This window comes from Zea mays, chromosome 1 (genome assembly GCF_902167145.1).
Source record: "Zea mays cultivar B73 chromosome 1, Zm-B73-REFERENCE-NAM-5.0, whole genome shotgun sequence".
NCBI classification, from domain to species: domain Eukaryota; kingdom Viridiplantae; phylum Streptophyta; class Magnoliopsida; order Poales; family Poaceae; genus Zea; species Zea mays.
In genome coordinates, this window is record NC_050096.1 from 55,529,691 (window position 1) to 55,600,189 (window position 70,499).

The 70,499-nt window shown below is 44.2% G+C and overlaps 5 protein-coding genes and 3 non-coding genes across 9 annotated transcripts; 6 read left to right on the forward strand and 2 right to left on the reverse strand.

The window, feature by feature from the left end:
- The first annotated feature begins 10,391 nt into the window (after window positions 1–10,391).
- LOC100282096 (eukaryotic translation initiation factor 2 beta subunit) lies at window positions 10,392–20,389 on the forward strand. The gene is made up of 9 exons (NM_001155009.2): window positions 10,392–10,648; window positions 11,281–11,386; window positions 11,462–11,517; window positions 11,612–11,663; window positions 11,734–11,840; window positions 13,027–13,172; window positions 13,260–13,402; window positions 14,270–14,355; window positions 19,929–20,389. The coding sequence occupies exons 1-9, from the start codon at window positions 10,604–10,606 to the stop codon at window positions 20,004–20,006; spliced, it is 819 nt and encodes a 272-aa protein (NP_001148481.1). The 5' UTR covers window positions 10,392–10,603; the 3' UTR covers window positions 20,007–20,389.
- LOC111590690 (small nucleolar RNA SNORD34) lies at window positions 14,783–14,860 on the forward strand. The gene has a single exon (XR_004855732.1). It is a non-coding gene; the product is annotated as a small nucleolar RNA SNORD34 (small nucleolar RNA).
- LOC111590692 (small nucleolar RNA SNORD34) lies at window positions 19,336–19,416 on the forward strand. The gene has a single exon (XR_004855735.1). It is a non-coding gene; the product is annotated as a small nucleolar RNA SNORD34 (small nucleolar RNA).
- On the forward strand, window positions 19,518–19,597 carry LOC111590689 (small nucleolar RNA SNORD34). The gene has a single exon (XR_004855731.1). It is a non-coding gene; the product is annotated as a small nucleolar RNA SNORD34 (small nucleolar RNA).
- A 1,926-nt stretch (window positions 20,390–22,315) lies between the features above and the next one.
- LOC100282043 (photosystem II 11 kD protein) lies at window positions 22,316–23,088 on the forward strand. The gene has a single exon (NM_001154956.2). It carries the CDS (start codon window positions 22,361–22,363, stop codon window positions 22,871–22,873), a length of 513 nt encoding a protein of 170 aa, NP_001148428.2. The 5' UTR covers window positions 22,316–22,360; the 3' UTR covers window positions 22,874–23,088.
- A 591-nt stretch (window positions 23,089–23,679) lies between these two features.
- LOC100273759 (uncharacterized) lies at window positions 23,680–28,076 on the reverse strand. Of its 2 annotated transcripts, none has more exons than XM_020547926.2 (7): window positions 27,828–28,076; window positions 25,288–26,275; window positions 25,110–25,192; window positions 24,903–25,023; window positions 24,625–24,798; window positions 24,408–24,515; window positions 23,680–24,226 (listed from the first exon to the last, which is right to left on the reverse strand). In XM_020547926.2, exons 2-7 carry the CDS (start codon window positions 25,945–25,947, stop codon window positions 23,927–23,929), a joined length of 1,446 nt encoding a protein of 481 aa, XP_020403515.1. In that variant the 5' UTR covers window positions 25,948–26,275; window positions 27,828–28,076; the 3' UTR covers window positions 23,680–23,926. The 2 variants fall into 2 exon arrangements, with proteins under 2 accessions (XP_020403515.1, NP_001341734.1); NM_001354805.1 differs by having other exon boundaries at window positions 23,705–24,226; window positions 27,908–28,067.
- Window positions 28,077–59,738: 31,662 nt separating this feature from the next.
- On the forward strand, window positions 59,739–63,120 carry SOL (Sympathy for the ligule). The gene is made up of 3 exons (NM_001322901.1): window positions 59,739–60,063; window positions 60,742–60,971; window positions 61,081–63,120. The coding sequence occupies exons 2-3, from the start codon at window positions 60,857–60,859 to the stop codon at window positions 62,871–62,873; spliced, it is 1,908 nt and encodes a 635-aa protein (NP_001309830.1). The 5' UTR covers window positions 59,739–60,063; window positions 60,742–60,856; the 3' UTR covers window positions 62,874–63,120.
- A 616-nt stretch (window positions 63,121–63,736) lies between these two features.
- Window positions 63,737–64,466, reverse strand: LOC100274759 (uncharacterized). The gene has a single exon (NM_001149049.1). It carries the CDS (start codon window positions 64,348–64,350, stop codon window positions 63,871–63,873), a length of 480 nt encoding a protein of 159 aa, NP_001142521.1. The 5' UTR covers window positions 64,351–64,466; the 3' UTR covers window positions 63,737–63,870.
- Window positions 64,467–70,499: the final 6,033 nt, after the last annotated feature.

A 70,499-nucleotide genomic window follows, 5' to 3' on the forward strand; every position in this document is an offset into this window, starting at 1 on the left:
AGGACGCTATAAATCATTTTACCGAACCCGTCACCTTAGGGTTTTTCGGTTCCTCACCTACTGGACGGTCCGCGCCTGAGGCCGGACGGTCCGCGCGTGGTCTCGGACGGTGCTTGCTTTTCCTCTAGATGGTCCGTAGTGTAGACATGGGTTTTTGCATTGGTTCTGTCTGAGGGTCATCCTGGTGTCGCGGACGGTCCGCCGCAAGGGCCCAGACGATCCGCGCTTAGTCTGTTTTTCCGAAAAGCTTCTCTTGTCCGGAACAATCTACGGTATTCCGGACAGTCGATTTAGAATAGTTGTAGATGAACCTTTGGCACCTGTAGTACATATAATGTAGAGCAAACTAGTTAGTCCAATTATTTGTGTTGGGCAATTCAACCACCAAAATCATTTAGGAAAAGGTTTGAGCCTATTTCCCTTTCAATCTCCCCCCTTTTTTGTGATTGATGCCAACACAAACCAAAGCAAATATATAAGTGCATAATTGAACTAGTTTGCATTAGGTAAGTGCAAAGGTTGCTTGGAATTAAACCAATTTACATTTTCAGAAGATATGCATGGATTGCTTTCTTCATTTTAACATTTTGGACCACGCTTGCACCACTTGTTTTGTTTTTGCAAATGTTTTTTGAAATTCTTTTCAAAGTCTTTTTGCAAACAGTCAAAAGTGTATGAATAAGATTTTGAGTAGCATTTTCAAGATTTGAAATTTTCTCCCCCTGTTTCAAATGCTTTTCCTTTGACTAACCAAAACTCCCCCTTAATGAAATTCTCCTCTTAGTGTTCAAGAGGGTTTTAGATGTTAATTTTGAAAGAGGTTATACCAATTTGAAATTATATAAAAAATAAGATACCAATTGGAAAACTTCTTTAATACAAATTGAAAGACTACATTTTTTGAAATTGGTGGTGGTGCGGTCCTTTTGCTTTGGGCTAATACTTTCTCCCCCTTTGGCATGAATCGCCAAAAACGGATACTTGTGAGTGAAATATAAGCCCTTTTTCAAACATTCTCCCCCTTTGGTAAATAATATATGAGTGAAGATTATACCAAATTGGAGAACAATGCAGAGTGACAGCGAAGGATGAATAATTCGATGGAGTGGAGTGGAAGCCTTGTCTTCGCCGAAGAACTCCATTTCCCTTTCAATCTATGACTTAGCATGTAATACACTTGAAAACCACATTAGTCATAGTACATGAAAGAGATATGATCAAAGGTATGGAAATGAGCTATGTGTGCAAAATATCAATCAAAATTCCTAGAATCAAGAATGTTTAGCTCATGCCTAAGTTTGGTAAAAGTTTTCTCATCTAGTGGCTTGGTAAAGATATCGGCTAATTGTTCTTTGGTGTTAATATAAGCAATCTCGATATCCCTCGTTGTTGGTGATCCTTCAAAAAGTGATACCGAATGGCTATGTGCTTAGTGCGGCTGTGCTCAACGGGATTATCCGCCATGCGGATTGCACTCTCATTATCACATAGAAGAGGAACTTTGGTCAATTTGTAACCATAGTCCCTATAGGTTTGCCTCATCCAAAGCAATTGCGCGCAACAATGGCCTGCGGCAATGTACTCGGCTTCGACGGTAGAAAGAGCTACAAAATTTTGTTTCTTAGAAGCCCAAGACACCAGAGATCTTCCCAAGAACTGGCAAGTCCCTGATGTGCTCATTCTATCAATCTTACACCCTGCTCAATCAACATCTGAATATCCAATTAAATCAAAAGTGGATCCCCTGGGGTACTAAAGGTCAAACTTAGGAGTATAAACTAAATATCTCAAGATTCGTTTGACGGCCCTAAGGCGAACTTCCTTAGGATCGGCTTGGAATCTTGCACACATGCATACGGAAAGCATTATATCTGGTCGAGATGCACATAAATAGAGTAAAGATCCTATCATCGACCGGTATACCTTTTGATCTACGGATTTACCTCCCGTGTCGAGGTCGAGATGCCCATTAGTTCCCATGGGTGTCTTGATGGGCTTGGCATCCTTCATCCCAAACTTTGTGAGTATGTCTTGAATATACTTGGTTTGGCTGATGAAGGTGCCCTCTTGGAGTTGTTTTACTTGAAATCCTAAGAAGTACTTCAACTCCCCCATCATAGACATCTCAAATTTTTGAATCATGATCCTACTAAACTCTTCACAAGCAGATTTGTTAGTAGACCCAAATATGATATCATCAACATAAATTTGGCATACAAACAAATCTTTTGCAATTGTTTTAGTAAAGAGAGTAGGATCGGCTTTTCCGACCTTGAAGCCATTAGCGATAAGAAAATATCTTAGGCATTCATACCATGCTCTTGGGGCTTGCTTGAGCCCATAAAGCGCCTTAGAGAGTTTGTAAACATGGTTAGGGTACTCACTATCTTCAAAGCCGGGAGGTTGCTCAACATAGACCTCCTCCTTGATTGGTCCATTGAGGAAGGCACTTTTCATGTCCATTTGGTAAAGCTTAAAGCCATGGTAAGTAGCATAGGCAAGTAATATACGAATTGACTCAAGCCTAGCTATGGGTGCATAGGTTTCACCGAAATCCAAATCTTCGACTTGTGAATAACCCTTGGCCACAAGTCGGGCTTTGTTCCTTGCCACCGCACCATGCTCATCTTGTTTGTTGCGGAAGACCCACTTAGTTCCTACAATATTTTGGTTAGGACGTGGAACTAAATGCCATACCTCATTTCTCGTGAAGTTGTTGAGTTCCTCTTGCATTGCCAACACCCAATCTGAATCCCTTAATGCGTCTTCTATCCTGTATGGCTCAATAGAAGACACAAAGGAGTAATGTTCACAAAAATGAGCAACACGAGATCGAGTGGTTACCCCCTTTTGAATATCACCGAGGATGGAGTTCACGGGGTGATCTCTATGTATTGCTTGGTGGACTCTTGGGTGTGGCGGTCTTGGACCGTCATCATCTTCCTTGTCTTGATCATGAGCATCTCCCCCTTGATCATTGTCCCCTTCTTGAGGTGGCTCATCTTCTTGATCTTTATTTTCATCCTCTTGAGCTTCATCCTCATCTTGAGTTGGTGGAGATGTTTGCATGAAAGAAGATGGTTGATCTTGTGCTTGTGGAGGCTCTTCGGATTCCTTAGGACACACATCCCCAATGGACATGTTCCTTAGCGCGATGCACGGAGCCTCTTCATCATCTAGCTCATCAAGATCAACTTGCTCTACTTGAGAGCCGTTAGTCTCATCAAACACAATGTCACAAGAAACTTCAACTAGTCCAGTGGACTTGTTAAAGACTCTATATGCCCTTGTGTTTGAATCATAACCAGGTAAAATGCCTTCTACAACCTTAGGAGCAAATTTTGATTTTCTACCTCTTTTAACAAGAATAAAGCATTTGCTACCAAAGACTCTAAAATATGAAACATTGGGCTTTTTACCGGTTAGGAGTTCATATGATGTCTTCTTGAGGATTCGGTGAAGGTAGATACGGTTGATGGCGTAGCAAGCGGTGTTGATTGCTTCCGCCCAAAACCGGTCCGAAGTCTTGTACTCATCAAGCATGGTCCTTGCCATGTCAAGTAGAGTTCTATTCTTCCTCTCTACTACACCATTTTGTTGTGGTGTGTAGGGAGAAGAGAACTCATGCTTGATGCCCTCATCCTCAAGGAAGCCTTCAATTTGAGAGTTCTTGAACTCCGTCCCATTGTCGCTTCTAATCTTTTTGATCCTTAAGCCGAACTCATTTTGAGTCCGTCTCAAGAATCCCTTTAATGTTTTTTGGGTTTGAGATTTTTCCTGTAAAAAGAACACCCAAGTGAAGCGAGAATAATCATCCACAATAACTAGACAGTACTTACTCCTGTCGATGCTTATGTAAGCGATCGGGCCGAATAGGTCCATGTGGAGTAACTCGAGTGGCCTGTCAGTCGTCATGATGTTCTTGTGTGGATGATGAACACCAACTTGCTTTCCTGCTGGACATGCACTACAAATCCTGTCTTTCTCAAAATGAACATTTGTTAGTCCCAAAATATGCTCTCCCTTTAGAAGCTTATGAAGATTCTTCATCCCAACATGGGCTAGTCGATGGTGCCAGAGCCAACGCATGTTAGTCTTAGCAATTAAGCAAGTGTCGAGTTCAGCTCTATTAAAATCAACTAAGTATAGCTGACCCTCTAACACTCCCTTAAATGCTACTGAATCATCACTTTTTCTAAAGACAGTAACACCTAAATCCGTAAAAAGACAGTTGTAGCCCATTTTACATAATTGAGAAACGAAAAGCAAATTGTAATCTAAAGAGTCTACAAGAAAAACATTAGAAATAGAATGGTCAGGTGATATAGCAATTTTACCAAGTCCTTTGACCAAACCTTGATTTTCATCCCCGAATGTGATAGCTCTTTGGGGATCATGGTGTTTCTCGTAGGAGGAGAACATCATTTTCTCCCCTGTCATGTGGTTTGTGCACCCACTATCGATGATCCAACTTGAGCCCCCAGATGCATAAACCTACAAAACAAGTTTAGGCCTTGTTCTTATGTACCCAAACGGTCTTGGGTCCTTTCACATTAGAAACAAACACCTTTCTTTGACCCCTTGTGTTTGCCCCCAACATATTTGACAACTACTTTGCCTGATTTGTTAGTGAGCACATATGAAGCATCAAAAGTCTTAAATGAAATATTAGGTTCATTTGATGCAATATGAGTTTTCTTCTTAGGCAATTTAGCATGAGTGGATTGCCTAGAACTAGATGCCTCACTCTTATACATAAAAGCATGATGAGAGCCAGAGTGAGACTTCCTAGAGTGAATTCTCCTAATTTTGTGCTCGGGATAACCGACAGGGTATAAAATGTAACCCTCGTTATCCTGAGCCATGGGAGCCTTGCCCTTAACAAAGTTAGATAATTTCTTAGGGGCATTAAGCTTGACATTGTCTCCATGTTGGAAGCCAATGCCATCCTTAATGCCAGGGCGTCTCCCCACTATAGAGCATGCTTCTAGCAAATTTAAAATTTTCATTTTCTAAGTTATGCTCATTAATTTTAGCACTAAGTTGAGCTATGTGATCATTTTGTTGTTTAATTAAAGCTAGGTGATCATGAATAGCATCAACATTAATATCTCTACATCTAGTGCAAATAGTAACATGCTCAACGGTAGATGTAGAGGGTTTGCAAGTATTTAATTCAACAATCTTAGCATGTAAAATAGCATTCTCATCTCTAAGATTGGAAATAGAAACATTGCAAACATTTAAATCTTTAGCCTTAGCAATTAATTTTTCATTCTCAACTTTAAGGCTAGAGAGAGATGCATTCAATTTGTCAATCTTAGCAATCAAATTAGCATTATCATTTCTAAGGTTGACAAGAGAATCATCACTAACATTTAATTTCTCAACCTTAGCAATCAATTTATCATTTTCAAATCTAAGGTTGGAAATAGTGTCATGGGAAGTGCTTAGCTCACTAGTTAATTTTTCACATTTTTCTATCTCCTGAGCATAAGCATTCTTAACCTTAACATGCTTCTTATTTTCCTTAATTAGGAAGTCCTCTTGGGTATCCAAAAGTTCATCCTTCTCATGAATAACTCCTATCAATTCATTTAGTTTTTCTTTTTGTTGCATGTTGAGGTTGGCAAAAAGAGCTAGTAAGTTATCCTCATCATCACTAGAGTTTTCCTCATCACTAGATGTTGCGTATTTAGTGGAGGATCTAGGTTTTACCTTCTTTTTGCCATCCCTTGCCATGAGGCACTTGTGGCCGACGTTGGGGAAGAGAAGACCTTTCGTGGCGGTGATGTTTGCGGCGTCCTCGTCAGAGGAGGGGTCGGTGGAGCTCTCGTCGGAGTCCCACTCCCGGCAAACATGGACATCGCCGCCCTTCTTCTTGTAATACTTCTTCTTCTCCTTCCTTCTTCCCTTCTTATCGTCGCCCCTGTCACTATCACCTGATAATGGACATCTAGCAATGAAATGACCGGGCTTACCACACTTGTAGCACACCTTCTTGGAACGGGGCTTGTAATCTTTACCCTTCCTTTGCTTGAGGATTTGGCGAAAGCTTTTGATGATTAAAGCCATCTCCTCGTTGTCGAGCTTGGAGGCGTCGATGAGGAGCCTACTTGATGTAGAGTCTTCTTTCTTCTCTTCTATCGCTTTGAATGCGATGGGTTGCACCTCGGGTGTGGAGGTGGTGCCTCGCTCTATGATTTGTTTGGAGCCTTTGATCATGAGTTCAAAGCTCACAAACTTTCCTATCACTTCCTCGGGAGACATTAGTTTATATCTTGGATCACCACGAATTAATTGAACTTGAGTAGGGTTAAGAAAAACAAGTGATCTAAGAATAACCTTGACCATTTCATGGTCATCCCATTTGGTGCTCCCGAGGTTGCGCACTTGGTTCACCAAGGTTTTGAGCCGGTTGTACATGGCTTGTGGTTCCTCTCCTTGGTGAAGCATGAATCGACCGAGCCCCCCCTCGTTCGTCTCCCGCTTGGTGATCTTGGTCACCTCATCTCCTTCGTGCGCGGTCTTGAGCACGTCCCAAATTTCCTTGGCACTCTTCAACCCTTGCACTTTATTATACTCCTCTCGACTTAGTGAAGCGAGGAGTATAGTAGTGGCTTGGGAGTTGAAGTGCCAGATTTGGGCTACCTCGTTCGAATCATAGCCTTCATCCCCCACGGATGGTTCCTGCGCACCAAATTCAACAATGTCCCAAATACTAGCGTGGAGTGAGGTTAGATGGTGCCTCATTTTATCACTCCACATACAATAATCTTCACCGTAAAAAACCGGTGGTTTGCCTAATGGGACGGAAAGTAAATGAGTGCGTTTGGAAATGCGAGGATAGCGTAAGGGGATCTTACTAAACTTCTTGCGCTCATGGCGCTTAGAAGTGATGGACGGCGCGTCGGAGCTGGAGGTGGAAGGCGACGAAGAATCAGTCTCGTAGTAGACCACTTTCTTCATTTTCTTCTTCTTGTCGCCACTCCGGTGCGACTTGATGCGGGGAGGTGATTCCTCCCTCTTCTTGTTGCCGGACTCCCCCGATGGAGCCTTCCCGTGGCTTGTGGCGGGCTTCTCGCCGGTCATCATCTCCTTCTTGGCGTGAGCTCTCGACATCACTTAGAGCGGTTAGGCTCTTAATGAAGTACCGAGCCCTGATACCAATTGAAAGTCGCCTAAAGGGGGGTGAATAGGCAAATCTGAAATTTATAAAGTTTAAGCACAACTACAAGCCGGGGTTAGCGTTAGAAATGTAATCGAGTCCAAAAGAGAGGGCGAAAACAAATCACAAGCGAATAAGAGCGGATGACACGGTGATTTGTTTTACCGAGGTTCGGTTCTTGAAAATCTACTCCCCGTTGAGGTGGTCATAAAGACCGGGTCTCTTTCAACCCTTTCCCTCTCTCAAACGGTCACTTAGGTCGAGTGAGCTTTCTCCTTAATCAAACGGGTCACTTAGACCCCACAAGGACCACCACACACTTGGTGTCTCTTGCTTTGATTACAAGTCACTTGAGAATAAGAATGGGAAGGAAGAAAGCACGATTGCAAAAGCCAAGCAACAAGAGCGACAAATAACACACAGATCACTAATGATCACTTGTCTCAATTGTGGAACTTGGAGAGATTTGAGGCTTTGATTGTGTCTTGGAATGGATTGCTAGCTCTTGTATTGAATGTTGAAGATTGGAATGCTTGGGTGAAGTGAATGGAGGTGGTTGGGGTTGTACTTATAGCCACCAACCACTTCCTAGCCGTTGCTCCACTTCTGTCAACCGCGGACGGTCTGCCCCTGTACATCAACGGCTGAAATCGTAACGGTCAGCAGTAACGGCTATATCAACGGCTATACTGCATTAAATGTTGCGTCAGATGTCAGATAAAGACAGTCGCGGACGGTCCGGTCGTGCACCCCGGACGGTCCGCGAGGACGCTATAAATCATTTTACCGAACCTGTCACCTTCGGGTTTTTTCGGTTCCTCACCTACCGGACGGTCCGCGCCTGAGGCCGGACGGTCCGCGCGTGGTCTCGTACGGTGCTTGCTTTCCTTTCGGACGGTCCGTAGTGTAGACATGGGTTTTTGCATTGGTTCTGTCCGAAGGTCATCCTGGTGTCGCGGACGGTCCGCCGCAAGGGCCCGGACGGTCCGCCGCAAGGGCCCGGACGGTCCGCGCTTAGTCTGTTTTTCCAAAAAGCTTCTCTTGTCCGGAATAATCTACGGTATTCCGGACAGTCGATTTAGAATAGTTGTAGATGAACCTTTGGCACCTATAGAACATATAATCTAGAGCAAACTAGTTAGTCCAATTATTTGTGTTGGGCAATTCAACCACAAAAATCATTTAGGAAAAGGTTTGAGCCTATTTCCCTTTCACACGCCTTGGTTCGTTCAAGAGAGATTTGAGCGTGTTTTGGTTTGAAACTCCGTTGGTTTTCATTCGTATGCTCTTTTCTTCACTTGTGTGCGTGGTCTTGCTGCATTTGTGCTCTTTGTGTATGTTGCTTCTCCATCTCTTACCCTTGTTCGTAATTGTGATCATATTGTGTAAGGTGTGAGAGGCTCCAACTTATGGAGGTTCCTCACAAACGGGAACATACTATAAGGAATACAAATGTGGTACTCAAGTTTGATCTCTGGATCACTTGAGAGAAGTTTGAGTGCAAACCTCGTCCATTGGGACGCCACAACATGGAGGTAGGCCTCGGCCGAACCACAGGATATATCGCCGTGTCTCATTGTCCACTTACTTGCATTGCGATTTTGTTCTTCCGAGCTCTCCACTTCACTTTGATTATTGCTCTAGTTTCAATACACATATTGTGAGAGCAATTAAGTGAAGAGATCCTACTTCTATTCTTAATTGAAATTTGGTTTTAGATTTCACTAACCCCATTTATAGACAAAGTTTGTCGTTTTTAGTTAAAGTTTTCGCAGGATCACCTATTCACAACCCTCTAGGTGCTCTCAGAGAGGGAGGGAGATAAAGAGTCATGTGGGTGAGGAAGAAATTTATCAGGGTTTCTCCCTCATACAAAAAGACATTGTTTGCACATGTCAAGGGTGATTGTTGGTCGTTTGATCAAATCCGATGGTGTAGGATAATTTGCCCGCTTTAGGCCTAGACATAATCGTGTTTTCGTGGACCAAACCTAGGTTATGTTCTAGTGCGAGCGGGGGGTGGGGTGGGGGGACGGGTTGGCAGGTCACGTCGAGGTGAGGTCGGTAGGCCAACCGATTAGGTTGCTTTCGGTACAAGAACAATGATATCTCTAGATTATTGTTTATTTACGAAGCACCACCATCTAAGATCTCTAATGTTTTGAGTATTATCTCTAGACTAAAGTCATTTAATGGCTCCAACTATCCTCTTGAAAGGAGATGGAAACAACACTGGCATTGACATAGATAGATTATGCACTTGACTACTTGAAGCTTGTTGGCCCTATGTTGGTGAAAGGAATACAAACGCCTAAGAGGATGTGAATTAGGGCCTCGAAACTTTCACTAATCTAGACCACAAATGAATCTCTAAAACTAAACCTATGCAAATAGGCAAACTAGAATGTGAAAACTAGGTTTTATCTAAGTGTTGATACCTCTACCGCAAAAGGAGTTTCACAACCTAAATTCCAATCCCAACAAAATCTAACTATGAACAGAGAGAAATGAGCTTAAATGAGATACTTATTTAACGTGGTCATATTTTTTAATTTTCCAGTTATTAGTATATACTCCTTCCATCCCAAAATATAGTTCTTTCGAATGATAATGAATATACACATATATGTAAACTACGTTCATATGATACTTAATGAATGTATGATTAGTCTAAAACGAATTATAGTTTGGGACGAAGGGAATATATAATTAGAAGGCTCAATTCATCTTATAATTTGTTCGAAATATGCTCATATATTATGTGACTCTAGATTGCGAGTTCCATAGGTCATAGGACCACTTTCATCATGTTTGAGAATCATTTATGTGCTAAAGTGGTGTTTGATTTGATTTCTAATGACTAAACTAATTTTTAGTCTCTTTACTTTATTATATTCTAGTTATTAAATTGATAATTACGTAAACTAAAATAAAGTTTTAGTTTTCGTATTTAACAATTCATAGAGTAAAATAAATAAAATAGATGGATCAAAAAAAAGTTCTAGAAATTAAACACCCTAAATCCTACCATAGCTTCACCCTTCACGGTGACACTCTGGAGCCGCTTCACACGCATTCCGCTCAGGTAGCTACCACACTATGCAAAAAAATAGTGTAAAGCAAGCACTCAAAACCACACTCCATAATTTAGAAAATTGAAGCTAACCACTATATTTAAATATTCCAATACCTATAATGACGAAGAGAGGAACATCGTAGCCGTTGATCGCAACGAATATTGGTAGCGGCTCCCCCAGCTCTGGACCTTCTCAAACCCTTCCCCGTGGGCCGTGGCCGCCGTCTGCCTGTCTCCTTCCACTCGCCACTCCGATTTCCCTCGGTCAGACGCCGAAGCCGAACCCTGACTCCAATTCTCTCGTGCGAGTGACATCTAGGTTTCCAGACGCCTTCGGTGAGTACAGGGAAGGAAGTCGCCATGGCTGACGACGAACAGGCGGAGAAGAAGGAGGAGGTCCCCGAGGTGACGTGCTCTCGTCTCTTCTTACAGCGCATCCAGTTAGGTCCGGTTCGGTTTGGTTCTGGCGGCGATAAGTTCATCGGCTGTCGTGCTTGTGTCCGCGTGAGTAGGCCGGGCTTTGAACTAAAACCTCACCTCCCTGTCTCCTCCAGCGCTCCCCCAAAAGAACGCTAAGATGTGGAATCTGCATGAACGGATTAAGTTAGCGTGACAAGGTATATGATCGATTTGAATTTGGGTGAGTAGCTAGGGGTTAGACCTTTAGATGTAATGGACTACACTGCTAGGATTGAAAAGTTCTTGCTGGGTGTCTTAGAACTGTTGCGTTTTTGCTCTATGGGTAATAGAGCTGCGCTGCATCAATAAAAGCATTTTTAGTTGGACCTGGAGTATAGTTCACTTGGATAGAATCATAGAATCTGCACTTCTCCTTGCATATGTATCAATGATTGTTATTTCCCCCCTTAAAAGATGGGTACTATTTATTATAGCACGATGCCGAATTTAATAGTTTAGCGCATGATGTATGTTAAACTATTTGTGATACTCCCATAGTAGCGTTTTGTATGTCTGACTGGCCAGGTTTCTTTCTTTTCCTTGTGTTTATGCTGATAGTGTCTATAATTATTTTGCAGCTTGCTCCTTTTGACCCAACCAAGAAAAAGAAGAAGAAGAAGGTGGTAATACAAGAGCCATCAGATGAGGTGGATAACTTGGCAGAGAAGACAGAGAGCTTGACTGGTGTGTTTAGTATCTACAAAAAGGAGACATTAGTTCACTGAAGATATTTTTAATGATATGCATTTACTTCTGCAGTAACCGAGTCTAGTGAGCCAAGCTTTGCGGGCATGAAAAAGAAGAAGAAGAAACATGTGAGTTTATTCTTCTGTCATCATTTGGATTCAAATGGTTTGACTAGTAATTACTTTTTATTATGGTTCATTTTTTCAACTGTGTACATTTCAGGTGGAACTTGATTCTTCTCTTACCGAGACCGGAGATGTTGATGACACAGGAGGTAAATATACTGCTCATTCAATTATTTTTGACCGTACATTTCTTATTGTAGTATAACATCTGTGCTCCAGACGATCAAGTTAGAGAGGATGAAGAAGGAGAAGGGATTGTGCTCGCTGGTGCCGCTGCCACCAGATACCCTTGGGAAGGAACTGACAGAGATTATAAGTATGAAGAGGTACTTGATAAACCTTTTTTCTAAATTGCTCATCAACCTGTAGTTGTCAGATCATGGGTACTACATCAAAGTTAACATAAGTAAGTTTGACTTTATGTTGCTACGTTATGGTAGAGCCTTTCTCCTGTATTATAAATTCTTTGTCTGTATGATTCATTCTTCTCCTTGATAGCCCTTTGGACTTCATCATTCCACCACCAAGTATCTTTAGCTTAACCTCCACTCCCTTTAGTTACTCCACACACCTTTGAGGCCACCTTCCGAATGCAGGTTGCCATCTTCTCCCGCATGTTGTTTGCGTCATCTTCTTCCTTCCAAGTGTCCTCTTTGATGGTCCTTTTCTTGGAGACTTTTGCGTCATTTTCTTCCTTCCAAGTGCCCTCTTTGATGGTCCTTTCCTTGAAGACTTTTGCCTCACCCCCTTTCAATTTCTATCATTTTGTTCTCACAATCTTGGCCTGTTTACCCCTACGGGCACACACCTGAAAACAAAAGACCGCCACAACAAGTTTATGTTGAGAGACAACACACTCCCTAGGTATCACTTTACAATCCAAGCATGCTCGTTTATCCTCTATTCTTGTGAGGACAAAGTCAGGGCCTGTTTGGTTCGTGGCTAACTGCGACACACTTTGCGCGACACACTTTGCCTAAGGTTAGTCATTCGAATTGAAGAACTAACCTTAGATAGAAAAGTTAGGCAAAGTGTGACAAGTTAGACAGTGAACCAAACAGACCCTCAATCTTACTAGAGTGCTGGCCAGTGGCCACTACTGTAGGTCACTAAATGAGTCTCTCTTCCGAAAGGTGTTAGCTATCAGTAGGTCAAAAGCTACCGTAAAGTCTAAGATTTTCTCTCTCCTGATTCCTACTATCATACCCGAAACCTCCATGAACCGCCTCAAAATCTGCATTTGTTGTACCTACATGCCCATTGAGGTCTCCTTCTATGAACAACTCACTAATAGGCATAAGGTATACCTCTAGCCATGCCATCTAAGTCTTGCCAAAAAAGACGCTCTGCACTCTCGTTGTCTAATTACTGGGGGGGGGGGGGGCAACAAAATTACAAAAGTTTGCAAAAACTAAACACAAAACTTCTCCAACCTAAGATGCTGCCCATATGGAATCAACACGAAATTATGTTTTCTTGGTGAAATCTTATCTTTAATCTGTTTGGTCACAGCTGCTTGGCAGAGTATTCAACATTTTGCGTGAGAACAACCCGGATCTTGCTGGTGATAGAAGAAGAACTGTTATGAGGCCCCCTCAAGTCCTCAGGGAAGGAACAAAGAAGACAGTTTTTGTGAACTTCATGGACTTGTGCAAAACGTATGATCCTATTTCGTTTGATGATCACCATGTGTGTTGATTTCAAAAGAATAAACAGCCAAGCTAAAAGGATCATTCTCTTTCTAGAATGCATAGGCAACCAGAACATGTGATGATGTTCTTGCTTGCTGAGATGGGAACAAGTGGATCCCTGGATGGGCAACAAAGGTTGGTTATCAAAGGAAGATTTGCACCAAAAAATTTCGAAGCGATACTTAGGAGATATATCAGTAAGTTAAATAGCTCTCTGACTCCTGCTCCTTGTTCTTTATTGCGAGTAATATAATGTCTTATCTCAATATTCTGGCCTGAAGCTGTGATATAGAAGAATTAACTTCTAGTGCTAATATACTGTCATTGTCATTCATTTCCTATTGGTTAGTTGTTATTGAAAACACACAGTGCATTTCAAAAAGGCATTGAATGCCAAAGAGGTCTTAGGTAGGTAGAGTTTAGAGTTATCTTATATTCTTATATATTCTCTAGATGTATCAACATCCATGATGTGCTGAGTCATAACTTGGCTTGTGGTGTGTAATAGCTGTCTGTCTCCAGTACCTTAGTCACGAACCTTTTGATCTTTGCATCACCTGGAGTCCCTGACACAAGGATTAATGGATGGCTTGAGATGATCTCAGCAGCCTTATTCTTTGTACATCCGTAATTCTGTATATAAGTTTTTTTTAAGAACTAGGGCTAGGGAAACTTGCCAAAGCACAATTAGGAGTCCTAAGCACAATGGTTAAATGATGGCTTGAAGTGATGTCAGCAACCCTGTTCTTTCTCCAATTACATATATAAGCTTTTTTCAAGATCAGGGGTTAAGGATACTTTAATCCTGCACACAAGGATTAGCGGATGAATCGAAATGATTTCGGCAACCCTATATCTTTCTTGAATTCCACATATTTTTTTAAAGAGCAGGTGTCTGTGAAGCTTAAAATGAATGTAGGTTAGAACTTGTATTGGGTTGTAGTTACTGTTCTTTCCTTTTTCTATGCGGAGAATCAACACAAATGTTTTTCAATTTTTTAATGTTTTTATTTCTAAGCTTGCTAAATAATTCTTCCTTGTTTTTGTGCAATTTCGCTTTTTAGATGAATATGTCATATGCAATGGTTGCAAGAGTCCGGATACCATTCTTTCTAAAGAGAACAGGTTGTTCTTCCTCCGATGCGAGCAGGTAAATTGTTTCATAGTGGCGGCATTCCCAATTCTCTAGTTTCATCTGAGTATTTGTTGCATAATACCATGATCCTATTATCTGGAGGACTTCTAAATTAAACATTTTCTATGTGTGTGCTTGCCTGTTTGGCGTAGCATAGTGTCATGGGCAAAAGCTTGCTTCAGTAAGAAGTTGAAAACTGGAACAGTACCCTGGATATAGTCTATCCTAAGGCATAATATTGGTGATGGTGCATGGGATTCACTGTTTCTGACTTCCCAAATTTGTCTACTATTTGGTTTTTGTTTTTCGGCCAGGGGAATTAGAGATTATGTACATCTACAGAAGGGGTGTATTTACTGCAAACCATGAACTAACTTTGCATGTGCATTGCTGCCACCTGCTTTATATTCATTGCATTGTGATTGCTAATTTGCTATAGATCTTGCCTATGATGACTTGCTTGTTGCCTACATTGTCTGATTATTATCTCTATGATAATAGTCCCACGATCTGAGGCTAACTGCATCACCTTACATATGTATATATACTAAACATAATAGCATTGCTCATTTGCTCTTCTTTTCTTTCCGTCATGGACGGACCAAATTTAATTACCCAAGAGCAACGAAATTACAAAAGTTTAACAATCCATTGTGCGTGTTTAACCAAAGTTAATCAAACTGCCAGTTGTACTGAGCTCACAGGGTTCATACGAAACTACAACAATAACAAAGTCTTTTAGTCCCAAACAAGTTGGGTAGGCTATAGCTAAAACCTAACAGATTCCACAAGTCAAAGTTCGGGCACATGAATGACTGTTTTTCATGAACTCCTATTCAAGGCTAAATCTTTGGGTATATTACATCCTTTCAAGTTTCAAGTCTCTTTTTACTTCCTCTTTTCATATTAACTTCAGTCTTCCTCTTTCTTTCTTCCTGTTGTTGTCACGTCTTAAGATCCCAATACACACTGGTGCTTCTAGATGTCTCCGTTGGACATATCCAAATTATCTCAACCGATGTTGGACAAGTTTTTCTTCAGTTGTGCTGCCCCTAGCCTATCACTTATATCATCATTTTGGACTCGATCCCTTCTTGTATGGCCTTCAATTGGTGCTACCCTTAGCCTATCACGTATCATCATTCTGGACTCAATCCCATTTTGTATGACCATAAATCCAATGTAACATACATATTTCTGCAACACTTATCTGTTGAACATGTCATCTTTTTGTAGGCCAACATTCTGCATCATACAACATAGCAAGTCTAATCGTCATTTTATAAAACTTGCCTTTTAGCTTCTATGGTACTCTCTCGTCATATAGAACGATAGATGTTTGACGCCACTCCATCCACCCTACTTTGATTCTATGGCTAACATCTTTGTCAATATCCCGTCTCTCTGTAGCATTAGTCCTAAATACCTAAACTCGTCCTTCTTGGGCACTACTTATCCAACATCACGACAAAAATATAAGGGCTCAAAAGTCAAAACTGATCTTTGTTGGTCTTATGCTAAGGTCATCTGTGTCCTCAGCACTTATCATAACATTGTTGTACATGTTCTTAATGAGCTCAACGTACTTCAATGGAACTTCATGTTTGTCCAAGACTTAGGTTGTCTCTAGCAAGGACCTGTAAAGCGTCCGGTTCGCTACATTTAGCGGACGTTGTGCTCCTTCAAGCCTCCAGCAATGAACGGTAAAAGGTGCGCTAAACTTTAGAGCATCGTTCTCATCCGCTAAATGTGGCGAGCGACTGTTTGCATGCTATCCGTCGGTTTCGTCCCACACCTCCCGGCTCTCACCATCGCCTGGAGTTTTGTAGTTGCGACAGTGGGTGAGCTCGGCGATGAGCTGTTTGGGAGAGACGTCGAGGGTGTAGAAGAACCGGATACGACGCCGCAACCTTCACGCCTCCTCCCGACGACGTGCTCGTTGTCCTGGTGGCGTGCTCATTCTCCCGGTGGCCGGCGCGCTCATTCTCCCGACGACGTGCTCCTCCTGGCGACGTGCTCCTCTTGGCGGTGCCTCCTCCTGCTCGAACATCACATTGCGGCGAGTGGGTAGCTAGATCGGATCCCGCGTGAAAGGTGTTTGATGAAATGCTCATACTAGCGTCCAAAAACTGTTGTTCAAAAAAAGAATACATTTTGTTAATTTTAAATGCTCATATGATGAAATGCTCATACTAGGCTACCAGCGTCCAAATTTTGTTAATTTATACGTTCACAAATTTGTAGTATTGAAAATTATTAATTTCATCATTTAAATGTCGTACGTTAGAACCAATTGAAATATATGAAAATCAATGAATAAATATGGTAGTTTATGTATTCTGTTAATATTGTAGATATAGAGGATTGAATTTAGAGGACATTGTTGAAGAAGAAAAAGATATAGAGGACGTAATTTTTTAGAGGTAGCTGTAAAGGACAGAGAATGTTTCTTTAGGGGATGAAATTTAGGGGACGTTGCTGGAGACAACCTTACCTCATAATATTTCTTGGTATTTTGTCATAAGCCTTCTCCAAGTCAACAAAAAACTTGTGTAGGTCCTTATGTTTCCTATACTGCTCCATCGCTTGTCTTATTAAGAACATGGCTTCCATGGTTGATCTTCTGGGCGTGAAACTAAGGGCATGTTTGGTTCAGCTTTTTTCTGAAGAGCTTTTCTGAGAATTTGGATTCGTAGATAATCTAGCTGTCATGAGAATCTAGATATCGTGTGGCTTACATGCGGAGGAAGATGAAAGGGTTGGTTTATGAAGCGGCACATTCCTTCGGCCGCGACGATTTGACGAATTTTGCATTTATGTTGATTTGTGCGATTTTCACAGAAGCGGACTGAGAAATGAAGCGTTTGGTGACCAGAATCCGCCTCTGGACCCCAGAATCAGTTGATAAGATGAAATAAACATGCCCTAAATTGTGTGAAGAGAACCTCTTTATTCCTTTCAAACGATGCTTGATAACTCTTTGTTGTAGCTTCATAGTATGGCTCACCAACTTAATTCCTCGTCAATTACTACAATTGTGTGAAGAGATCCTCGTTATTCTTGTAGGTCGGTACCATTATACTTATCCACTCGTTAGGCATCTTGTTCGACCATAAGATATGATTGAACAACTTGGTTAGCCATATTGTAGCTATGTCCTCGAGGCATCTACATACCTCAATTTGGATAGCATTAGAGCCCATCGCTTTACTCTCTTTCATCCTTTTCTATTCCTCTATAACCTCAGATTTTTGGATCTTACGCACAAAGCATCTATTGATGTCATCAAAAGAGTCGTCATGTGTCCCCATTCTCTGCATTGAACAATTTGTCAAAATACTCACCATCTATGTTTGATCTCGTCCTCATTTACCAACAGATGATTTGTTTCATCCTTAGTGCATTTAACTTGGTTGAAGTCTTCCTCTCACGAACCCTAGCCATCCTACATATATCCTTACCTCCTTCCTTTCCTTTGTACTCAAACGTTGGTAAAGATCCTCATATGTCTTACCCTTTTGCCACACTTACAGCTCACCTTGTAGTCTTCTTTGCTACTGTTTATTTCTCTGTTGTCCACACTCCTGTCATGGTATAGACGTCTGTAGCATTATTTTTTCTCTTTAATAGCCTTTTGGACTTCATCATTTCAGCACCAAATATCTTTGGCTTCACCTCCACTTCCTTTAGTTACTCCATGCACCTCTAGGGCAACCTTTTGAATGCATGTTGCCGTCTTCTCCCACATGTTATTTGCGACTTCTTCCTTTCAAGTGCCCTCTTTGATGGTTCTTTCCTTCAAGATTTCTGGCTTATCCCCTTTTAGTTTCCACCACTTTGTTATCACAATCTTGGCTTGTTTATCCCTATGGGCACGCACCTAAAAAATGAAAGACCGCCACCACAAGCTTATGTTGAGAAACAACACACTCCTAGGTATCACTTTACAATCTAAGCATGCTCATTTATCCTCTCTTGTGAGGACAAAATCAATCTGACTAGAGTGCTGGCCACTACTGTAGGTCACTAAATGGGAGTCTCTTCCTAAAGAAAGCGTTGGCTATCAACAGGTCAAAAGCTACCACAAAGTCTAATACCCCTCTTGATATCTACTACCGTATCCAAAACCTCCATGAACCGCCTTGAAACCTGCACTTGTACCTATATGCTCATTGAGGTCTCCTATGATAAGCTTCTCATCTCACTGATAGGTACAACTCTAACCATGTCATCTAAGTCTTCCCCAAAAAGTCTCTTAGAGCTCTCATCGTGACCTACTTGGGGTCGTACGCTCTAATTATGTTTAAGACCAAATCACCCACGACAAGCTTGACTAAGATAATCCTATCTCCTTACATCCACCACACCGTTTTTGAGACACTTATCAATCAAACTCTTACTCTATTTCTATTTGCAGTTGTTCCTGTGTACAGGAGCTTAAAGTTGGTATTGCTCCCCTCCTTCGTCTTACGATCCTTCCATTTAGTCTCATGGACACATAAGATATTTACATGCCTCCTAGTCGTTGTTTCAAGTTTTAATTAGCTCCCTTAACTTACCCGCGAGCAATCCTACATTCCAACTATCTAATGGGATCCTAGTTGGTTTGATCAGCTTCCTTACCCTCCACACCCATTTGTGATGTGAAGAGTGTTGCACATTTTTTTATTACACTCGGACACTGATGTAGTGTGCCACTAAGTAATTATCCGATCCTTGCTTACTTGACACTGCCCTGATCGTGACATGCATGTCACCAAGGGTGCTGACCTGGCCCTTGCCCCTTTAACACCATAACCGGGTTCTGATATGGTGCGTCGCTAAGAGGGTTACGCTCCAGCAGATTTTTTTCGTGTTTTAGAATGACTGGGTTTAACGTCGGCTTGCCAAGCCTATATCGTTAGTCTTTGTTTATAATCTTTGGATTGAGATCTGTTATGTCAAGACAACATAAGCGGAGTTGAAACCCAATATCGTTAGTCTTTGTTTATAAAATTTGCATGTGATGACTTGCAAGATGATGTGTACATTGTCTGACACATCTGTATGATAATAATTTCAAGAGCTGAGGCTTCAAACATGGCCGTAATTTATCTTGTATGTGTTTTTTCATTTTCAAGTGAGCACATACTTGCAGAGGTTGGTATTTGCTGCTACATTCGTTCAGCTCTTTTGGAGTTGCCCATGATGAGTTGCGGAATTATTGCCTACATTGTTTGACAAACATCCCTGCGTGCACTCAGCAGCTGAGGCATACATTAACGCCGTTAGATTTCATTGGTATCAGATTTGTTGCTTTTGGCTTGAAAGAAATGCTATGTTGTTACAGTTTTTGCATCCCATTGCTTGCTAGTTGTTCCAGAAGCTATATGGTTGAGTTGCATTCCCAACATTGTTTGCTCGGCTGGGTGAGAAAAAACTGAGGACGACAATAAAATATTTCGTTGATATAGAGCTAGGATTCTGATGAGCAGTACAAGGCTGACTTGCTGTGGGTTGACGTCTGTTTGAACACTTCATGAGGCATATGGGTATTGGTTATATTATTACTATATCCTAACTAACTGCTGGATTATTCACTCTTGCAGTGTGGTTCATCGAGGTCTGTTGCTCCCATCAAGGCTGGATTCGTTGCCCAAGTGGGCCGTCGTAAGGCTGGATCTTAAGCTACCTACTACTTGCCTGAAATCGCTTCCCGATGAAGACAATGCAAACTAGTTTGCTGGTCCACAAAAATCATTGTTGCACTTTCCCTTGTGCCTACACAGTTCACTGGATTTCTGCTGTTCGCTATACTTGGATTGGTGCTGTGAATTTATTTCGTGTGATGAGAGGATTTGTGTTTGCGGCTCACTTGTGTTTACTACGTTTGTTTTGCTCGTGATTTTGCTGTGGAAGGCACTGTCGGGAGCTTCCCGAGTTAGGACGAGTAACAAGAAAACGTGTTGCTTCCATTCAGATAAAAAGCAAGGCTGCAGCATTCTGAACTGTTCCTCAGCTTCTTTTCCCTGCACTTATTTGGGTATAAAAAGCTAAGAAGATGTGATTTTATGCTTTGGGTAGAGAGGATTGCAGAGAGGCTTCCAAATTGGAAAGCGCACCTCCTTAACCTTACTGGTAGGACAGCTTTTGTGCGTTTTGTTCTTTCAGCTATCCCCATCTACCTTCTCATTGCAATGAATGCCTCCAAGTCGGTGATAAAAGAAATTGATAAAATTAGAAGGGGATTTATAGAAGGGAAGGAAGCTAAGGAAACGGTTATAAAGCTTATCTCTCTCGGGGGTCTTGGTATCTCTAACCTAAAGTTTAAGAGCTGGACACTGCAAGTAAAGTGGTTCTGGCTAGAAAAAACTGATCCAAATAGACCATGGCAGAGTCTTAACATTCTTGTGCAGCAACATGTCAAAGAATTATTTGCAAAATCTTTGATATCTATTATTGGGAATGGGGTCAGTACCCTGTTCTGGACTGACAATTGGATGCATGGGGAGGCAATCAGGGACATTGCACCAGAAGTAGCTGCCAAGGTGGGCAAAAGAGCACTGTCCTCTACAACAGGAGCTCATGCCCTTGATAATTCCCGCTGGGTCAATGATATTAGAGCTCTTACCAGCGTCCAAAAACTGTTATTCAAAATTCTCCCGAAAATCCAATTTCATTTTTCAATAGGGTTAGATGATCTAGTTCTTAATATTATTAGTTTACTTAACTGACAGATTCCGCAACAAATCTCTTGATTCGGAATTAGGGACTCATGTTCCGTCTGATGAATCGATTTTCTTTTTTTTTACACTTCTATATCTCACTCTATCTTGAATATATTTTGTTAATTTTAAATGCTCATATGACGAAATGCTCATACCAGCGTCCAATTTTTGTTAATTTATACATTCACAAATTTGTAGTATTGAAAATTATTAATTTCATCATTTAAATGTCGTACGTTAGAACCAATTGAAATATATGAAAATCAATGAATAAATATGGTAGTTTATGTATTATGTTAATATTGTAGATATAGAGGACTGAATTTAGAGGACATTGTTGAAGAAGAAAAAGATAGAGAGGACATAATTTTTTAGAGGTAGCTGTTAAGGACAGAGAATGTTTCTTTAGAGGATGAAATTTAGGGGGACGTTGCTGGAGACAGCCTTACCACATAATATTTCTTGGTATTTTGTCGTAAGCCTTCTCCAAGTCAACAAAAAACTTGTGTAGGTCCTTATGTTTCCTATACTGCTCCATCGCTTGTCTTATTAAGAACATGGCTTCCATGGTTGATCTTCCGGGCATAAAACTAAGGGCCTGTTTGGTTCAGCTTTTTTCTGAAGATCTTTTCTGAGAATTTGGATTCGTAGATAATCTAGCTGTCATGAGAATCTGGATATCGTGGGGCTTACATGCGGAGGAAGATGAAAGGGTTCGTACGGGTTAGGTTTTATAAAGCGGCACATTCCTCCGGCTGCGACGATTTGACGAATTTTGCATTTATGCTGATTTGTGTGATTTTCACAGAAATAAAAAAATTTATAAAAATAATGTTTCGACATGAATGCATTCAAACATTTTATAAAAAATTTTCTAACCAAGAAATTGTTCATTTTATTTATATCACCATTTCATTTTTTTGAACATAAGTATTTTTTTCCTTTCTACTGAAAACTAACAATTCAAATTGGATTGTTTTCATTTGATAGATTTAAGGTGTTACATTTTTCTTTTCTTTTTTGTTCTTTTGGCAGGATCTCTGCATGTAAAATCCTTTGAGTTTGTCTCCTTTCATTTTTAATATAAAGATGCACTGCGCGTTCGATAAAAAAACGTGTTGCTGCCATGCACCATGGCCGCCCTATCCGAAATCTTGGGAGCCCATTCACAGCCTCAAGAAGGGTAGTCGGGATAAGGGGATAAGCTGACGTGTCGCTCTCCCAGTCTCGGTTTTGCCCACAAACCAAAAGCTATCTCGCTGGTCACTGTCCTCGCTTTTGCTCCCTGTTCCGCCGAGCTCACGCCAGTAGAGATGAGGGCCACGTCGTCCCCCGTGGCTGGCGCCGTCCTCGCCGCCCCTTCCTCCGCCGCCGCCGTAGTCGTAAAGCCTCTGCCTCGTGGCGCAGCGAATGGCGGCAGCACGGGCAGGCGCGAAGTGCTTGCCGGGACCGGGCTGGGCGCGGCGCTGCTGCTAGCGCTGGGGCCCGTGTGCGGCGCGGCGCGTGCGGCGGACGAGGAATACGTGAGCGAGACGAAGGAGGTGATCGGGAAGGTGCGGTCGACGATCAACCTGGACAAGTCGGACCCGAGCGTGGCGGACGCGGTGGCGGAGCTCCGGGAGCTGTCCAACTCGTGGGTGGCCAAGTACCGGCGGGAGAAGTCGCTGCTGGGGCGGCCGTCGTTCCGGGAGATGTACTCGGCGCTCAACGCCGTGTCGGGCCATTACATCAGCTTCGGCCCCACGGCGCCCATCCCGGCCAAGCGCCGCGCGCGCATCCTCGAGGAGATGGACACCGCCGAGAAGGCACTCCTCCGCGGCAGGTAGGCCAAATCCCAGCGAAGCCCGGCCATGGCGATCGCCGTCGCCGTGGTGGCAGGAACGCAGCTCTCAGCGACAACGCTACCATTTTGTAACTACTGCGGTGTAGTATATATATATGCATGCATTCGTACGTGATGCGAGCTGTGTTTTCGGTCCGATGGGAGCGCGTCCTGTGACTGTGACTGGAGTAAAAATTTACCGAGCTTCTGAGAGTATCACATTGTGTATCGATCTTGCAAGACTTCTGAATCAGCTATGCATGGATGGGACTGGGAGTTGTCCATCGGTTATCCTGCTGGCTGCCATTCTTGGTTCTTGGCGTTGCCAATGCGCGTTATCTTGTTCATACATTTGGCGTAGCCGCGTAGACAATGCCAGTTAATCGGAGGTACTGATCGGCATGAGGGGGACACCTGTGGATGCGTGAGGTAGGGGGACGGGGACGGGGCGCACCGCATGTTCCGCCTTTTCTTGCTGGCAGTGGGAAAACTGCCCGATCCTGCACATTGTGTTCATAGGGCAAGCAAACAACAATTTGGCCATGTGACAAGTCCTTTTGAAACCAAACAAACTTCTCCATCTTCGAAAGTGTTTTCTACGTAGCCCCGTGGACAGCGCATAGCATAGCTGCCCCTAATAAAATAGGTTCAACGCCCAATTATGAAATCTTTGGAAGAAAAGGATAAACCGAATTATAGCTGCTACGCCAAAACTAGGCCAAAGAACCACGAATGGATAAATAAGGAATACGGAAACAAAAACGGCAACTAGACCAGAGAATGAAATTGCATTATAAGGCCACAATTGAATAGACCGAGCAAGTTCAAATTGACGTAGGAGAATTATTATGGCGCTTCAATAAGAACTTCTGGCAATATTGCACATTGTCACTTGCCAAGCTGTTGTTCTCAAGCAATAGGCGCTTGGCTGGCCTACCCACAACACAACAATAAGGTTAGATTCCCATCACTAATGTCTTGAAGAAATACATAGGATTCAGACTCAAAGATAGTTATTTGAACTCCGGGTTAGATATCAGATCACGGAAGTAGTTCTTTAGCCAAGTGGACTCGGCTTCTGGAGGAACGGTGCGGGCCTCACATAACTGAACCCCACAAAGTTGCTGTTGGCCGCAACAGGGCTGGCCACCGGAGAATCAAGCACGGGCATGTTCGTCCAGCACTCGTCAAAGTTCGCAATGCAGGTCTTGCCAGCAACATTCGGCCGGAAGCTTGGCTCGATCTGCCGGGCCTCCAGCCTCTTCCAGTTTACAGACTTGAACCACTTGTGGTTCTTGATTTCGTCACTGCCGCCTGGTCCGCTTCCCAGCCGTCTGCCAGCTTCTTTGTGCAATAACTGAAATAAATAACAGTGTTGAGAAATATGACATGATCATGGCAGGATGATTATCCACAAAAAATGGAAACATTATGAGATCGAATGGTAGAGTGATGGCCGTAAACAGTAGGTTTTAACAATAACACAAAGCTGGTTGAACAAAATGCATAGGAGCAAGGTAGACATAGCAGCAACTTACTCCTTTCAACATTGAGTGAACTTCACTAGATAAATATGTTGGCAGCTTTATCTTCTCCTTTACTATCTTCTGCTGAATCTTGTCTCTGTTTCCACCAACAAACGGTGGCTGCCATACATGGCAAAAGAACAAGTAATGAGACATAAACAAAATCTCCTCTGTACCTATAACACGTCCAGTCAGAAACTTCCAGCTCAAAAAAAAAAAAAAAACTCACCTTTCCTGTAAGCATTTCAAAAAGAAGGACTCCCACACTCCACCAGTCTGCAGCCTTATCATGACCTCGGCCCTGAACAATTTCTGGGGCCATGTATTCAACAGTACCACACATTGAGTTTGATCTAGTGTTTTCATCAAATTCTTTTGCCACACCAAAGTCAGTCAGCATAGCCTAAACACGTCGACAAGTCAAGAAGGGGCATTTTTTTTCAAACTTCCAATATATGAGCAGAAGATGATGTAGGATGGGCAGAGATTATATCAACAGATCCTTACATGACCATCAGCATCCAGTAAGATGTTCTCAGGCTTCAAATCTCTATGCATAATACCGTTGGCATGGAGGTGGGCGACTGCAGATACAATTTCAGCAGTGTAGATGCGTGCAAGCTCCTCCCTACAAGATAAGTGGTAACTTAATAAAACTAAAACTAGTAAAAACTTGATAGACATTAGACACAAAAGTAGATGAATCTAAGTTACCTAAATAAACCCTGGTGGTAAAGCTGGAAGAAGAGATGGCCCCCATTTATAAAGTCCAGGACAAGGTAAAGTCGGTACTTCGTCTGCCAAAACAGGCGAGTGATTAATACTGGCAAAAAGGATACTGGAGATTTGAACATGGCAACAAAGAATAAGCACGTAAATCACAATTGCCTACCTGAAAGGAGTACCTCAGCTGCACGACAAAAGGATGGTCAACCTTTGTAAGTATATCTCTCTCAGCTTTCATGTACTCAGCATGATTCTTCTCCACAATCTTGTCCTTCCTCATAACTTTCATTGCATATATTTCAGATGTACCTTTCTTTCTCACCTGATATACTTTGCCAAATGCCCCTTGGCCAACGAGCTTCAGAACTTCGAAGTCATCTAGTCCAACGCCCTCATTCTCCTTTTTTACATCATCAAACTCATCATCGCTAAGGGACCCTTGGTTGATTTGTTTTCCTTTGGAAGGGCACTCTGAAAGTTCCAATGAACTCTCTGTCTTGTGTAATGTAAGCTTGCTAAATGGCAAAGACTGGCTAACAAGAGATGATGGACCAACAAGAGAATGAGATCGTTTGACAATGACATCAGGGTCATTGTAAACCTCATCGTTGGACTCAGCCACAGGTGCTGGACTGTCAGGAGTGAGAATACTCACTTCTGTGTGAGTCTGGACTGCACTAGGCCCAAAAACATCAGAAAAGTCGAACTCAACATTTTCAGAAGGCACAACATCTGGGGGCCCCCCTGGCAGAAGTATCTTCCCTCTAAAAAGCTTGGGGCCCTGTGCACGCGCTGCTGTAACAGAGGTTATCTCGGAGGAAACCATCTTCGAGAACCTATAAGATTCCACAAGATGACTAGGAAGTCTTGGGCCACAATTTAGCTATGCAGCTCCCAACGGCCAATTCCCAGACCAGAAATAATGCCTTATGGGGCAGCGGTCTAAGGAAGGCTCCCTCCACAGATTCCCAAGACAACGGAAGATGCAGGACTGCGAACAATGGCCTTGAACAAGTGGAAATTTACGAAAACGACTGGGAACCCAAGAAATCCTGGAAGGAGGCAGGGAGGGAAGCTGCCGCTGTTTCCCGCTGGACAGGAAACGCTGGATGCCACTGTTCTTCCTGAATTCATGAGATCAACTTTTCTATTGGCTGCAGGCAAGATAATAGTATTGTTATTTTACAGAATGGGTAGCTTACTTGATGAGCATTGAAGAGGATACATCAGTAAAGAAGAACATCAAGCTCGGATGATTATTGCATAATGTTTGGGCATAAAATTGGTGACAGTTTTCAGTACAAAACAATTCCTGAATTCATGAGATTAACTTTTCTATGGGCTGCAGGCAGAATAATATTTTTATTTTACAGAATGGGCATGCTTGATGAACATTGAGGTACATCAGGAAAAAAACTTCAGGCTAGGATGATTATTACATAATGCTGAAGCACAAGTTTGGTCACAATTTTCAGTGCAGAACACACAAACCATAGTATTATTATAACATAAGTAAATGCTCATATCATGAACCTATAATCTCATGTTTAATTGGAAGCAACATGCATTCTCGTAAACTCTTTGCTGTATTTCGATTTTGTGGGAGCTATGGCAAGTCATGTTATCAAATTGTCTAATCAATCTTAGCTGCCATGGCACCGATCAGCCCGACTAATCACGATTAGCCGATATTAATTATGACTAATTGATTATCTCCATAGCACCAATCAGCCCGACTAATCATGATTAGTCAAACGACTTGATAACATTTATGCATGTGCTTAAAGTAAAGTGTATTGTTAAGCATATTCACAAGATAAAGAGGATTTCACAGACGCACACGAGAATGATGCTAGACATGCATTTAATATGTATTTCAGATTCTATACAAGGAAATGCATCTGAGTCCGTCAAATAACTGTTCCAATTGACAAATTATGCTAACAACCGAAGTGCAAGAAAGGTACAGACTGGAACAATTGGTCAAAGATTGAAACTGTAAAAAGTTTTTTTTGTAAATTTGTCAAACATGCTACATTGATGGGGTGTCAACTTCGAAGAATGACAATTTCCAAATTTAGAGAACCCCCCCCCCCCCCCCCCCCCCCCCCCCCCGGCACACACGCAGACTCGCTGCTGGTCGAAGACCAGAAAACTCAGGCAGAAGCGAACCGTACAACAACTCATCAATCCCTAGCCAGATCTGAAAAGAACCACCCCGACTCCACTGCCATTCAAGTCGACCCCAATCAGCGCTAGCATTCTTATTCACCTGCACCGTTGTTCCCAGCAAACGCAAGAGCTGAGAGCACGAATTGTATCATCTAGAAGCACATCGATCAATATTCCCGTAGGCTACACACAGAATTAACCTACATAACCTAAATTACACAAACTTAACCATAAACTGCGATAAAAAAATCCCCTCTCCACCCAGACACCCACAAGAACACACTACACACGGTAAACCCTCAAATCCACAACCCCAGGTCTGGTCTCTAGCAGATCCAAGGAATGATGGAAGAATAAATCCCCACAGATCCAATTACCCAAACGAATCCTGACACCAAACCAAATAGCACGAGATGTAGCGCATGCTGCGCATACCACCCCCACGGGTGATTGGCGAAACAGGGTTCTTTCAGATGAAAAAATCGGGAAATGATAGCGCGAGAAGGAAACGTCTACTAATCGGGAAGCGCGAACCTGAACAAGCGGGAAAGGAAACCGCGGCGGAGGAGGGAGAGGACGACGGGATTCAGGAGCCGAGACTCGAGACCACGCACCTTGTAGAGAGGACGAGCGGCGAGGGGAACGGCGGGCAGCGGCGGCGGTTTGCTCGGGCGAGCTCGTGCGGTTGCGCCGCGCGGGGCTATTATACTAGCAGCGACGCTGGGGACGCGGGGCTCCGAGGCCGAGGGCGGGGAGGGACGCGTGGCTGTATTGGATTGGTTCGATTCGTAGCGGCTCAGATCGTGAAGGTATACCGCCGGGGCTGGAGAATATGCTACGCTGGGCGGCTGACCAAGTTGGACGGAGGAGGGGCCTCACTGTCAGCCACTAGGCACTCGGAAAGACCAAAAACTGGTTATTTGGAGTAGGCTAAAAAAATTTAAGAATGGATTATAACGTGTATTTCAACAGTTCTCCTAAACAATGGCTAAACCATTATTAAGTACATAATTATTAAATGCAATGATGGCCTTGACCTCTAACACTATGAGCTCTCCTCACCAACGTCAGTCACAACGAACTAGGCACCACCTCCTATCCAACGTGTCTAAAAGCAGCAGTGGTTCGATAAGTCAGAGAAATCATAGACAAGCAAGCATATTTTGAATGCGGACATAACACGGTAGAGGGTGATGACCAATGTCGAGCCATCCCAAAGTTTGCCACTATTGCCCATCCTCAAATCACGCTGACATGACGTCCTCATGGAGCGTGTGGCTTTTCTTTCTTCCCCAGGCCTCAACAGTGCTGCCTCTCAAGGAGAGAGCAATGGAAAGACACATTCCCGATTCACGAGCTCGCGGTGGAGAAGAATACGCTCGCACGAGTGGATTGGGGAGGCATCGCTCACAAGCAAATAAGAGGGAGGGGAGGAGGAAGACGAGATATGTGAAACTTTTTGTGGGAGGATGAAGGAGCTGTTGGAGCAAGAAAAACCAGATTTCTTTCCTAATAATTGTTTTGGGTAGATTTACGAGTTCTTTTGAAGTTGCTCTTAGTTAGGAATATCTAATACAACTCCAAAAAATAACTTATTTTAATTTATAGAAAGTTAGTTAAACGTTATAGATATATAAACTTTAAATTCAACAAATTGATGAATATATGAGTTGATTCACTATTTTGGTGAAGTATCTTAAAAGACACTTGAAAGGGAATTAGGCTTACACCTAGTTCCTAATTGATTTTAGTGGTTGAATTGCCCAATACAAATAATTGGACTAACAAGTTTGCTCTAGTCTATAAGTCATACAGGTGCCAAAGGTTCACACTTAGCCAATAAAAAGACCAAAAATTGGGTTCATCAAAGAGAGCAAGGGATAACTGAAGGCAGCCCTGGTCTGGCGCACCGGACTGTCCGGTGTGCTACCGGACAGTGTCCGGTGCACCAGGGTACTCCAAGCCAAACTTCGCACCTTCGGGAATTCTCAGAGGCGCTTCGCTATAATTCACCGGACATGTCCGGTGCACACCGGACAGTGTCCGGTGCTCCAGGGGAGAGCGGCTCTGAACTCGTCAGCTTTGGGAATCCGCTCCGCTATAATTCACCGGACATGTCTCGTGCACACCGGACTGTCCGGTGAGCCAGCGGAGCAACGGCTACTTCGCGCCAACGGTCGTCTGCAACGCATTAAATGCGCGCCAGTGCACGCAGAGGAGCAGGGGCACGCGCGGGTGGCACACCGGACAGTCTACAGGACTTGTCCTGTGAGCCACCGGACAGCCAGGCGGGCCCACACGTCAGAGCTCCAACGGTCGGAACCCAACGGCCTGGTGACGTGGCTGGCGCACCGGACACTGTCCGGTGCGCCATGCGACAGCAGCCTCCACCAAACGGCTAGTTTGGTGGTTGGGGTTATAAATAACCCCAACCACCCCACATTCAAGTCATCCAAGTTTTCCACCTTCCAACTACTTACAAGAGCTAGGCATTCAATACAAGACACACCCAAGTGATCAAATCCTCTCCAAATTTCACAAAAGCTTTAGTGTTAAGTGAGAGTGATTTGTTGTGTTCTTTTGAGCTCTTGCGCTTGGATTGCTTTCTTTCTCATTCTTTCTTGAAGATCAAACTCACTTGTAATTGAGGCAAGAGACACCAATCGTGTGGTGGTCCTTGTGAGAACTTTGTGTTCCAAGTGATTGAGAAGAAAAGCTCACTCGGTCCAAGGGACCGTTTGAGAGAGGGAAAGGGTTGAAAGAGACCCAGTCTTTGTGACCACCTCAACGGGGAGTAGGTTTGCAAGAACCGAACCTCGGTAAAACAAATCCGCGTGTCACACTCTTTATTCGCTTGCGATTTGTTTTGCACCCTCTCTCTCGGACTCGATTATATTTCTAACGCTAACCCGGCTTATAGTTGTGATTAATTTTGTAAATTTCAGTTTTGCCCTATTCACCCCCCTCTAGACGACTTTCAATTGGTATCGGAGCCCGGTGCTTCATTAGAGCCTAACCGCTCGAAGTGATGTCGGGAGATCACGCCAAGAAGGAGATGGAAACCGGCGAAAAGCCCACTACAAGCCACGGGAAGGCTACATCGGAAGAGTCCCGCAACAAGGGGAAGGAGAAGAAAGCCTCTTCCCACAAGTCGCATCGGAGTGGCGACAAGAAAAAAAAGATGAGGAAGGTGGTCTACTACGAGACCGACACTTCATCACCTTCCACCTCCGGCTCCGACGCGCCCTCCATAACTTCTAAGCGCCATGAGCGTAAGAAGTTTAGTAAGATCCCCTTACACTACCCTCGCACTTCTAGACATACTCCATTACTTTCCGTTCCATTAGGCAAACCGCCAACCTTTGACGGTGAAGATTATGCTAGGTGGAGTGATTTAATGAAATTCCATCTAACCTCACTCCACAAAAGTATATGGAATGTTGAGTTTGGAGCACAGGTATCATCCGTAGGGGATGAGGATTATGATGAGGACGAGGTGGCCCAAATCGAGCACTTCAACTCCCAAGCTACAATCATACTCCTCGCCTCTCTAAGTAGGGAGGAGTACAACAAGGTGCAAGGATTAAAGAGCGCCAAGGAAGTTTAGGACGTGCTCAAGACCGCACACGAGGGTGATGAACTAACCAAGATCACCAAGCGGGAAACGATCGAGGGGGAGCTCGGTCGCTTTCGTCTTCGCCAAGGGGAGGAGCCTCAAGACATGTACAACCGGCTCAAAACCTTGGTGAATCAAGTGCGCAACCTCGGGAGCAAGAAATGGGATGACCACGAGGTGGTTAAGGTTATTCTAAGATCACTTATTTTCCTTAACCCTACTCAAGTACAATTAATTCGTGGTAATCCTAGATATACACTAATGACTCCCGAGGAAGTAATCGGGAATTTTGTGAGCTTTGAGTTTATGATCAAGGGCTCACGGAAGATCAACGAGCTTGACGGTCCCTCCACGTCCGAAGCTCAACCGGTCGCATTTAAGGCGACAGAGGAGAAGAAGGAGGAGTCTACACCGAGTAGACAACCAATCGACGCCTCAAAGCTCGACAACGAGGAAATGGCGCTCGTCATCAAGAGCTTCCGCCAAATCCTCAAACAAAGGAGGGGGAAGGACTACAAACCCCGCTCCAAGAAAGTGTGCTACAAATGTGGTAAGCCCGGTCATTTTATTGCAAAATGTCCTATATCTAGTGACAGTGACAGGGGCGACGACAAGAAGGGGAGAAGAAAGGAGAAGAAGAGGTACTACAAGAAGAAGGGCGACGATGCCCATGTTTGTCGCGAGTGGAACTCCGACGAAAGCTCTAGCGACTCCTCCGACGACGAGGACGCCGCCAACATTGCCGTCACCAAGGGACTCCTCTTCCCCAACGTCGGCCACAAGTGCCTCATGGCAAAGGACGGCAAAAAGAAGAAGGTTAAATCCAAATCCTCCACTAGATATGAGTCTTCTAGCGATGATAATGCTAGTGATGAGGAAGATAATTTGCGTACACTTTTTGCCAACCTAAACATGCAACAAAAGAAAAAGTTAAATGAATTGATTAGTGCTATCCACGAAAAGGATGATCTCTTGGATTCCCAAGAGGACTTCCTTATTAAGGAAAACAAGAAGCATGTTAAGGTTAAAAATGCTTATGCTCTAGAAGTTGAAAAGTGCGAAAAATTATCTAGTGAGCTAAGCACTTGCCATGAGACCATAGACAACCTTAGAAATGAGAATGCTAATTTATTAGCTAAGGTTGATTTAAATGTTTGTGATGTTTCTATTCCCAATCTTAGAAATGATCATGATGATCTGCTTGCTAAGATTGAAGAATTAAACATTTCTCTTGCTAGCCTTAGGATTAAGAATGAAAAATTGCTTGCTAAGGCTAAAGAACTAGATGTTTGCAATGTTACAATTTCCGATCTTAGAGATAAAAATGATATATTGCGTGCTAAGATTGTTGAACTCAATTCTTGCAAACCCTCTACATCTACCACTGAGCATGTCACCATTTGCACTAGATGTAGAGATGTTGATATTGATGCTATTCATGATCACATGGTATTAATTAAGCAACAAAATGATCATATAGCAAAATTAGATGCTAAAATTGCTGAGCATAAACTTGAAGATGAAAAATTTAAATTTGCTCGTAGTATGCTTTATAGTGGGAGACGCCCTGGCATTAAGGATGACATTGGCTTCCAACAGGGAGACAATGTCAAGCTTAATGCTCCTCCTAAGAAATTGTCTAATTTTGTTAAGGGCAAGGTTCTCATGCCTCAGGATAACGAGGGTTACATTTTGTACCCTGCCGGCTATCCTAAGAGCAAGATTAGGAGGATTCACTCTAGGAAGTCTCACTCTGGCCCTAACCATGCTTTTATGTATAAGGGTGAGACATCTAGTTCTAGGCAACCAACCCGTGCTAAGTTGCCTAAGAAGAAAACTCCTAGTGCATCAAATGACCATAATATTTCATTTAAGACTTTTGATGCTTCATATGTTTTAACTAACAAATCCGGCAAGGTAGTTGCCAAGTATGTTGGGGGCAAGCACAAGGGGTCAAAGACTTGTGTTTGGGTACCCAAAGTTCTTGTGTCTAATGCCAAAGGACCCAAAACCATTTGGGTACCTAAAGTCAAGAACTAAACTTGTTTTGTAGGTTTATGCATCCGGGGGCTCAAGTTGGATCATCGACAGCGGGTGCACAAACCACATGACAGGGGAGAAGAAGATGTTCTCCTCCTATGAGAAAAACCAGGATCCCCAACGAGCTATCACATTCGGGGATGGAAACCAAGGTTTGGTCAAAGGATTGGGTAAAATTGCTATATCACCTGACCATTCCATTTCCAATGTTTTTCTTGTAGATTCTTTAGATTACAATTTGCTTTCCGTTTCTCAAATATATCAAATAGGCTACAACTGTCTTTTTACTGATGTAGGTGTCACTGTCTTTAGAAGAAGTGATGATTCAATAGCATTTAAGGGAGTGTTAGAGGGTCAGCTATACTTGGTATATTTTGATAGAGCTGAACTCGACACTTGCTTAATTGCTAAGACTAACATGGGTTGGCTCTGGCACCGCCGACTAGCCCATGTTGGGATGAAGAATCTTCATAAGCTTCTAAAGAGAGAGCACATTTTAGGATTAACAAATGTTCATTTTGAGAAAGACAGGGTTTGTAGCGCATGCCAAGCAGGGAAGCAAGTTGGTACCCAACATCACACAAGAACATCATGACGACTAACAGGCCACTGGAGCTCCTACACATGAATCTATTCGGCCCGATTGATTACATAAGCATCGGCGGGAGTAAGTACTGTCTAGTTATTGTGGATGACTATTCTCGCTTCACTTGGGTGTTCTTTTTGCAGGAAAAATCTCATACCCAAGAGACCTTAAAAGGATTCTTGAGACGGGCTCAAAACGAGTTCGGCTTAAGGATCAAGAAAATTAGAAGCGACAACGGGACGGAGTTCAAGAACTCACAAATAGAAGGCTTTCTTGAGGAGGAGGGCATCAAGCATGAGTTCTCTTCTCCCTACACGCCACAACAAAATGGTGTAGTGGAGAGGAAAAATAGAACTCTATTGGACATGGCAAGAACCATGCTTGATGAGTACGAGACTTCGGATCGGTTTTGGGCCGAGGCGGTCAACACCGCTTGCTACGCCATCAACCGATTATATCTACACCGAATCCTCAAGAAGACATCATACGAACTCCTAACCGGTAAAAAGCCAAATATTTCATATTTTAGAGTCTTTGGTAGCAAATGTTTTATTCTTGTTAAAAGAGGTAGAAAATCTAAATTTGCTCCTAAGACTGTAGAAGGCTTTTTACTAGGATATGATTCAAACACAAGGGCATATAGAGTCTTTAACAAGTCCTCGGGACTAATTGAGGTTTCTTGTGACGTTGTGTTTGATGAGACTAACGGCTCTCAAGTAGAGCAAGTTGATCTTGATGAGATAGGTAATGAAGAGACTCCGTGCATCGCGCTAAGGAACATGTCCATTGGGGATGTGTGTCCTAAGGAATCCAAAGAGCCTCCAAGAGTCCAAGTGCACAAGATCAACCATCCTCCTCCACGCAAGTATCTCCACCAACTCAAAATGAGGATGAGGCTCAAGTTGATGAAGGAGAAGATCAAGCAAATGAGCCACCTCAAGATAACGACAATGATCAAGGGGGAGATGCAAATGATCGAGACAAGGAGGATGAAGAACCAAGGCCGCCACACCCAAGATTCCACCAAGCAATCCAACGAGATCACCCCGTCGACACCATCCTCGGCGACATTCATAAGGGGTAACCACTAGATCTCGCGTTGCACATTTTTGTGAGCATTACTCTTTTGTTTCCTCTATTGAGCCACACAGGGTAGAGGAAGCACTACAAGATTCGGATTGGGTGGTGGCGATGCAAGAGGAGCTCAACAACTTCACTAGGAACGAGGTATGGCATTTAGTTCCACGTCCTAATCAAAATGTTGTAGGAACCAAATGGGTCTTCTGCAACAAGCAAGACGAGCATGGTGTGGTGACAAGGAACAAAGCCCGACTTGTGGCCAAAGGATACACCCAAGTCGAAGGTTTGGATTTCGGTGAAACCTATGCACCCGTAGCTAGGCTTGAGTCAATTCGTATATTATTGGCCTATGCTACTTACCATGGCTTCAAGCTCTATCAAATGGACGTGAAGAGTGCCTTCCTCAATGGACCAATCAAGGAAGAGGTCTATGTTGAGCAACCTCCCGGCTTTGAAGACAGTGAGTACCCTAACCATGTATATAAGCTCTCTAAGGCGCTTTATGGGCTCAAGCAAGCCCCAAGAGCATGGTATGAATGCCTTAGAGATTTCCTTATCACTAATGGATTCAAAGTCGGAAAGGCCGATCCTACACTCTTCACTAAAACTCTTGAAAATGACTTGTTTGTATGCCAAATTTATGTTGATGATATTATATTTGGGTCTACTAACGAGTCTACATGTGAAGAATTTAGTAGGATCATGACACAAAAATTCGAGATGTCTATGATGGGGGAGTTGAAGTACTTCTTAGGATTTCAAGTGAAGCAACTCCAAGAAGGCACCTTCCTAAGCCAAACGAAGTATACTCAAGATATTCTAAGCAAGTTTGGGATGAAGGATGCCAAACCCATCAAGACACCCATGGGAACCAATGGGCATCTCAACCTCGACACGGAAGGTAAGTCCGTGGATCAAAAGGTATACCGGTCGATGATAGGCTCTCTACTCTATTTATGTGCATCTCGACCGGATATTATGCTTTCCGTATGCATGTGTGCAAGATTGCAAGCCGACCCTAAGGAAGCTCACCTTACGGCCGTAAAACGAATCTTGAGATATTTAGTTTATACTCCTAAGTTTGGGCTTTGGTATCCTAGGGGATCCACATTTGATTTAATTGGTTATTCGGATGTCGATTGGGCGGGGTGTAAAATTAATAGAAAGAGCACATCGGGGACTTGCCAGTTCTTGGGAAGATCCTCGGTGTCTTGGGCTTCAAAGAAGCAAAATTCCGTAGCTCTTTCTACCGCCGAAGCCGAGTACATTGTCGCAGGCCATTGTTGCGCGCAACTACTTTGGATGAGGCAACCCTTAGGGACTACGGTTACAAATTAACCAAAGTTCCTCTTCTATGTGATAATGAGAGTGCAATCCGCATGGCGGATAATCCCGTTGAGCATAGCCGCACTAAACACATAGCCATTCGATATCATTTTTTAAGGGACCACCAACAAAAGGGAGATATCGAGATTGCATATATTAACACTAAAGATCAATTAGTCGATATCTTTACCAAGCCACTTGACGAACAAACTTTTAACAAACTTAGACATGGGCTAAATATTCTTGATTCTAGGAACTTCTTTTGTTGATTTGCACACGTAGCTCATTAGTATACCTTTGATCACATCTCTTTCATGTGCTATGACTAATGTGTTTTCAAGTGTATTTCAAACCAAGTCATAGGTGTATTGAAAGGAAATTGGAGTCTTCGGCGAAGACAAAGGCTTCCACTCCATAACTCATCCTTCGTCGTTGCTCCGAGCCATTTCTCCAACATTGGTATAATCTTCACTCATATGTTCTATTTGCCAAAGGGGAGAAAGTAATTATCAAGGGCTCTAATGACTCCGTTTTTGGCGATTTATGCCAAAGGGGGAGAGAGCATGAGCCCAAAGCAAAAGGACCGCACCACCACTAATTTTAAAAAGAGTTTTTTCAATTGATATGATTTTCAATTTGGCATCTCCTTGTGTTCAAAAAGGGGAGAGAGTAGTATTTTCAAAATCAATATCTTAAAACCCTCTTGAACACTAAGAGGAGGAATTTATCAAGGGGGAGTTTTGTTTAGTCAAAGGAAAAGCATTTGAAACAGGGGGAGAAAATTTCAAATCTTGAAAAAAAATGCTTCTCAAAATTTTATTCATTTACCTTTGACTATATTGCAAAAGGCTTTGAAAAGGATTTACAAAAGAATTTGCAAAAACAAAACATGTGGTGCAAGCGTGGTCCAAAATGTTAAAAATGAAGAAACAATCCATGCATATCTTATAAGTATTTATATTGGCTCAATTCCAAGTAACCTCTGCACTTATATTATGCAAACTAGTTCAATCATGCTCTTCTACATTTGCTTTGGTTTGTGTTGGCATCAATCACCAACAAGGGGGAGATTGAAAGGGAATTAGGCTTACACCTAGTTCCTAATTGATTTTGGTGGTTGAATTGCCCAACACAAATAATTGGACTAACTAGTTTGCTCTAGTCTATAAGTCATACAGGTGCCAAAGGTTCACACTTAGCCAATAAAAAGACCAAGAATTGGGTTCATCAAAGATAGCAAGGGATAACTGAAGGCAGCCCTGGTCTGGCGCACCGGACTGTCCGGTGCACCAGGGTACTCCAAGCCAAACTTCGCACCTTCGGGAATTCTCAGAGGCGCTTCGCTATAATTCACCGGACATGTCCGGTGCTCCAGGGGAGAGCGGCTCTGAACTCGCCAGCTTCGGGAATCCGCTCCGCTATAATTCACTGGACATGTCCGGTGCACACCGGACTGTCCGGTGAGCCAGCGGAGCAACGACTACTTCGCGCCAACGGTCGTCTGCAACGCATTAAATGCGCGCCAGCGCGCGCAGAGGAGCAGGGCACGCGCGGGTGGCACACCGGACAGTCTACAGGACTTGTCCGGTGAGCCACCGGACAGCCAGGCGGGCCCACACGTCAGAGCTCCAACGGTCGGAACCCAACGGCCTGGTGACGTGGCTGGCGCACCGAACACTGTCCGGTGCGCCATGCGACAGCAGCCTCCACCAAACGGCTAGTTTGGTGGTTGGGGTTATAAATAACCCCAACCACCCCACATTCAAGTCATCCAAGTTTTCCACCTTCCAACTACTTACAAGAGCTAGGCATTCAATACAAGACACACCCAAGTGATCAAATCCTCTCCAAATTCCACAAAAGCTTTAGTGTTAAGTGAGAGTGATTTGTTGTGTTCTTTTGAGCTCTTGCGCTTGGATTGCTTTCTTTCTCATTCTTTCTTGAAGATCAAACTCACTTGTAATTAAGGCAAGAGACACCAATCGTGTGGTGGTCCTTGTGAGAACTTTGTATTCCAAGTGATTGAGAAGAAAAGCTCACTCGGTCCAAGGGACCGTTTGAGAGAGGGAAAGGGTTGAAAGAGACCCGGTCTTTGTGACCACCTCAACGGTGAGTAGGTTTGCAAGAACCGAACCTCGGTAAAACAAATCCGCGTGTCACACTCTTTATTCGCTTGCAATTTGTTTTGCACCCTCTCTCTCGGACTCGATTATATTTCTAACGCTAACCCGGCTTCTAGTTGTGATTAATTTTGTAAATTTCAGTTTTGCCCTATTCACCCCCCCCCTCTAGGCGACTTTCAACACTCCACCAACTCAAGTTTGCTATAGTTAATAAAAATTACCCATCATTCCCACCTGTTACCTAAGTACTTTATTTATTTCTCGCCTTCCATCACTTATTCGTTCATGCCCACCCAGCCATGGTGAAAGGGAATTAGGCTTACACCTAGTCCCTAATTAATTTTGGTGGTTGAATTGCCCAACACAAACATTTGGACTAACTAAGTTTGCCCAAGTGTATAGATTACACAGGTGTAAAAGGTTCACACTCAGCCAATAAAAAGACTAAGTTTTGGATTCAACAAAGGAGCAAAGTGGGAACCGAAGGCCCTCTGGTCTGAGAGCACCTGACTGTCCGGTGTACACCGGACAGTGTCCGGTGTACACCGGACAGTGTCCGGTGCACCACCGGACAGTGTCCGGTGCACCAGAGGACTTCAGCTCAAACTCGCCACCTTCGGGAATTTCCGGAGGCACTCGCGCTATAATTCACCGGACTGTCCGGTGTACACCGGACAGTGTCCGGTGCGCCAAGGAAGAGCGGCCTCAGGAACTCGCCAGCTTCGGGAAACGCCAACGGCTAGTCCACTATAATTCACCGGACTGTCCGGTGCAACTCCGGAGCAACGGCTAACTCCGCGCCAACGGCTACCTGCAGCGCATTAAATGCGCGCGCAGCGCGCGTAGAAGTCAGGCGCGCCCATACTGTCACACCGGACAAGGAACAGTGCATGTCCGGTGTGCACCGGACACCCAGGTGGGCCCACAAGTCAGAAGCTCCAACGGTCAGAATCCAACGGCAGTGATGACGTGGCAGGGGGCACCGGACTGTCCGGTGTGCACCGGACTGTCCGGTGTGCCATCGAACAGACAGCCTCCCAACGGCCACTTTTGGTGGTTGGGGCTATAAATACCCCAACCACCCCACCATTCATTGCATCCAAGTTTTCCACTTCCCAACCACTACAAGAGCTCTAGCATTCAATTCTAGACACTCCAAAGAGATCAAATCCTCTCCAATTCCACTCAAGCCTTTAGTGACTAGCGAGAGAGATTTGCCGTGTTCTTTTGAGCTCTTGCGCTTGGATCGCTTTCTTTCTTTCTCACTTGTTCTTGTGATCAAAACTCAATTGTAACCAAGGCAAGAGGCACCAATTGTGTGGTGGCCCTTGCGGGGAAGTTTTGTTCCCGTTTGATTGAGAAGAAGAAAAGCTCACTCGGTCCGAGGGACCGTTTGAGAGAGGGAAGGGTTGAAAGAGACCCGGCCTTTGTGGCCTCCTCAACGGGGAGTAGGTTTGCGAGAACCGAACCTCGGTAAAACAAATCCACGTGTCTCACTTACTTATTCGCTTGCGATTTGTTTTGCGCCCTCTCTCGCGGACTCGTTTATATTTCTAACGCTAACCCGGCTTGTAGTTGTGTTTATATTTGTAAATTTCAGTTTCGCCCTATTCACCCCCCCTCTAGGCGACTATCAATTGGTATCAGAGCTCGGTGCTTCATTAGAGCCTAACCGCTCGAAGTGATGTCGGGAGATCACGCCAAGAAGGAGATGGAGACCGGCGAAAAGCCCACCACAAGCCACAGGAGCACTTCATCGGAAGAGTCCCGCACCAAGAGGAGGGAGAAGAAGAAGAGCTCCTCCAACAAAGGGAAGGAGAAGAAATCTTCTTCTCACCACAAAGAGAAGAAGGAAAAATCTTCTTCCCACAAGCCGCATCGGAGTGGGGACAAGCAAAAGAGGATGAGGAAAGTGGTCTACTACGAGACCGACACTTCATCAACATCGACCTCCGGCTCCGATGCGCCCTCCGTAACTTCTAAACGCCAAGAGCGTAAGAAGTTTAGTAAGATCCCCCTACACTACCCTCGAATTTCTAAACAGGCACCTTTACTTTCCGTCCCATTAGGCAAACCACCAACTTTTGATGGTGAAGATTATGCTAGGTGGAGTGATTTAATGCGATTTCATCTAACCTCACTCCACAAAAGTATATGGGATGTCGTTGAGTTTGGTGCACAGGTACCATCCATAGGGGATAAGGATTATGATGAGGATGAGGTGGCCCAAATCGAGCACTTCAACTCTCAAGCGACAACGATACTCCTCGCCTCTTTAAGTAGAGAGGAGTATAACAAAGTGCAAGGGTTGAAGAGCGCCAAGGAGGTTTGGGATGTGCTCAAAACCGCGCACGAGGGAGATGAGCTCACCAAGATCACCAAGCGGGAAACGATCGAGGGGGAGCTCGGTCGGTTCCGGCTTCGCAAAGGGGAGGAGCCACGACACATGTACAACCGGCTCAAGGCCTTGGTGAACCAAGTGCGCAACCTCGGGAGCGTTAAGTGGGATGACCATGAGGTGGTTAAGGTTATTCTAAGATCTCTTATTTTCCTTAACCCTACTCAAGTTCAATTAATTCGTGGTAATCCAAGATATACTAAAATGACCCCCGAGGAAGTAATCGGGCATTTTGTAAGTTTTGAGTGCATGATCGAAGGCTCGAGGAAGATCAACGAGCTTGATGATCCATCTACATCCGAGGCTCAACCCGTCGCATTCAAGGCGACGGAAGAAAAGAAGGAGGAGTCTACACCAAGTCGGCAACCAATCGACGCCTCCAAGCTTGACAATGAGGAAATGGCGCTCGTCATCAAGAGCTTCCGCCAAATGCTCAAGCAAAGGAGAGGGAAAGACTACAAGTCCCGCTCCAAGAAAGTTTGCTACAAGTGTGGTAAGCCCGGTCATTTTATTGCTAAATGTCCATTATCAAGTGATAGTGACAGGGGCGACGACAAGAAAGGGAGAAGAAAGGAGAAGAAGAGGTACTACAAGAAGAAGGGCGGCGATGCCCATGTCTGTCGGGAGTGGGACTCCGACGAAAGCTCAAGCGACTCCTCCTCCGACGAGGACGCCGCCAACATCGCCGTCACCAAGGGACTTCTTTTCCCCAATGTCGGCCACAAGTGCCTCATGGCAAAGGACGGCAAAAGGAAGAAGGTAAAATCAAGATCCTCCACTAAATATGAAACCTCTAGTGATGAAAATGCTAGTGATGAGGAGGATAACTTGCGTACTCTTTTTGCCAATCTTAACATGGAACAAAAGGAAAAATTAAATGAATTAATTAGTGCTATTCATGAAAAGGATGACCTTTTGGATTCCCAAGAGGACTGTCTAATTAAAGAAAACAAGAAACATGTTAAGGTTAAAAATGCTTACGCTCTAGAGGTAGAAAAATGTGAAAAATTATCTAGTGAGCTAAGCACTTGCCGTGAGATGATTGACAACCTTAGGAATGAAAATGCTAGTTTAAATGCCAAGGTTGATTCACATGTTTGCAATGTTTCAATTCCCAACCCTAGAGATAATGATGATGATTTGCTTGCTAGGATTGAAGAATTAAACATTTCTCTTGCTAGCCTTAGAATTGAGAATGAAAAATTGCTTGCTAAGGCTAAAGATTTTGATGTTTGCAATACTACTATCTCCGACCTTAGAACTAAGAATGACATGTTACATGCTAAGGTTGTAGAATTAAAATCTTGCAAACCCTCTACATCCATCGTTGAGCATGTATCTATTTGCACTAGATGTAGAGATGTTAACATTGATGCTATTCATGATCAAATGGCTTTAATTAAACAACAAAATGATCATATAGCAAAATTAGATGCTAAAATTGCCGAACATAACTTGGAAAATGAAAAGTTTAAATTTGCTAGAAGTATGCTCTATAATGGGAGACGCCCGGGCATCAAGGATGGCATTGGCTTCCAAAGGGGAGACAATGTCAAACTTAGTGCCCCTCCTAAAAAATTGTCTAACTTTGTTAAGGGCAAGGCTCCCATGCCTCAGGATAACGAGGGTTACATTTTATACCCTGCCGGTTATCCTGAGAGCAAAATTAGGAGAATTCATTCTAGGAAGTCTCACTCTGGCCCTAATCATGCTTTCATGTATAAGGGTGATACATCTAGCTCTAGGCAACCAACCCATGCTAAGTTGCCTAGAAAGAAAACTCCTAGTGCATCAAATGATCATAATATTTCATTTAAAACTTTTGATGCATCTTATGTTTTGACTAACAAATTCGGCAAAGTAGTTGCCAAATATGTTGGAGGCAAGCACAAGGGTTCAAAGACTTGTGTTTGGGTACCCAAAGTTCTTGTGTCTAATGCCAAAGGACCCAAAACCATTTGGGTACCTAAAGTCAAGAACTAAACTTGTGTTGTAGGTTTATGCATCCGGCGGCTCAAGTTGGATACTCGACAGCGGGTGCATGAACCACATGACTGGGGAGAAAAAGATGTTCTCCTCATATGAGAAAAACCAAGATCCCCAAAGAGCGATCACATTCAGGGATGGAAATCAAGGTTTGGTCAAAGGTTTGGGTAAAATTGCTATATCTCCTGACCATTCTATTTCCAATGTTTTTCTTGTAGATTCTCTAGATTACAATTTGCTTTCTGTTTCCCAATTATGTCAAATGGGCTACAACTGTCTTTTCACTGATATAGGTGTCACTGTCTTTAGAAGAAGTGATGATTCAATAGCATTTAAGGGTGTGTTAGAGGGTCAACTATACTTAGTAGATTTTGATAGAGCTGAACTCGACACATGCTTAATTGCTAAGACTAACATGGGTTGGCTCTGGCACCGCCGACTAGCCCATGTTGGGATGAAGAATCTTCATAAGCTTCTAAAGGGAGAACACATTTTAGGACTAACAAATGTTCATTTTGAGAAAGACAGGATTTGTAGCGCATGCCAAGCAGGAAAGCAAGTTGGCACTCATCATCCGCATAAGAACATAATGACGACCGACAGGCCACTGGAGCTCCTGCACATGGATCTATTCGGCCCGATTGCTTACATAAGCATCAGCGGGAGTAAGTACTGTCTAGTTATTGTGGATGATTATTCTCGCTTCACTTGGGTATTCTTTTTACAGGAAAAATCTCAAACCCAAGAAACCTTAAAGGGATTCTTGAGACGGGCTCAAAATGAGTTTGGCTTAAGGATCAAGAAAATAAGAAGCGACAACGGAACGGAGTTCAAGAACTCTCAAATCGAAGGCTTCCTTGAGGAGGAGGGCATCAAGCATGAGTTCTCTTCTCCCTACACACCACAACAAAATGGTGTAGTGGAGAGGAAGAATAGAACTCTATTGGACATGGCAAGGACCATGCTTGATGAGTACAAGACTTCAGATCGGTTTTGGGCCGAGGCAGTCAACACCGCCTGCTACGCCATCAACCGGTTATATCTACACCGAATCCTCAAGAAGACATCATACCAACTCCTAACCGGTAAAAAGCCCAACATTTCATATTTTAGAGTCTTTGGTAGCAAATGCTTTATTCTTGTTAAGAGAGGTAGAAAATCTAAATTTGCTCCTAAGACTGTAGAAGGCTTTTTACTTGGTTATGACTCAAACACAAGGGCATATAGGGTCTTTAACAAGTCCACTGGACTAGTTGAAGTCTCATGTGACGTTGTGTTTGATGAAACTAACGGCTCTCAAGTAGAGCAAGTTGATCTTGATGAGATAGGTGAAGAAGAGGCTCCATGCATCGCGCTAAGGAACATGTCCATTGGGGATGTGTGTCCTAAGGAATTCGAAGAGCCTCCAAGTGCACAAGATCAACCATCCTCCTCCATGCAAGCATCTCCACCAACTCAAAATGAGGAAGAGGCTCAAGTTGATGAAGAAGAAGATCAATCAAATGAGCCACCTCAAGATGATGGCAATGATCAAGGGGGAGATGCAAATGAGGAAGACAAGGAGGAAGAGGAACAAAGGCCGCCACACCCAAGAGTCCACCAAGCAATCCAACGAGACCACCCCGTCGACACCATCCTCGGCGACATTCATAAGGGGGTAACTACTCGATCTCGTGTTGCACATTTTTGTGAACATTACTCGTTTGTTTCCTCTATTGAGCCACACAGGGTAGAGGAAGCACTCCAAGATTCGGATTGGGTGGTGGCGATGCAAGACGAGCTCAACAACTTCACTAGGAATGAGGTATGGCATTTAGTTCCACGTCCTAACCAAAATGTTGTAGGAACCAAATGGGTCTTCCGCAACAAACAAGATGAGCATGGTGTGGTGACAAGGAACAAAGCTCGACTTGTGGCCAAGGGATACTTCCAAGTCGAAGGTTTGGATTTCGGTGAAACCTATGCACCCGTAGCTAGGCTTGAGTCAATTCGAATATTATTGGCCTATGCTACTTACCATGGCTTTAAGCTTTATCAAATGGACGTGAAAAGTGCCTTCCTCAATGGACCAATCAAGGAAGAGGTCTATGTTGAGCAGCCTCCCGGCTTTGAAGACAGTGAGTATCCTAATCATGTCTATAAGCTCTCTAAGGCGCTTTATGGGCTCAAGCAAGCCCCAAGAGCATGGTATGAATGCCTTAGAGATTTCCTTATTGCTAATGGCTTCAAAGTCGGTAAAGCCGATCCTACTCTATTCACTAAAACTCTTGAAAATGACTTGTTTGTATGCCAAATTTATGTTGATGATATTATATTTGGGTCTACTAACGAGTCTACATGTGAAGAATTTAGTAGGATCATGACACAAAAATTCGAGATGTCTATGATGGGGGAGTTGAAGTATTTCTTAGGATTCCAAGTGAAGCAACTCCAAGAGGGCACCTTCATTAGCCAAACGAAGTACACTCAAGACATTCTAAACAAGTTTGGGATGAAGGATGCCAAGCCCATCAAGACACCCATGGGAACCAACGGGCATCTCGACCTCGACACGGGAGGTAAGTCCGTGGATCAAAAGGTATACCGGTCGATGATAGGATCATTACTTTATCTTTGTGCATCTCGACCGGATATTATGCTTTCCGTATGCATGTGTGCAAGATTCCAAGCCGACCCTAAGGAAGCTCACCTTACGGCCGTAAAACGAATCTTGAGATATTTGGCTTATACTCCTAAGTTTGGGCTTTGGTATCCTAGGGGATCCACATTTGATTTAATTGGTTATTCGGATGCCGATTGGGCGGGGTGCAAAATCAATAGGAAGAGCACATCGGGGACTTGCCAGTTCTTGGGAAGATCCTTGGTGTCTTGGGCTTCAAAGAAGCAAAATTCGGTCGCTCTTTCCACCGCCGAAGCCGAGTACATTGCCGCAGGTCATTGTTGCGCGCAATTACTTTGGATGAGGCAAACCCTGCGGGACTATGGTTATAAATTAACCAAAGTCCCTTTGCTATGTGACAATGAGAGTGCAATCAAAATGGCTGACAATCCCGTCGAGCATAGCCGCACTAAGCACATAGCCATTCGGTATCATTTTCTTAGGGATCACCAACAAAAGGGAGATATCGAGATTTCTTACATTAATACTAAAAATCAATTAGCCGATATCTTCACCAAGCCTCTTGATGAACAATCTTTTAACAAACTTAGGCATGAGCTCAATATTCTTGATTCTAGGAATTTCTTTTGTTAAATTGCACACATAGCTCATCTATATACCTTTGATCATATCTCTTTTATATGCTATGACTAATGGGTTTTTCAAGTCTATCTCAAACCAAGTCATAGGTATATTGGAAGGGAATTGGAGTCTTCGGCGAAGACAAAGGCTTCCACTCCGTAACTCATCCTTCGCCGTCACTCCGCGCTTCTCTCCATCTTTAGGGGGAGAAGTCAAAGCAAAAGGACTTCGTCTTTGGGGGAGAGAGTAAGCCCAAAGCAAAAGGACTTCGTCTTTGGTATAATCTCAACTCACTTATTTATAACCAAAGGGGAAGAAAAGCACTTCGAGGGCTCTAATGATTCCGTTTTTGGCGATTCATGCCAAAAAGGGGGAGAAATGAGCCCAAAGCAAAAGGACCGCACCACCACCAAATTCAAAAACTTAGTGTTGAATATTTTCAATTGGTTTTCCTATTGTGTTCAAAAGGGGGAAAAAGTAGTATCTTAAAATGATATATCAAAACCCTCTTGAACACTAAGAGGAGGATCTCATTTAGGGGGAGTTTTGTTTAGTCAAAGGAAAAGCATTTGAAACAGGGGAGAAAATTTCAAAATGCTTTGCAAAATTCTTATTCACTACCTTTGACTATTTGCAAAAGAACTTTGAAAAGGATTTACAAAAGAGTTTGCAAAAACAAAACATGTGGTGCAAGCGTGGTCCAAAATGTTATAAGTAAGAAACAATCCTTGCATATCTAGTAAGTATTTATATTGGCTCAATTCCAAGCAACCTTTACACTTACATTATGCAAACTAGTTCAATTATGCACTTCTATATTTTCTTTGGTTTGTGTTGGCATCAATCACCAAAAAGGGGGAGATTGAAAGGGAATTAGGCTTACACCTAGTCCCTAATTAATTTTGGTGGTTGAATTGCCCAACACAAACATTTGGACTAACTAAGTTTGCCCAAGTGTATAGATTACACAGGTGTAAAAGGTTCACACTCAGCCAATAAAAAGACCAAGTTTTGGATTCAACAAAGGAGCAAAGTGGGAACCGAAGGCCCTCTGGTCTGAGAGCACCGGACTGTCCGGTGTACACCGGACAGTGTCCGGTGCACCACCGGACAGTGTCCGGTGCACCAGAGGACTTCAGCTCAAACTCGCCACCTTCGGGAATTTCCGGAGGCACTCGCGCTATAATTCACCGGACTGTCCGGTGTACACCGGACAGTGTCCGGTGCGCCAAGGAGGAGCGGCCTCAGGAACTCGCCAGCTTCGGGAAACGCCAACGGCTAGTCCACTATAATTCACCGGACTGTCCGGTGCAACTCCGGAGCAACGGCTAACTCCGCGCCAACGGCTACCTGCAGCGCATTAAATGTGCGCGCAGCGCGCGCAGAAGTCAGGCGCGCCCATACTGTCACACCGGACAAGGAACAGTGCATGTCCGGTGTGCACCGGACACCCAGGTGGGCCCACAAGTCAGAAGCTCCAACGGTCAGAATCCAACGGCAGTGATGACGTGGCAGGGGGCACCGGACTGTCCGGTGTGCCATCGAACAGACAGCCTCCCAACGGCCACTTTTGGTGGTTGGGGCTATAAATACCCCAACCACCCCACCATTCATTGCATCCAAGTTTTCCACTTCCCAACCACTACAAGAGCTCTAGCATTCAATTCTAGACACTCCAAAGAGATCAAATCCTCTCCAATTCCACTCAAGCCTTTAGTGACTAGCGAGAGAGATTTGCCGTGTTCTTTTGAGCTCTTGCGCTTGGATCGCTTTCTTTCTTTCTCACTTGTTCTTGTGATCAAAACTCAATTGTAACCAAGGCAAGAGGCACCAATTGTGTGGTGGCCCTTGCGGGGAAGTTTTGTTCCCGTTTGATTGAGAAGAAGAAAAGCTCACTCGGTCCGAGGGACCGTTTGAGAGAGGGAAGGGTTGAAAGAGACCCGGCCTTTGTGGCCTCCTCAACGGGGAGTAGGTTTGCGAGAACCGAACCTCGGTAAAACAAATCCGCGTGTCTCACTTACTTATTCGCTTGCGATTTGTTTTGCGCCCTCTCTCGCGGACTCGTTTATATTTCTAACGCTACCCCGGCTTGTAGTTGTGTTTATATTTGTAAATTTCAGTTTCGCCCTATTCACCCCCCTCTAGGCGACTATCACATGGTAGTCGTCTCCACTTGCCCTCGCTAAACCATGCCTTGCCTGCCCCGATCAACACTTTATCTCTCTCCCCTCTCTCCAACTGCATGCTTGGTTATGCCCCGCATTGCCGTCTCTCCCCCGCTCTTCTAGACCACACTCTTCTCCAGTGAGGCCCTCCCCCTCTCTGGTCACGCCCATGCCGATCATACGCCCTGCTTGACTCTTGTTGTATTTAGGATCAACGTACATCCAACCTATGTCACATGCTCTATCTATAATATTTTAATAATTTGGGTATGTTTTTACGCTAGTGTCATATCATGATGATACTATCAATTTGATATCATGATGATACTATTAATTTGAGTACTCAACACACATGTTGAAAGCTCTTAGGAGACGCATAGCCATTTAGGGACATAGCCCCAGCCCCCAAGAGTAACAAACGTAACATGCTATGTCTTAGTGAAGAAACCAAGTGCTCAAGAGTAAATGTCAACTTTTTGTAGCAATTTCCCTTCTCTCATCTCAATCTCGTTTGTAAGATATCACTTTCCAACGAAGCATTTGTACATTCCTCTCCACCAACTGCCCATTTTTTAAAATCAGGACCTCCAATCGTCATATTAGACAATATAGATCCAATGCAACATTAGCTAGTATACTAGATATAGGCCTCATTTGGCACAGCTCCGGCTCCTCTAAAAATGACTCCGGCTCTGGCTTCTCTTCAAGAACAACTCCTCTATAAGAGCAAGTGTTTTTTTAACAAATCGTTTGGCAAAACGGCTCCTCTTAATTCAAACAAAGTCTGAAGGGGATTAAGGGGACTAAAATATGCTTCTTATTCAAAATTAACGGAAAGAGGATTTTAGTCTCTCAAATTTTCTTGCTCTGAAACTAGCTCTTAGTGTGATACGTATGAGTTAGATTATGGTTAAAATTAATCAAATCCTATATACTTTATTTAATCACTAACGGATGAAGCAATATACAACAGCGGCTAGCATTTTATACTCCTGGCACTGAATAAATCAATTTCTAGATCTATCAATCTTTTTTATTATTATTTGCCAGAACTTATACAAAAAAATGTATATAGTTATGGCACCAAATAATCACGTTACAATAATATAGCTTGGACTATATCTAATCATAGCGATTTAGCGTAATGATTCTCGATGCTATTTTTATTAACTTAGTCGAAGTTAAAATGTTTAAGTATAAGATAACTCTAGTAATTCAGACATGGAGATATCTTCCGTGTACAGTAACTGCAGATAAGAATTTAAGCTTCCTTTTCCCCGAGTGCGAACTTTTTCCATTTGTTTCTAGCGAGTTGGTCGGCAGTGGAGGCAAAGCAAGATGCGGAAGAAGAGCCGTGGGGCGCTGGATAACGTGAATCAGTGGCGCCATCCCGAACGATCCGTCCTCGTCCCCGTCGCCGTAAAGCGTAGTCGATAGTAGAAATCTTCTCGGCTGCACCTGCACGCATTGATCGACACACGTGCTTGTTTTTTCTTATCCTTAGCTGGCTTTCAGTTCGGATAGCTTTGTGGCCAGGCCACAGGCTCGTCTCGTGCCAGGGTAGAGTGGGCCCGCCGTTCGCCACAAATTATTGGAGCGTCCTCCCTTTTCATTGTTTTTTTTTAATCCGAAAATGCATATCTCGCGCACAACAGTTGCGTGAAGTAGCCGTCCAGCTAGCAACAATTCACCGTTATTTTATCTAATTAATAGTTCAGCGTCCATGCTTTGCCACGGACATGAAAAAAGTAAATCTCAGACGTCGTATAGAACATATGTAAAAGCTCTTGTCAACACGGATGTAAGACACACACATATACCTATATAACATCTAATTTAGTGGTGGGGGACGAAATAAAACTGAGGCATGGTGAAGTAACCTATAAATTCAAAAGCATAACAGTATTGAGATACAAAATCATAATCTATACCTATGTAGTATTGAACACGGAATATAGATAGAAAACATATATATATGTTGCAATTGGTATCGCACATTGCCTTTGCTTTTTATTACAGACACACCGTCTTAAATTTGAGTAATAGACTTATATATAATACATCACCACATATATAGTTTTTTTAATTCTCCAAACCAAACACAGTATAGCATACGTGATACGTCGCTGAACTAATGCTAACAACAATGTTATATCTACTTTTTTGTTTAGAATATTCTAGTTCACATTTGTAGGCAGCTAATAAGCTGAGTTTTCTATTTCATCGTGCACTAGTTTGTTTTTATTTCATGTACCGTTATTTTTATTTCAAAGTATTCGAAGTAACTAGACTTGGATGTCTCATATAGTCATATCAATCAATTAATGATTTGTCTATAGAAGGTATATAACACGTGATATATAATTATATAAGTTTCTGTCTTGACTTCGGCACTTTGCTCATTGGAGGGTGCAAGTGCAAGGGTTTCAAAGTTCCACTTACTACAGGTAGCATCTCTAATAAATAACTTTTTAGACATAAGAGCAAGTTTTTTTTGAGGAAAGCGGGGGGCAAAGCCCACCATACAAACTTTGCACTCAATGGAGTGCATTGTACAGATAGTTGGATGTTACATAATTACACCATGTTTCAATGCCATGGGACACATTAGCACGGAAAATGGTGGTGCCAAATTCGCAAATCATCTAATGCAATAGACCCTATTATGTGAGATGATGTAGCCCCCCTCTTTGGCCACAAGTTCTTGTTTTCCCAAACTCTCCAAAGAACAGTGGGAACGATGTGCGATAGACATTAACTACGAATATCAGTGGGAAGCGAGCAAGAGACATCACAAGACACACCCTCCAGGCTATATATTTCAATCCTCGTAAGTCTCCAGACGTCTACGATTTCAGGGCATTGGACAAACACGTGGAGCCTATCTTCCATAGCCGCTCCACAGAGGCTGCATCCTTGGTCCTCCCTGACTAGCTTCCTGAATAGACGAGCCGAAGTGTGCAGTTTGTTTGTCTTTTTCTTTCAAAAACAGCCTGTAGAAGATCTTCACTTTATTTGAGGAGCGCGGTATTCCATATTTTCGACAACGTCCTCGCTTCATCGTTAGGGGAAGGGCAGAGTTGCCAAAACACCGAGCGAGAAGAGAAGCTTCTATTGGAGTTTTTCATTCTTCTGACATTCGGTTGTGAGGAAAGGGAGACCTGCGAAATGAGGACATGTACCAAGGCAAACTCTACGTCAGTAGTAGTGGTTAAACGGGGGCTTATGTGCAAATCAAAATTATTACTGCAAACTCCAAAGACAGATAGGTTGGCCTTCGTGGCATGGGACAAAAGTGCGGGAAAGGTACAAGAGAGAGGGATAGAAGTAATCCAGCTATGAAGCTAGAAGGAACTATTCTTAACGTCAATGGTTTCAAGTCGCCTGGTCGCCTAGTCGATCCCTGGGACCGACTAGGCGACTAGTTGCGATTAGGCGACGACTAGGGCGACATGTTCATCCTAGACTAGTAATTATACTTATATAGGTATACATATAAATATACATGTATACAACTATACATTATATAAATTAGAAAGTCACTACTTAGCACGGGCTTAGGATTAGAGCAACCATCAACCATCCACTAGTTTGGCAGAACTGTAGAGAAGGGGAAGATGGGGGGGGAGCAGGAGGAACCTTGAGATGACAAGCTCATTTCCTCATTGGTGAAAGTTTGTAGGAGCTTGGGAAGGGGCAGGGTGGAGAATGCATCCGGTGAACCTTGAGATAGCCACCGTCAGTGGAGATTGCAGCAGGCGAGCAGGGGAAGGGGCAGGGTGGTGTAGCCACCGATGATGTAGCAACCGGTGATGTAGCCGCCGGTGGACACAGCAGCCGGTGAGTCGTAGGTCTGAAGGGGCAGGGCAGCCGCGGGCGACCAGGTGTGAAGGGCAAGGGCTAGAACAGTCGGACTGGCAAGAGAAGAGAGTAGGAGACGATAGTACACTGTTTGGTGGCTAGGTATTACAAAGGAGAGGGTAGTCTAAAGTATGATGTAGATGAGCTGAAAATGGCCCAATAAAACCTTAGCCGGGACGACAAGGAAATAGTAATCAAGTGATTTGTCACCCTAATCGGCGATTTGTCGGACAACTGGCCTATCTAGTCGAGTCGTTCAGCTAATTGAGCCCAAATAGCCAACCAGCCTGAGTAATCGCGACTAATCATGATTAGTTGGACGACTTGAAATCATTGCTTACCGTTTCCAACAATACAGTAGGTAATGTCACGATACAAATCAATGGTAGAGTGAAAATTTACTCCAAGGTAGGAAGAGCGAGAGGGGACAAGAACTAGGTCAAGGGCCTGATGGCTGGTGCACCACGAAATCCAGGGGACTGGGAACTGATTGAGAATCTTGTCAGTGAATTTCATTAGAAGGCATTTGTTTTGGATATCTAAGCGACACAGCCCCAGCCTGCCAAGATTTTTAGGGAGACAAATAATGTCCCAGTCCGTCAGGCATTGCCACCCTTTACAAGTGTCAGCCCCAGCCCACAGGAACGCCCTTCTACGTTTGTCTATAGCATGGATGATGCTTTTAGGGAAAGGAAGGGTCGAAAGGTAATGGAGGAGTGGCGCTTAACACACTTTAAACAAGAGTGAGGCGACCAACCTTGTTCAAGAGCTTAGCTTTTTAACCAGCCAGGTACTAGTCACACACCGCTAGGAGAGGGGAGCAGTCTGATTTAGAAACTTTGTGAGGAGTAAGAGGAAGATCGAGGTAGACCTAGGGGAAGGTGGATACCGGGGGCCCAATGATATCGGCAAGGACATGAGAGGTGGGACGTAGACACAAACAGGAAGGAGAGTAGTTTTGTGATAGTTAATTTTGAGACTAGTTGCCAAGGCAAAGTTATCAAGGACTTTTTAAGACTTGTGACAACGTTTTCAGAAGCAGGACAGAAGATAAGATTATCGTCCATGTACTGGAGGACGGGACAGGGGGCGCTAGGATTTAAAGGGTGACATAACGCAATATTCGGGTTCTGAGAAGTGATCAAACGATGGAGGACGTCTACCATAATGATGAAGAGATAGGGGAGATAAGATCCCCTTTCCTGAGGCCTCTTATGCAAGTGATACAGTGTCAGGAGAGTTTTTTGCTATTTTGGTATTCAAAACTAAACGCTTCTCCCTAATGGTACTCTTAATATTAGATTATTTATAATAGTACTTTCAAGTGGAGTGTTTAGCTAAAATAGTATTTAGGGTGCTTTTAATTCTTCTTATTTTTATTTTCAGTTTTTTGCTTCCGGAATTGACCATTCTACCCCTGCTTAATGGGTTCCTGCGCGTTGTCCCCTGCTTAATCTTCCAGTTTTTGCTACCTGTTCAGGTGCGGTGCATCAAGTGTTTCCAAAACCCTGCGCGTCGCCCCCTCTTAATGAGATGTAATCTTTACTCAGTGTCAATTTTTTTGTGTGAGAAATTATTTTGTGCTTCTCAGAAGTGAATTAGTTTGATGAACTCAATTTGCTAGCAACATTCAGTTGATCAATTTGTTAGGAACATTCAGTTGAATCATATATATATACACACACATATGTTCTTTGTCTGAGGTGATATGATCTGTAAAATTTATTGATGTTGGTGCAGCGTGCAATCTGAATTTGCTCTTTAGTTGATGTAAAGCAGAGCGTGCACTAGTCTGAATTTGCTCTTTAGTTGATGTAAAGTAGAAGCACTAGCATACTGAATTTTTCATCAACTGAACATCAACTAAAGAGCGTGCATATAATTCAGTTGATGTTCTTAGTACACATATCAGCCTACTGAACTGAACATCCTAGTTATTGCACAAATGTTCTGAAGCAGGGGTACAAAGGGCAAAACATCAAACATCAACCGGTGTATTGCAAGTTCTTTACCCTGGTTCGTTTGTGTGAATCAAGCGTTCGGAGAAGAACGAACCCAATAAAAGTGTTTCTCTAGTAGATTAAGCAGTGATAGAATGGTCAATTCTGGAAGCAAAAAACTGAAAACAAATAAAAAGAGTTAAAAGTACCCTAAATACCATTTTAGCAAAACACTTCACTTAAAAGTACTATTATAAATAATCTAATATTAAGAGTACCATTAGGGAGAAGCGTTTAGTTTTGAATACCAAAAAAGCAAAAAACTCGTGTCAGGAACTCCGTTAAGAAGGACAATCGTTTTCCTCGATCTAAGGAGGTCGTTAATCCACTTGCACCAATGGGAGGGACCCTCTACAGAAGAGGATCTGCGTAAGGCTTTCCCAATTAATAGAGTTGAATGCTTTGTGGAAATATAGGTTCAGAAGCAAGGTGGGTCTGCCTTGGCACGAACAGCTTTGGAGGATGTCCATCGCATACAAGTAGTTTTTAGTAATATTCCTTTTTGTAACAAAGTCGGTTTGATCACTATCAACTAGCCGAGGAATAAGATTCTGAAGACGCATGGAGGGAACTTTTCCAATGGCCTTGACCGAGCAGTTTTGAAGACAAATCGGGCAAAAGTCGGTCGAGGTTCTTGTAGAGCTCTTTTTAGGGAGGAGAACCAGGTAGGAACAATTGATGTGTTCGAGATCCATATTCCCCTCATGAAAAGCAAAAAAAACTCGTAAATAGAAGAGGAAGAGATGTTCCAAGTGGAGTTGTAGAAACTAGGGCCAAAGCATCGGGACCAGGGCTAGTGTCTTTTTTCAGGATGCTAAAGGAAGCGTCGATTTCCTGAGCTAAGAAGGGTAGGTCAAGGGAATCAAGGGAGTGTATGGCCCCCTCAGGATATAGACTAAGGAGATCAAAATTCCAAATGGCCAAGGAAGTAGCGCAGGAAGTAGCGCTAAAGAGGTTAGAGTAGAAATTGCGAAGAACAAGAGCCTTTTGCTCATGAATTGTGAGGACCTGACCATTAGCTTCAAGGATCTCGATCTTGTTAGCTCTGAAGCGGACAGAAGCACAAGTGTGGAAGAGTTTGCTGTTTTCATCACCTTCGAGAGCAAACTTCACTTTTGAACATTGACGCCAAAACATGTTCTTTATTTAATAATGAAGACGAGAGTCTCCTTAATGATCACACGTAGGGCGAGCTTAGCAGGAGTAAGATTACAGGATTCTTCAATAAAGGCCACCAACCTAATGACAAGGTTACAGTCTTTCTCCCGTTGTTGCACAATGCCATATTGTTTGATCCAACTTCTTAGGGAGAGCCTAACTCTTTTAAGCCGTAGGGCAAGGGAGAACGCCGAATTAGGATGGGGATGGGTCAGAAGCCAAGCGTCAGAAATAAGATCTAGGAAGCCTAGTTTGAGGCACCAGACGTTGCTGATCTGGAAGATGTTGGACTTGGGGTTGAGGTGGATATGTCAACAAGGAGGGGGTATGATCAAAAGTGATGCGAGCAAGGGCAATAAGACAACACTTAGGCAGTGCAACATTCTAGGCAATGTTGACAAAGGCTCTATCCAGATGTTCCAGAGTGGGAGCAGCCCTCATGTTGGACCATGTAAAGTTGCATCCAAGAAGAGGAGTTCAAGGAGGTCCAGATCATTGATCATGTCGTTTAAAGCTCCTGATTCCGAGGCGTAGAAGTGGGAGGATTTTTTCTCTTGCGCGAACCTGATTATGTTGAAGTTGCCACACAACATCCACGAGACCTCAACGATAGGGGCGATGTCCCTAATAGTTGACATGAATTCAGGACAGAGGTGGGAACAAAGCCCATAGATGTTGGTTAGAATAAAGTTAAGACTTTTAGGGAGATAGGTCAGGGCCACAGAGAGGGAGAAAGCCAGAAAGGGGTAGAAGAAGAGTGGTCACAACGGAAAAGATTCCTAGACCAGACAACTAGGCCCCCAACGAAGCCAGAGGAAGGGCGAGAGACCATTTGGTTGAGGGAACGAGGGAGGAACAAAGATGTTTTTGCGTGATCGATGTCTTGGAGCTTCGTTTCTTGCAAGAGGACAATCACGGGGGAGGCTTGCATGATGGTCAAAAGAACCGAGCTACATTTAGAAGGATCACAAGACCCCAAACATTCCAAGAGAGGATCTAAAGGTTTTGTTCATCCATTATTTAAAGTACCACTAATTCAGACATCGTTACATAGGGAGGTATACTTGCCAACGCTGCCGCATATACACAACTGCCCACACCATTTGGTACTGGATCGCCTAGAGGTGTATGGCCTCAAAAAAGGACTAGTGATGTAGACTTCACGTCGGAAGCAAGACCAGGGATGAGAAGTGTTTGGGGGCTCACGCGCGCGTGACTCGCGTGCATGAACGCAACCAGTGGGAGCGCAGATGATGGGGCATAAGCCGTCTCCCCAATGGCTGCTCGAAGTATAGTAAGAGGTTGTAAGTAGGCTAAATGTTTAGGTGGGGGAGAAAGAAGATGAGAGAGAAGAGAAGCAGGCTGTTAACTTGTAGCCGGCTTAGACACAAGAACCAAAAAAACTCTGTAAGAGAGACAAGTGTGTTCTACATTAATAATTAAGAGTTGACCACTATATGAGTGAGCTAAAATGTTTGCTATAAAGATCCTCACAACCAATAGTTGGCTATATTATTACATTTGTTCTAAGCCTGATATATCATCATTCATCAACGGAGTAGAAAAATGTTTTAAGAGAATACATATGTCAACATAAATCCTAAGTGATCTTTGATTGCATAGAAGTGCACCCGTTCTGTACAGACCCCCAGTACAGTAAGACAAGGTTAGGAAGAAGTGAGAAGTTTGTGCACCGGTTGGAGAAATGGTTACCGGCAAAAGATTGACTTGGATTCTGGCTTTGGTAGCCACCTGCGTTTATAAAAACACGGGAGGCACCGGCGGAGGCAGCCCCAAGAGGCATGCTGAAGCTTGACAGTCGCGCAGCGCAGGCAAGCCGATGCCTTATCGTGGACCTTGCGTGGGTTATGGGGTAATCCCTCCGTTCCTCGTCTTGAGGTCACGAAGTTTTATCCTAAATTAATATTTTAAAACTTTGACCATTGAAATTTCTACATATAGCTGACCTGCTTCAGTAGCGTTAGAAACTCATTGCTAGCTTTCTTTGAATGCATCATTACTTTGTGGCCATTAAAATCAATATTTTGTTGCTTCAATGCATGTATATATCCATTGAGCTGTCTACAAACAGTAACATTATAATATAACATATAGGCTACTGATGATGCTATATCTATAGACTGAACTATAAGAGCAACTCCAACAGCCTCTTTATTTTTGTTAGTTAAATTTAGAGTTTCAGCCCTCTATAAAAATAGAAAACTCAATAATTCGATGGGGTAATCCAACAAACTAGCTAAAAACTGAATAGCTACTTGGCAGGCCCACGAGACAGAAGGCCCACGGGTACGATTCGCGCGCGGGAATCACTGGTATTGCGAGGCGGAGGAGCTCGCCAAAGGTTGCGAGGCGAGGGGACAGAATAGCGAGTGGGATTGCGAGGGAGGAGTTTACCGAGACTGTTGGAACGGACTTCTACCGATTTTTTTTTTCATTTTTTACCGATGGAAAATGAGTTAGAGAGGCTGTTGGAGCTGCTCTTATACTACTACTATAGACAATTTTCCGTTCGGACAATTTTATCACTTCTACATTGTTGTATCATCATATATTAATGTTTTATAACTAGAGCAACACTCTTTTAATTGTGTAAAATTATCGTCACGCGAGCAAATTACTAGTCAAGCATGAAAAAAGAACATGCATGTCATTTTCATAATATGCTCCTCTTATTCTTATCCCATCCAGGCCTCTCGCTGCCATGCAGCCTTCTTCCGGATGATATTTATTTAGATGACCCGAGAATCATAAGTTCATCATAACTGTCCATATGACCGGGTGTCATGATGTTGCATTAACTTCTAAATTCAAATCCCCAATACCTTCGCCATGCATACATCCCAACATCGTTGATGCTGTACAACCGTAGGCTAATCTTGTGGAGAATCTAGTAGTGTTTGCTAAGATCACCAGTCTCCACAACTAAATAGATGACTCCTAGCTCACTGTACACACCACACTCTGCGTCCCCTTTCCTTCGAGCTGATTGTTAAGCTCATCTCTTGCTTCCAGCGATAATCATCCAAGTGCCCCCCATCATTGGTACCTGCATTGGAACAAGATTCGTTAACCATGCGATGTACCATCAAACTGTGCCTATTCAGCGGATAATAATCCAGCATTAAACAACAACCTCTGTGGACTGTAGTTTCTTCTTCTTCTGTATGCACACAATCTGATGAAAATGATAATCTTACTTGTCAGGTGGGCTACACTGTCACAACTTCCATGAGGGCGCAATGGTGGCAAGGTGAGTGACTGAGTGCATGTGGTCTTTGAAGAGAGGTAACCTGCATAATTTTAGAATTCGGGTGGTTTTGAAGCTCCCGGCCCTTTTTCATTCCTTAGATGCGTGGCTTAGCTTGGTAGCTCAACTAGAAAACAATTCTTCTTGTGCATATACACGCCTGCTGAGTACTGCCCCGCTGCTGTCTCAAACAGTAAGCCACATAATTCCCTCTGCAGGTAAGCACCTACCGTTTATTCGCCGCAGACGTATTGGATGTGTAGCCTCTGATACCAGTCGTGGTGCATGGAAACGCGGCCTCACGGGTTCAGCAGTTAACGCAGGTCTGCATTCTGACAGCAGGGGGGAGGAGGAGAGCAAATGGCCAGGGCCCAGGGGAAGTCGTCCGAGAACTCCGCAGGGAGGCGAGGGACCCGGATGGATGGGAGCGGGAGCTGTTTTAGTAGCGCTAATCTTGTGTGCCCAGAAGAGTCAATAATGGGATATGCTTTTAGTTGCAGACTTGCAGATATAATTTAACCTATTGGAGGATTACGAATCCAGAGACGACGAAAAGGTGACGGTCGGCCCTTTTTCAACCTGGTATCGTCTTCCGCGCACCGATGGCACCACCCCTTTTGACTTCCCCGGCACTGAATGTTCTGTAATCATTCAGCGATGCTGCGATACCCTCTACTACTAGTGGGTTAGTGATGAAGTACTGGTGGAAGGCGATCCTACCTCTTTCCTTCGCCTCTGGTACCGCGTGTCCCCGTGTGGGACGCAGTGCGTTTTTCGCGATTAACATCGTTCACATTACATTCCACTCACTCCCAAAGTCCCACCAGATTGCGCCGGCCGATTGATGGCGCCACCCAAGTCAGTCAGTTCTGCCGGCGTCCAGCAGAAGACCGCCATCGTCCCACCACAAAAGTCGACTCACCCACCCACCACAGTGCAGGGCACAGGCTGTCAGCTCTGCCAACGGACGGAGAGCCGGAGACGGCTGTCGTGGACCAGGGACGGAGGTGGAGAGGCCAGGGCCACAGGCCAGTAGGGCGGGTCACCTAGTAGCTGCTAGTAGTACAGTACCAAACAGGAGCACCAGTACTTGCAAGTTCTGAAGGATGGTTCGGTGCAAGCCGCTGCTGCGTCGTCCTGTTCCTCGTCGCCTACCTGCTGAGGTGCAGTAGTGTAGTGCAGTGTCCACGTGACCTCAATTCGGCGTTCTGCTGAAGTGAAGTGAGTCACCCGCCCCTAATGTTTGAAGTACCGACGAGCACATGGAGACGAGAGAAACGAGGAAATGTCCAAGGAGGAGGGAGAACTTCACCTGTCCTGCTTGGTATGGTATCTATCTTCAACTGGCTCTGTAGAGTACTCAGGCAAATTGCACGGCAGAGTCCACGGACGGGACCAAACAACCACCCGTGATCCACTGCGTCGCCAGCGCTCAGCAGCGGCACACACACGCGTGGATAGGAGTCCGCTCCACCCACAGGCACACACGGGGACATGTCCGTCACGGCGGCAACCGGAGACCAGACCACGGGCCAGAGCGCCGGAACAGAGAAGACAAGTCGTCAGGTCAACATGTCCCCGGCCAGCCAGCCAGCCAGTCAACACCCAACACATGCTTTACCACGCACACGTTTGACCACGGACTCTCGGCTGGCCGTCTCCAGTCCCCCACTCCGCAGCTCCGTTCACACCTCGCCGCGGGAACGGGAGTCCTGGTGGTGTTTTTTATTCTGCTAAGTGGCCCGGCCCGGTCGTCTTTGCTGCCTCTTGCGAAGCGAGTGCGCCGTAACTTCCAAGAACCGGGGGGTGCGCGGGGGGCCGGAGCCCGGAGGTAGCAAGCAACGAGAGGAAGGAGACGACGACGCGGCCTCGGCTCGGAGGAGACGACGGCGAGGAAGCGTCCAGGGGACCCCGTACGAAAGGTGAGCTCTTGGCTGCCTTCTCTCTCTCTCTCTGCCTTCTCAACCGAGGTTCTTCTCACGGTTAGCTTGATTCAGTCGGTGGATTGAGCTTCGACATGGGACTTTCCAGACTGCAGTGTCTCTCTGTTGTCCCCCGTTTTCCCGTTCTTCTTAAGGCGAACTTCAGAATTTGTCTTAACCGAATGTACAAGTCGGATGATCCGGGTGCTCGTCGTAATGCCAGCTACTAGCTGCCTCCTCCATCGTTTTTTTTTTGGGTGGTGGGGGGAAGAATCGGAGATCCCGCTCCGACTTCTGCAGCTGCTCTGTGCTACCTACCACTACCAGCCACCATGGCTGTTGGCTGACAAGCCTTAGTTCTAGTTCTTCTGTGAAGGAGGCCCCTTTCGCGGCCGGTATCTGTAATATCTGTAACAGTACCGAAACCGTGACGACGCTTCTCTGGAAGCGTTAGTTTCTGGTGGATTGATTTGTGGGAGGCTGTCGAAGCGGAGGATACTTGGCGGCCTCTTGATTTATGCACTTGTCTTTCTTGGCCAGCAGCTGATCTCGACTGCTCGGTGGATCGTGAACGGACATCGAATTTTTCCCATGCTTAGGTCCAGTCCAGACTGCTAGCCTGCTCTGCTGGCGAGATATCTGATTGTTGTTTCCTTGTATGCTTTCGCTTTCTTGCAGACTTGCAGCTGCGGGTGTCTTCTGCTATCACGATCTGAAGTGCTGAACTTGGTTGGAAGATACTCTTCTTAAGCCTGGAACTGTCGTTTCCGATGGTCTGGCACTTTCTTTCCTGATGGCAAGCACAGAAGGTTTCCGCCTCGTGAGATGCCCAAAGTGTCTGAACATTCTCCCAGAACCACCTAACGTCACAGTCTACAAGTGCGGTGGATGCGGCACCACCCTTCGAGGTGAGAAAAAATCCTAAACCCTAAACATTCTCATAATTTGCTGAGAAAAAAAATCCATCCTCTGTTTCCCTCATAATTTCTCAAGTTCCCCTCCTTTACGCTTTTGCAGCTAAAACCCGTGCCAGCGGTGGCCAACAAGTGGCCGCGACCGCGAAACAAGGTCGCCAGGACTCCGACAGTTATTCGGTCGCTACCGCCGTGAGCAGTGGGGTGCCTCGTCAGAACAGAGACCAGGGCTCCATTGGTGCCGTCACGGAGAGTTCCTTCGACGCTGATGTCGCGAGCGCCGAGCATGGCAGCAACGGAGCAAGGAGCGGTGAAAATGGTGGTGGTATGCTGGCTGGCCAGAATGTCCATTTCGAAGGCCAGGATAATAATACCAGTTCAAGGATGGAAGGTCCTGCTGGCCAGACACGCCTGAACGCAAATGCCACGTATTTAGACTCTGGTGGAACAGAAAACCACACCGTGCAACAAACTGCAGAGAAATGCCGAGTGAGTGGACATGTCGATGATACAGAATGCCACTTGAACACCTCTGAGGACGAAATGTTTCCTTCCGAGACAAGCAAAGCAGCCGTCGGTATGCAGGATCCTGGGCAGAAGAAGGAAGCGGGCGGAACCGAGCATGCAGCGAACAAGAAGAGCCATCTTGTGAGGGCACTGTCTCGGTCGTGTGATCTTGGATCATCGATGAACTTGACCGATTTCCACTCTGCTCGGGCTTCGCTCCAGTCCAAAAGCTTCAGGGCCAGCGCGCCCCTCCAGTCGAAGATCATGAGCACGGTGGATGAGCTGAAGGGCGACCTCTCTGAGATGTTCAGCAAACCTGCGGACTGCAAGCCAAGGCCACACCCACACCCTCCACGCCCTTCCAAACGAGATGGCGGCCGCACGGCTCGTGCGGCCGTCACGTCCAGCGCACCACTCGCGGCGTATCGTCCTCCCGCCGAGCATTCCGGCTATGTGTCTCGCTCTCGCCTCAGCAGGTCTGCCCAGGTTCTTCCTCCTCCTCGTCGTGGGCTGCCGTCACTGAGGTATCGCCGGCACAGGGTTTATCCGTGCCATCACAGTGTGCAGATGGAAGTGAGATCTTCTTGCCGTCACGAGTGCTGCTACAACAGCTGCCAGCCACCCTGCTGCAGGTCCTGCGAGCAAGAACCTTCAGCGATGCACAGGGCACCGGTCGAGCAGGTTAAGCGTCGTCCTCCGCCCAGAAACCACTGCCTGCCCGTCCTAAGCGGCGCTCCGTTCGTCATCTGCTCCAGCTGCGTCAGCCTGGTCCAGCTGCCCGCCGACTTCGCCGTGCCGAGCAGAGGAGCACGCCGGCTGCGGTGCGGCGCCTGCTCCGAGCTCCTTTCCTACTCGTACAGGGACCCCGCCGGGAGGAAGAAGCCGCGGTCGCCATTCGAGGGCGATGAGTGCAGCACTGACGGGTACGACGAGATCCGCCACCAGGCTGCCGGCGCCGGCTTCGAGCGGGCAGGTCCGGCCGTGTCCTACTCCGAAGAGTACGGGCTCTCGTTCGGCATCGGCCACTCGACCAGCAGCAGCACCGAGGACGGGCAGCCGCTGTACGTGTCGAGGAACTCTTCCTTCAACACCGCCGACGACGGAAGGATGGGCAGAGACGGCAAGCTTCACCGGCTGATGGGATACTCGTCGGCGAGCGAGCTGCTGCGGCACTCGCCCGACCTATTCGAGAGCTTCGACAGGCGCGCGCCCAGCGCGAGAGCGCACGTCGACGGCAAGGGCAAAGGCGTCTGCGTGGCAGGAAACGACGCGGCGGGCGCGCGAGACGGTGCGGCGAAGAGGTCCAAGGCGAGGAGCGGTGGCTTGCCGCTCCATGGGATCCTGAAGAAAGGGATCCATGGCCTGGAATCGCTCAAGCTCAGGTCGTAGCTGATGATCCTCGTTTGGCGGGGCTCTGGCGATCGGGTTTAGGAGAAGGTAGCAGTAGCATACACGACATGTCTTTAGAGGCAGTGTGTAGTGATTTGATTATTGGCGGCCTGATGTGTGCTTACTGCTTAGTAGCTAGCTTGTGTGTGTGAGTTGTTTGCAATTCATCTGTGTGTGTGGAGTTGGTTGGTTGGTTCGCAAACTTGTGCTCTTCGGTTCGATGTGTGTAAGTGTAAGATTTGAACGCCGGGCATGCTCGATGCTGTGGATGTTTATAGAATAGAAATATGATGATGATGATGTGGATCTAAACCAAGCAACCTGAGTAACTTGGTCTAACCACAACCAAATCTGAACCGATTCCGCCACAGGGAGCAAGCGGTGAGTTTTTGTTACCCGCCCGCCAATTACTCAAGTTTGCTCTACAATCATCAGGTAACCGAAATCTGAAATTTAGTTTTCCTCATGGCCTAATCTCTGCAGTGAAAAAAAAACAAATATCTGTAGCACCAGAATCCAAACGGACAGGGACTAAAATTAATCCCTCCGTGCAAACACCCCGAGGACCAACTCGGGCAGGATTGCGGCAATGAAGTCGTTATGTAACATGGAAAAAAAACCTTATAGACAGTTGAAGTTTCAGAATCGGATAACCCAAGTGAATTGACCAAGCAATAATCAAACTTCCTGTAGTTTTTGAATAACAAGACCTCTTGTGCAAGTTAACTGCATGTCTCTTGTGCGCGGGTAGCACCTGCTGCTCTGTGTATCCTCCGTGAATTTGACTTGTGGTATCCTCCGTGGATTCATCAAACGCATTAAGTTGAAATGTCCTTAGATCCGTATAAGCATGAGTAGACGTATTTTTTTGAACCAAAACTAAGTTTATGGATAAAAATACATTTTAAGATTTTTAAAACCTATATGACACCACCTCTCATATTACACAGTACGACATTTTATCCAACAAAGCTGCTACAGCTGCGGCTCGTTATCTTTACACCGCGTTCTTGTTAGCTGTTTCCGCCGCGGCACCAGTAGTCACGGCACCACCACGGCCGCTCTGGCTCTCGCTTCCGCCGCCACCGTCGCCGTCGCTTCGCTGCTTGAGATCACGGAAGACCCGCGAGCTCTCCTCGAAGATGTGCGCGCGGCGGTCGTAGTCGGTGGGCCGGCGCCCCTCGTCCTCCCCCATGATGGCCGCCTCCTCCAGCACCTCCAGCTCTTCGGGCGCCAGCCCGGCCTCCTCCGCCTGATCGACCGCCGACGCCGGCCCGTCCTTGCGCGGCTCGACGGGCTCCGTCGTCCCGCCTCCGCGCGGCGTGTTTGCGCGCAAGCGCCGCGCGGGAGCCGCGCGCCAGACGCAGACGCGGCTCGTCGTGGTGGCCCGGGCCTGGCACGCCGTGGCCGCGCGCGCGCGGGGTACCTCCGGCTGTGGCCGCGCGGGGGCCAAGCACGAGCGGCAAACGGGTTGCATGTCTCGGGAGTCGGGACAGGGCCAGCGGGCGCCGGGGGATCGGTGAGGTGATGCGGCAGGTTCGTCGGGAACGGTGAACACACGATTTGGGTTCGGACTTTGGGTGCAGAGCCGGTGAGATCCTGGCCGCTGGCGTGCCGCGGCTTTATCAGTGGCCCGTGGCGGGAAGGGACCGCGGGACGGCGGGGGGCGCGTGTGGGTTTGGGGCTTCTCGCACGCGTACGCGTGGCGGGGCCGCGCGACGCGTGGGGCGACCACGCATTGGGTTGGTTGGATCGATGGGCAGAGGTGGCTGGGTGACGTGGTGACTGGCGTGGTGGACTCTACGGAGGCTGGACGCCTGGACGTGGAGCCTGGAGCGACCACCAAGCATGGGCATACTTCGCTGCTGCAGTTCTGCGGTGCGAGCGCAGTCCGTCACGTCTCCACGGATGGATCATGACTTCAAGGCTTGGGTGACTGACCGCGCGCCAGTTCGGCACTTTGGCTGATCTGCAGACGCCCGATATTTGCTGCCGTCCCCGGTCCCCCATCTTGTTTTTGCTCAATGTAATTGCTGAACACGCACGCACGCCGTGGCTTCAATCGCGCGGCAACCTGATTTTCAGTGCCAGACGCAAGGCTCAATGATCGATGACTTTACTTGCCGTGACTTGACGGGCAAACTTGTGTAGCTTAGTGAATGGTTGATAGCATAGAAGGCGTCGTTCCCAGCATCTCGAACAGCCTCTGTTCCAATTCTCAACGGTGAGAAAAAATTACTTTATGTAAGGGCTAGTTTTTTTCTAAAGTATTTTTTTATCAGCTAACAACAGTTTCACACAGTTATTTTGTTAATCTGAATTCGAGGTTGTGTTGATTCTTTTGTTGAGCTGATTTTTGTTGAAATTTTGGTAAGTTCTATTTGGTATCCCTTTTATATGAGGTATTCTGTACCTGCCATGCTATCCATATTCTCAGAATGCACATTGTTAACTTTCAGAACAAGTTGATATACTCCCTCTGATTACAGTTAATTTTGGACATTGAAACTTCGACTATCAGTTTCTGTAAAAATATATTATGCCAAATAGAAAATAAAAGATATATTATGAAATCGGTTTTCATGATGAATCTTGTAGCCTAAGGCACTGTTGGATCCCATGGTCTAAACTTTAATTGGCTCATATGGTCTAAACTTTAATTGACTGAAGTTAAGGGCTAAATTTTAGACCACTGTAACTCGTGTGGTATGACGAACAAATGGCTATTTTGTGAGGTTGGCTAAACTTTAGACAACATTTTAGGCCGCCTGTTTGGAGCCTCGTGAGCTAGACTTTAGACCATGAGATCCAAACAGGACCTAGGTGATTCTGTAACTGTACTGTATCAGAAACTCGCAGTTCTCTATATAATTGAAAAAAGTTTCAACTGCAGTTTCAGTGATCAGTAGGTCATACTTGGATATTCTTCTCTTATCACGCTTGCTAGCGTTTACAGTATATACCAGTGCCTGAGCTTTTCCTTATGATTAATTTCTTGGTTTGGCTTAGATTGTACACAGATGAAAAAATTTGGTAAGGTGTACAAATTCAGCTTGGGGAAGAGGCTTCAGAATGCAATGGAGTGGCTGACAAAGGAACTGACTGCACTGGTAGTGACGAGAAACGGCTTGGACCTTCGGGGCTAGTAATGACACCTGTACAGATATGGGACACAGCCATACATACACTTGTATTTTAAGGTACAGCTTGGTAGTTTGTGTTTAGGAAATAAAAACGTAAATAGATACAGACTTCTTTTCGGACTCCGGCATTTTTTGTACTTCTGACCACATGTTAACCATCTTCGTTTGCTTCCGATGTGAATACCTCAGGCTAGTAAAAAATTTACACCTCATTTGATACTACAATGGCTCTAAAAACAACTAACTGCATCGAGCATAATTTGAAGCAAATTCATTAAAAACAATATTTAGATCAAGGTCTATCAATATATATTTCTCGATAGAACAAGTAGCTAAGCCATTTAACCTTTCCTATGTCATAGCTGATCTCAGAAATTTTTTCAACAACTTCAAGTTTGAGATTTTTTTTTTCAACTGAGGCTACAATCATAAGTATGGTCAATAAAATTTGATATGCAAGGTAACAATATGTAATTACAATGAACTAAAGAATCTTTGATGCTGACACCAAACCATCTGGTAAAGTTACTTGCCAATCAAACTGAAGAATCTTCAATGCTGACATCAAATTGAAAAATCTTCAATCAACCTGAATTTAGTAAAACCAAATAGATTTTTAAATATCTCCATCTATTCAAATCGATAATGAACTCTGAAGGACTCTATAGATGATATTGATTCTTCTTTAGTTAGAACATTTTGTTTACTAAAATATTTATTTTCTTTTATCTTGACGGTTTCTAAGAAATATTTGCTCTACATTCATTTCTTTTTGCAATATTAATGATACGAATTTTTTTCATCTATTATTATATATTATTCATATTTTTTTGTGGTCCTTGAATTGAGGGGCCCTAGGCGGTCGCCCCTCTGGCCTATGGCTAGAGCCGGCCCTGTACGTGGCCCAGTTCCTTAATACAGTGGTTCCAAACCATATTGAGTTTTGTTGAACATTTATTTCTGGATGTATCAGTTTGAATTGTGTTGGTGTGATGTTCTAAATGAAATGGCACCTGCCTTAAATAATTCACTTTTTTCCACCATGGTTGAAACCGAATTTCATTACCTTCAAACAGTGGAATTACACAAGTCTGAGCATACAATGCTCAGAACGAAAAGACCAACTTCAGGGGTGTTTGGTCTAACTAAACTTCAGTTCCTGTCATATCAAATGTTTAAAAGATAATTAATTTTAAAATATAGTTTAATATAAGATTAATTATATAGATGAAGAATAAAAGACAAGAACAATTTATTAAATCTAACTAACCATATATTTAATACTCACAATTAATATTCAAACGCCCTCTTCACTGGGTCTAGTCTAGTGATGACAATAGAATGTCTTTATCTATGGATTTGTTAACGACAAAAAGTCATACCTAACGGATTTATGGGTATGTCTGGATGTGTATATCCAAATCTGTAAACCTATGTTTTTTTAAATATGATCGAAGAGTAGCTTACATCAGTCTACAATACTTCAACTAGATTGATTTATTTAGAGTCGTATATAAAAATTGGTGGATCTAGAGGCGTATATAAGACTGAGTTCTCACCCCAAAATCCAAGAGCACATGCGCGTACCTGAACAATGACAAAGGACGCCGGCGTGAGAATGATGGCTAGGGCCTAGGGTGCGCAGTTGTGGATGACCGCTCCTATGCCCTACGACCGTGTTTTGATCTACTGGCTGCCCTAGGAATGTATTGGATCAAGTCAAAACAGACACATTAAAAATCCCTTTAAATAATTTGGGCTGACATAATTTAAAATATTTGACAAATAAAAATAGAGAGCTAATGGAGAATACATAATTTTTTACTCTCTATTATCATTTAGCGATTCTCTACATCTGATTTTAGAGAGTTATTTTATAAAACTATTGGAGATGCTCTAACAGCATATCTGCTAGTTCCCAAAAAATGTCCCTAAAATTAATTTAGGGTGTTATTAACCAAAAATATGCTCCAACAATTTATTAAACAAGGTCCTCTAGATATAGTAACTTCCTAAGTATCTCTATTTATTCCCCAAATTTGGAGAGCTATTTGGCACTTCCAATAGCCTATTTTGTGTGTCAATTACGTCGTAAAATCACTTATCTACCATAGATGTCACGCTCGTGTTCAAGTAATATACTTTAAATAATTTGAGTTGCAGACATGATGAATTCATCATCCGCGTTTAACAAGTCTAAAGATGACCCATCTAAAAAATTTAGAGAAAAATAACCGACCGTGATTCAAATAAAAATAGTAAGCAAGAGAAGATTAATGATTATTGAACTTTATCATACAAATGAAACCAAATTTAAAACTACAATTAATAACTATAAAAGTTGAGTATATTTTAAAAATATTTAATAGCCTACTAACTAGAAACTTATGGAGACTAAAGTTGTTTTTATTTCTAAGATATACTTAGTAACTCCCTAAATTCAAATTTAGAGAACTAATGGAGATGCTCTAACGGGTCACTTGTGTCGGTAACAATAAGCACACGATGTCAGTTACAGTAAGCAAATAGTTGTATAATATATATTCTCAATTATCGTATACTCGTCTATGTATATTGTATAGTAAAAATAGCATAAATAAATAATAAATTAAATTTCCCCAACCATATAATAGTGAGGTACTATAGTTCATATTTTAACTACTCCCTTCATCCCACAAATAATGTCGTTTGATTTTTTATGTAGTTTGACTGGATTATTTTTATTTTAAAAATTATAATTATTATTTATTTTTATTATGGTTTACTTTATTATATAATTACTTTAATTATGAACTAAATTTTTCTATATTTTCATTAATATTTTGAATAAGACAATTCAGTTAAACTTGATGTCAAACATCATTTTTTATTTATGGAACGAAGGAAGTAGTTAGAATCTAAGCCTTTTGGGCGGCAGACGTGAATGCTCTAGATGTATGTCATTGCCGTTGTATTATTTGTCACTAGTCGGTTGGCTGTACGTTACGATGGCTCACAATAATACGCACGTAAATTATCCATCAAAAAGCTCGAAAGATTTTTTATTGATGGTCTCCGCTCTCCGCGTAATTTTTTTTTGATTTGACTAACTGATGTTATTGTTTACTCCATTCAATATGTCTTGTTTACTCCATTCAATATATCTTGATGTCTTGGTATAATATGTCTTGGAGGAGGCTGTGACCATAGGCGGGGGCAGCAGGTTGGGGAGGAAGAACAAGGTGAAGGCCGGGAAGACGAACCAGACATCCGACGACGACGAAAACGATGATGCGCGCTGGTATGAAACGTCCTTGTGGGCGTGCAATAGGCCAATAGCCACTGCCCGGGTCGGTGTCGGGGCTGGTGTCAGACGAATACGGGGAGTAGACACCTACTCCCACGTCCTCTGTCGAGAATGGGGTGGCGTAGAGGCGGAGGCATGAGAGTGAGATAAAAGAAGCAAGATGGCGAACGAGGTGGCGGCAACTGAGTCGAGGACCATAATTATCGTGTGGAGGTATAGATGGCCAAATGAGTTGTGTCTGGCGGGCCGGCCCGATGCACGACCTATTTAATAGTGCTGCCATGCTTGGGCCGTAGCCTCGGCCCGTAGTACTGATCCGGCCCAACAAAAATCGTAAATACATATGTATAATTTATATTTAATATTAAAAACAACTAAGCATGATGTTCTAATGGTTTGACAAATCTCATCTCCTGCACCGCTTTTTAACATTTTACGCTGATTTAACTAAATGACCTGATTGGCTAATGGGTCGGTCCGACACGGTTAATAGGCCGTCAGGCCATTAGCGGGCCCGTGCCGGGTCGTGGGACGGGCAGTGGGTTAATTTGAAATAAATATGAGGAGTTATTTATAAAAATATGACGCGGGAAATTGATGGGGAAGGAATGAGCTAAGTTAGGCATCGTTGATTGGGGCTGGAACTATTCTAGTTGATCAATATTAATAAAAAAAGCCTATTACTCCAGCTGGAACTGTTCCAAAGAACCGTTCTAGGGCAAACGAAGTCATGACCGTGAGGTACTAGTTGGCTCCTTTCATCACTCATTTGCTCCTTCATCAGGTACTACTTGTCCGCATCTGGTCCTTGGTCACCAGGTACTTGTTGGCGGTTGGTTCCTTGTCTAGTACTAGTCTGCATGTGTTTCTGTTTTTTTACTAATAAACAAATCGATTTCTTACTGTGGGCTTTCAGACGCGATGGCGAGGGAGGGCTTTCAGATACGGCAAATCGATCGACCGACCTGGCGACCTGTGAGGGCGGCATGGCCAGCGGACTGAAGGGAGAGTGGCACAGCTGGGTTTGGCGGCCAGCGCTGGCTGGGAACGCGTGTGTGTTTGTGGGGGGTGGGGTGGGGGGAGAACGCGCGAAAAGAAGGCGCGCAGATCAGTTTCACTTGCATTTGACGCCGAAACATCATTTCGGGAGTTTCTGTGGGCTTGTCAAATGTGGTAACAAAAAAAAAATGTAGCAAT

Excerpts from the sequence above, each read along its gene's own strand:
- LOC100274759 (NM_001149049.1), bottom strand. The coding sequence starts at position 64,350 with ATGCAACCCGTTTGCCGCTCGTGCTTGGCCCCCGCGCGGCCACAGCCG.
- LOC100282043 (NM_001154956.2), top strand. The coding sequence starts at position 22,361 with ATGAGGGCCACGTCGTCCCCCGTGGCTGGCGCCGTCCTCGCCGCCCCT.
- SOL (NM_001322901.1), top strand. The coding sequence starts at position 60,857 with ATGGCAAGCACAGAAGGTTTCCGCCTCGTGAGATGCCCAAAGTGTCTG. Across the intron at positions 60,972-61,080 it reads ATGCGGCACCACCCTTCGAG|CTAAAACCCGTGCCAGCGGT; the intron begins GTGAGAAAAAAT and ends ACGCTTTTGCAG.
- LOC100282096 (NM_001155009.2), top strand. The coding sequence starts at position 10,604 with ATGGCTGACGACGAACAGGCGGAGAAGAAGGAGGAGGTCCCCGAG. Across the intron at positions 11,518-11,611 it reads AAAAGAAGAAGAAGAAACAT|GTGGAACTTGATTCTTCTCT; the intron begins GTGAGTTTATTC and ends TGTACATTTCAG. Across the intron at positions 14,356-19,928 it reads TCTTCCTCCGATGCGAGCAG|TGTGGTTCATCGAGGTCTGT; the intron begins GTAAATTGTTTC and ends TCACTCTTGCAG.
- LOC100273759 (XM_020547926.2), bottom strand. The coding sequence starts at position 25,947 with ATGGTTTCCTCCGAGATAACCTCTGTTACAGCAGCGCGTGCACAGGGC. Across the intron at positions 25,193-25,287 it reads AGCTGAGGTACTCCTTTCAG|ACGAAGTACCGACTTTACCT; the intron begins GTAGGCAATTGT and ends CTGTTTTGGCAG. Across the intron at positions 25,024-25,109 it reads TACCACCAGGGTTTATTTAG|GGAGGAGCTTGCACGCATCT; the intron begins GTAACTTAGATT and ends CTTATCTTGTAG.